The following is a 66904-nucleotide window of genomic DNA, read 5'->3' on the forward strand; positions in this document are numbered from 1 at the left end:
CTAACAGCCCCACTGAGTGCCCAGGGACAGGTGGGTCTCTGCTGTCTCAGCCCAACCTCGGGCAAGCACATAAGGTACCTGTGCAAAGGCTTTGTGCATGTGTGCGTGTGTGTGTGTGTGTGTGTGTGTGTGTGTGTGTGTTTAAACTTTATAAAAGCTCAACAAAACAAAACAGTCATGTGGAAAAGAACTCATACCTGTCTCTTTATTGCCCCAAATGATTCAACAATCAGTATAAGGAAGTGAGGTGAACTACACTATGTTGGCTTCACTTTTCTAAGTGATTTCCCTTTAAAGCCGTGGGTATAATTCTAAAGTGAATTGACTTGAAGACCCTACAATAAATCCCCAGAGTGAGAAAAGGAGCCCACTGATTCTAGCTCTCACACAAGTGGTGATACTCTAGACAGATCAGTTTATCAACATTAACTGGACTTTGTCATGGACAAGGTCAATATTAGCACTAATGACATGTTTAAAACAAAAGCTTTCACATGATACACAAGCAGCTTGAAGTCTAGCATGTAGCCACCACGTTACAGGCGCACAGTAACAAATGGGAAGCAAATCAAGTGGGCACAGTGGTGTAGACCCACAACCCTGCCATCGGGAGGCAGGGGCAGGAAGGTCAGGAGTTCAAGGCCAGCTGACTTATGTGCTGTTAGTCCTACTCCTCTCACTGATCGGATCTACATGTGAACGTCATCCACCTATAGAAGTCTGCCTCCTTAGCAGTACCTTGATCTACCCTTTCTTCTTCACCGCAAGAACACAGTACATGAAGGCCACCAGGCACGTGGAGTATCAGACAACCTCGTACAGTGCCTCTGCTCTGTCACTCATCGCCACTCATTTATCAGGTGACAGGTGACAGGCTGAATAACCCGAGTATGTCTCCATTCTCTTACTTGGAAAAACAGTCTGTGGCCTTTTTGTCACTGTACAGAAAATCGTCATGGTCTGGATCTGACCCCCACCCACCTTCCCACAAGACCACCTTACACTCCTACTGCCAACAAGTCTCCCAGTGGGTCCTGGGCCCACACTCCTCCATGCCTGGTGCTGATCCGGCTACATTGTGCTTCCTCCTTAGCCTTGATGATTCTTTGTAATCTTTTCAGTCTGAGCCTAATGTCTCCTCCATGTTGGTGCTTATAACAATGATCTCTGGTGGCCAAGGGCTCAGTTTAAATCTACACCATAAGCAGACAGTTCTCAGAGAATAGCTTCTCCTGGCTTCCCTCCAGTACAGGTGGGGATCTCCCTTGGACCTGGTGGTTTGAATATGCTTGGCCCGGGGAGTGGCACTATTAGGAGGTGTGGCCTGGCTGCAGTGGGTGTGGCCTTGTTGGAGGAAGTGTGTCACTGAGGGTGTGGGCAATGAGACCCTACTCCTAACCACGTGGGAGCCAGTCTCCTAGCAGCCTTCAGATGAAGATGTAGAACTCTCAGCTCCTCCTGCACCATGCCTGCCTGGATGCTGTCATCCTAGAGGATACTGGACTGAACCTCTGAACCTGTGAGCCCGCCCCAGTTAAATGTTGTCCTTATAAGAGTTGCTTTGGTCATGGTGTCTGTTCACAGTGGTAAAACCCTAACTAAGACACGTAGGCACCCAAAGTCCTAATGCTTGGCACTCACTACTTCTGCCTCTGGGGACTGTCCTAGGCATTTTCCATGGACCCCTACTGCAGCACCCACAGGATGCTTACGGTAGGCAGAGGTTTAGGACCAAGTCGCTCCCCCAGAATCTTTAAACTTGGGTTATTGCAGAATCAGCAATGACCCAAAACCTCACACAGAGAAAGGGCTTGGCAAATAGCCAAGGGTTATAGCATGTAACCTATAACACGCTTGCTACAGGACTCACCACCAACACTCATCGAAGCTGCACCAGGTCTGACTCCATGGTGACATTGGACTATAACTGCCAAGTCTAGACAGCTGGAGCATCACAAGACAGTCCCAGCAGGAGCTGAGGACCCTGTCGTAGCCCCATTGTTGATGAAAATGGTTTAGTTTAGATGCATAGGAAGGGAGAGAGACAGCTCTGTTGTCTCACCAATACCCTCTCTCACTTTATTAATGTGGAAATGAAGTAGCTGTGTGTTGTGATTATAAAAATTCATGAAAATATAAAAGTTATGAGACAGGAACATACGACTGTAACATTTAAAATTATTTATAAAATGAAATACTGACCCTTATGAATTTATCTCATGGAAACTTAGTTTATTTTTGAAGCATTTCTCACGAGTTAGGCCACAGAACATTTACAGTGAGTCAACTGCCGTCCAGAGAGGAAAGTCCTCTCAGGTAAGGTTTCACTGTCTAAAGGGCCAAACACTTGATTTCAGTAAGAAAAGTAACATACACAGAAGAGGTAACAATGTCCAATCATGGAGGTCAGCCACCGCCGTATCTTTTCTTGAGTTCTTCAACAGAATCCTCCTTCAATTCTGATTTTTCTAAGTGATTGAATAATACTTTTGTGACTAAAAAGGGAAAAAAAGACTGAATGTCACTCTCATTTTACAACACTGTGCAAAACAGAAATTTAAGACACTAACCTGACCAGTCAGATAAACTTTTTACCATCTTTTACCAGAAACCACATTTCTCATGAATTCTTGTTTGTGTACCTACGGATGTTTGCTTGTTTGTTGAGACAGGGCTTCTCTGTGTAGCCCTGGCTGGCCTGGAACTTGCTCTGTAGACCAGGCTGGCCTCAAACCCAGATCTGCCTGCCTGTTTCTGCCTCTGGAGTGCTGGGATTAAAGGCTGTGCCACCATGTCCAGCTGGTCTGTATATTTAAAGAGTAATCTGAGAAGTAATGCGGTCCAGACCATCTTGCTTCCAGTGTGACTTTCTCCTCATCCTCAGTGACACTCTAACATCTCAGTAACACTTGGGGATCTGTCACGGCTCTGATTGTCAACCCCGAACTGGAATGAGCCGTCGAAATCAGTGGCAATATGACAGGTCACCACAATGACCTGTGACAGGTCATCACAATGATCCGCATGCTCCCCATGTCCGCTCGGCAGACAGGAGAGACCAGCCATGCTCCTGCTCCAGGGTGATGTGAAGAACTAGCTCATGTCCTCCAAGCACACCCAGAGAGAAAGGACACTCGCCGTGCACCCAGTGCAGAAGCAGGCTTCCTGCTCCCAAGAGCTTTCATTCCTTCTAAGAAAAAGGAAGAAATATATACTCACAAAAGTGCCACAGCTATTTTTTAGAAAGAAAACCGAAGCAGGGTGAGAGACAGAGGGGCCATGGGAGGCAGGCAGGCACTCCAAGAGAGTTGTTGGCCATGAGCGGCAGCTGAAGGAGTGAAGACCCGGGAGCAGGTATTCAAGAGGGAAGAAGTAAGGGCCTCAGGGGGTGGAGTTTGCAAGATGGCTCAGCAGCCTGATGCAAGTGTGTGTGTGTGTGTGTGTGTGTGTGTGTGTGTGTGTGTGTGTGTGTGTATACTAAGCCATGTCTCCAGCTCTGACCACATTTTAATCCCTAACCCTCGATTTCTTCCTGATGTAAGGATGCTTCTCTTGCTGCTCTTTATTCTGTTTTGTTTTGTTTTTTAAGGGGCTTGCCTGTTATAGTCTAGGCTGGCCTCGAACTCAAAATGCTGCTCAGGCTCGAGGGCCAAGACCACAGTGCACGCACGTACCACCACATCCAGCTGAGAGCATCCAACAAGGGGACTGACTGAGCCTTCTGTGTCACGGCTACAACGAGGACAAGAGGAGCTCAGGGTGCCTGGTGTAGGAGCAGCTTTAGAAAGTCATACTTAAGTTTTTGCTAATTTTTTCAAGATAGGCTTTGTCTGTGTGGCCCTGGCTGTTCTGGAACTTGCTCTGTAGACCAGGCTGCTCTTGAATTCAGAGAGATCTGCCTTGGCCTCCTGAGTGCTGGGATTAAAAGCCTGTGCTACCATGCCTAGCCTGAGTTACCAAGCCCAGCTTTTGCTAATTTTTAAAAGTAAAGAAATTGGCATTTTTTTAGCCACTCATGTTGGCACATGCCTGGCATCTTAGCACTTGGCACTCAGAAGGACTCCTGTGAGTTAGTAAGTTCTAGGCCAGCTACACAGTAAGACCATGTCTCAAAAAACAAAGACAAGGCCTGGAGAGATGCTCACAGGTTAAAGTGCTTGCCGCTCTTGCAAAGGACGGACTTGGTTCCCAATGCCTAAAAGGTGGCTCACAGCACACCACGATGCACACACATATTTAAAATACTTTAAAAAACTAAAGAAATCTTGTAAAATAATAATTGGCATAGTTATAACTAAATGACTTATCTTTTACCTAAAACAGAATTAGACCTCTGGAGTGGTTTGCATGTGCTTGGCCCAGGAAGTGGTACTATCAGGAGGTGTGGCCTTGCTGGACGAAGTGTGTCACTGCGGGGTGGGCAATGAGACCCTCATCCTAACCACATGGAGCCAGTCTTCTCCTGAGTGCCTTTGGATCAAGATGTAGACCCTCAGCTCCTCCTGCACCATGCCTGCCTGGATGCTGCCATGTTCCCACCTTGATGATAATGGACTGACCCTCTGAACCTGTAAGTCAGCCCCAATTAAATGCTGTCCTTTATAAGACTTGCCTTGGTCATGGTGTCTCTTCACAGCAGTAAGACCCTAACTAAGACAACTCTGAGTAACTGCATTTTTTGCAGAGTGTGATTTTTATGCCAGACTGTAGCATAAGGAAGGGAAGATCTCAGGGCCATCATCTGCACTTCTGACCCCAGACCAAAAACCTGGGTACACTGCACTGGTAACGCTCTCAGCACTGCTGCTGCGGCCATGCAGCGCCTGCAGCTCGTGCTGACCCCTGGGAGCTCCTGTGCCCCACCCACCCCCTGTCTAACTGACTTCTGCACTTTAGAATTCTGCTAAGAGACTCAAGGACAGCCTCTCAGAGGCTCACATACATGCTGCTCTGCGGCAGGACCCTTTGCTTACTCCACAGTGGAAAAATCAAACCTTTGTGCCACTGACTACACCCCACTGCACGCGTGTGGCCTCACCTTCACCCCCAGGCCTTGGCTGCCTCCTGGGTTGGAGGATGGAGATGGTGCCTACACGTGAAACACTGCCGAGAACTACAACACATTCTAACTGCATGGACTCCAACTGCACAGACTGTTTAACTGAGTTGTACATGATTTGTGTTTGACTCTGTATCTTGTGCGTGGTAAAACAGATCAGCACAGGAGGATGAGGAGCTAGGAAAGCCTGCTCTCTCAGAACTTACGCTCTCTCTCAGTTCCTGACATAAACATCACCGCCATGTCGAACCTTCTTAGCTGAGAAAGCCTTTCTAAGACTTCAAAGATGAGAGCTGGCTTTTCCCTCCTGAAACAGTCCAAATATAAACCAAGTGATCAGGTACAGGCAGCGGCTTTCTGTAGTAACCACAAAGTCTTCATTTCCCCAAGGTAGCACTGTTATAATAGCATAAAGGGACGAGCCCAGCCCAGCCCAGTCTGCAGATGACATCACAGTGTCTTCCACAGGAGCCAGGCGCCCAATCCCGCTGCTCTCCCGCAGAGGCCGCCATACACTTCCTCTAAGAAGTCTTTCCCCGTTAGACTTCCTCCACATCAGTGTTTCTATAACAGCGAACCTTACTAGGAAGTTCACGTTGCCACGCACAAAATATTAAGATTAAAGTTGTTGGACAAAACATTACAATGTGAGAATACAACTAAAAATTCAACTTACTCAACGTAAAAGTCGTGTAAAATTTTAATGATTTGATTGAATACATCTGGATCTAGGTTTTTCTGAAACAACTTCGGATACAAAGATGGTTCAATTTTCTGGGGTAAAAGGAGAAAGTTGAATTTGACAACATTCACATTACACGTTATATAATAATTGCTCAAGTAAAAACATGACTAACTAATGAACACTAATATTTAATGAGATAGTGAGGTTTCCTTAGACACAACTCTGAAAGGAGGGAACCCATAGGGACCTAAGATAGTCATGGCTCTCCCCTGGAGCAGTCGGTGCCTACAGCTGGAGCACTTCTGGCTTATGCAAAGGATCCGGGTTCAATTCCCAGCACCCCCTTAACAGCAACCCTATGTCTCCAGCTCCAGGGGGTCCAACACATTCATGCATACACACATACGTAAACATGCAAACACTCACACATACAAACACATACAATTAAAATAACAGGTAATTATAATAGAAAATCCCACGACCAGAAGAGATGGACCCTCGTGAGGGAGCTCCCAAACTCAACTAGGAATAGAGAAAAGCAGCTTGGGGGCCACTTGACGTGACTCAGCAACAGAGGTATAGGTGATGCCACTGCACTTGAAGAGACTAAGCTGCTCTATCACTGCTCCACGCAACGACCTGGCTACAAAAGGTCACTTGCAGGAAGCAAATGCCCACGCACTGCTCGCACTGCCTGGGTCACAGACGACCCAAGGACTCCCGTTCCCTGCCCCCGGTGGAAGATTAAATATTAAAGCTAAAGCTATGGAATATGAAATTAGACTAAGTCATTTTAGGCCCTGAATTTCACACACAGCTCACTGTCCAGGACAATGCACACCCAGCAGGGAAGGCATTTTCTGACTTGTGCTACACAAAAGGGAGGCGTGGCACTGCTGAAACCACCGAGGCTGCTCTCTGACCTACGTCCGGAGCACTGTGGGGTCCCCCTCCCGCCCCCCAGCTCACCTTCACATACTGATACAGCATCTCGGGGGAACTTCTCAACTGTCTGAAATCAGACTCCAGCTGGAAGGAGTTGGCAGGAACTGGAGGCAGAACTACAGCGGCCAACTGACCCGGCGTCTGCGCTACCCTCACAGAGGTTTTCTCACTCACTGACTGACGCACGCCCTGCTTCACGTCCACCTGCGCCCTGCAGTATTTCAGAGCATTAGCCAAGCAGCAACAGAATGAGCAGCCAAAACCAAGAGCAATGGGAGCTCTAACATCAGACTTCAGCACTGTTTGCTGTCTGCATGCCAACAGTTCTAGTTCTTTCCACATGTGTGTGTGCACAGCACGCGTTTATGACAAGAATGTGTGTATGCCCTTTCAATTCTTTCAACATGTGTGTATGTATGTGTGTGCATATGTATGTGTACATGTGTGCATGTGTGTGGTATGGTGTGGTGTGTGTATGTGTGGTATGGTGTGTGTGTATATGTGTGGTGTGGTGTGTATGTGTGTGGGGGGGTATGGTGTATGTGTGTGTATGTGTGGTGTGTGTGTGTATGTGTGTATGGTGTGGTGTATGTGTGTGTATATGTATGGTATGGTGTGTGTGTGTGTGTGTGGTGTATGTATGTGTGGTATGTTGTGTGTGTGTGGTGTGTGTTTGCGTGTGGTATATGCGTGTGAGGTGTGTGTGTGTGTGTGTCTGGCTATGCACTGGCCGCAGTTGACTGCTGGGTGGTGAGCTGGCCCACTCTTTGAGAAGATCATCTCTATATAACTCAGCCTTTCAGAAATCTGAGTTATCACAGCTTCAAGATATTTCAAGAAGAAATAAATACTTCATTTTATTTGGCATTTCTGAATAATTCATACAATGCCTTAAATAAACCTCTACTATAGTCCAATGTTTAAAACACACACTTTGTGTATTTATTGAGTGGCAATAAAAGACTAACCAGAGGCCCAAACACACCCGGTAGGTCTGCACCTTCTCCACAGTCATCAGTAAGGAAGTCGTGTGGACTGTATGTTATTATTACTATTGTTGTTGTTAATAATAACTGATAATAACTCTGAGTTAGACTACAACTGGGAATGTTTCACTGAAGGCTTTCCATAGACACTCATTACACCTGCTCCACCACAGCCCTGTCCCAGCCCTGTCCCCGCATCCCTGGCTAAGGCCCCTCCTCCCTCCTTTCTTCTTTGTTCTTGGCTCTCAGTTCTAAACTATATTTAAAGAGTGTTCAACAGTCTTCAGTATTGATGGATATACTAATGGTAACACTCAAATTCTTCATTTCTTATGGTGCTTCCTTCTATCAAATATGTTTTCTCTCTCTCTCTCTCTCTCTCTCAACAGTGAAACAGATTACACTACAGTTCTAGAAAAGAAAGTGAGAAAGTCATCCTGACCAGGAACGAAAGCACTGCCCATCTCTACACCGCCTGTGAAGTCCCCTTGGTGAAGGAAGAAGGCTGTTCCTCAGGCGTAGTCTCAGTGCAGATGGGGACGGTCACCGCACCGTGCAGTTAGTGAGCTGCTCAAACATGCAGCTCAGGAGTCATACAACTGCCTGTGAAGTTGCCTCCATCACAGAGACAGGACAGGGCAGGGCAGGAACTACTCACTGTGGGGCTGACGAGTCGCCGACTGCTTCTATTTTCAACACTTTAGCTCTTGGTGTCTCCCCTGAGGACACAGAGTCGCCCTGGCTGAAATCCTTCTTGCGTCCAGTGTCCACAGCCACTGCTGCTCGGTCACTCTCGGGGACGGTGGCAGAGCTCTCTGGTGCATCGACAGACTCTATCAAATTGCCAGTTTCTTCAATAAAAACCTTCTTGAGTGCTTTCTAAAACAATTAAAATTGATTCTTTAAATGAACATATGAAAAGTTTTCCCATGGTAAGGTCACAAATGTACAGACTGCTCACGGCTGATACTCCAGCTGAAAGTAAATGCAAGTTGTCAGCCAGACAGACTTAGGAATATACCATGTCTGAGAACACAAACAAAGAAAAGCTCTCTGCCTATCCGGCACCTAAAAGTGGGAATCAAGTGCACAGTACGTTACAGGAAGGACATACAAACAGGCTGCCAGGCAGTCCACAGGCTGGGGGGAGCAAGGACAGACAGGACCCTGCTGACAGACAGACAGGCCCTCCCGACAGCAGGCGCTCTGTGGGCTGAGGGAAGCACAGCAAGGGAAGGGGGAGGGGGAGGCACTGCCCAAGTCCGACTGAAACTCAGCACACTCTCCAGGAGCACAGCAGCTGGGTAAATCCAGTCCAGACCGCAGACTTGCCAAATCACATTCATAAAGTTGGTAGGTTCTCCAGTTTAATAAATAATATTCCCTATTGTCTTAGTTAGGGTTCACTGCTGTGAACAGACACCACGGCCAAGGCAACTCTTATAAGGACAACATTTCACCGTGGTTGGCTTACAGGTTCAGAGGTTCAGTCCATTGTCATCAACATGGGAGCAGGGCAGCATCCAGGCAGGCATGGTGCAGGAGGAGCTGAGAGGTGTACATCGTCATCTGAAGGCTGCTAGTGGAAGACTGACTTCCAGGCAGCTAGGATGGGGGTCTTAAAGCCCACGCCCACAGTGACACACCTACTCCAGCAAGGCCACACCTAATAGTGCCACTCCCTGCCTGAGCACACACGAACCATCACAGTTCTTAACAGGTAAGCTCCAAACAGGCAGTCTGTCCTGCTGCTGCTATGCCATGTTCTCCACACCGGCTATGCCGTGTTCTCCACACGTGTTCTGTCAGAGCGCTGGGGGCACACACATGCATCACCGAATCCTGCTCTGTGTGGGCTCCAGGGATTGAACTCACAAGCCTGCACGGCTGCTGCTTTTGCTGCCGAGCCCTCTCCCTGGCCAACTGTCCATTTCTGTGTGTATTACTTTAATCTCTTATTATATATTTTTGGGAGGGATCATGTGGAGGTCAGAAGACAACTTACAAGTTGGTTCTCACCTCCCACTGCGTAGACCCCAGAGACTGAACTCAGGGTGTCAGCTTGGTGACAGGCACCTTTACCCAGTAGGCCATCTAACAGGCTCTACTCTAATCTTTAACTGATTTTGTTTCCATACCCCCAACACTCCCTTCTCATCCTTTACCCTTCCTTTCTGCTTTCTCATCTCCCCCATTCACTATTTAAATGCTGACACTCTTAACTTTCAAACAAAAATGCTATAAAGTACATTTCCCCCAACCAATGCCCTAGTGGCCTTCCTAACCCGACACATAATGCCACACATCTTCTCCTGCTGCCAGCAGCTGGAGAAAACTAAAATCCCAATGTCACACAGACACACGGGAGCGTGCCACTATGCCCTGTACCCAGCAGGCCCACGCCCTCTCCATAAGGAGAACGAAGATGATGAGATGCCTGAAATGCCAGAAAAATCCTTAGCTCCACCCTAAAAGGATCAAGGACCATAAAGGGAACCCAAATAAACAAGGCTGTAAGCTCAGGCACAGACCAAAGTAGATGAAGTCATCAGTCACTTAAGCAAAGATTGCCCAGGAAACTGACCAAAAAGGAACCAACGAGAAAGCAGAAATGGAAGATCAATAAAATAAAACCTGTCAGAAAGCATCACCAATGTCCAATATCAAACAGAGACTGAGGACAACGTTGAGCCGATAACAAAATGTCTAACTGACTCAAATTCCATTACGTGAGATCGATCTGCTAAACTGTGTAAGTGAAACATACGTTACTCTAGAAATAATTCTCTCTAATATTGTCAATAAATCCTATGAGGGACTTATTAAAGAACATTAAATAGGTACATCAGGAGTTTTAAGCTTTCTCATGAAAAGTTTGCTTCCAATTCTATTAACACGACAGTGACACTAAGCGGTGAGGAAGTGGAAGCGCTTTACTCACAGGTGACCCCCAATGAGGACTGTCTACAGGCTTTACCACATTGTGCCTCTGTGTGGAGTCAAGAAAGACATCATCCCAGCGTCCTTTCTCAATTAATTCCTTGAAAACAAAATTGAAAAAAAATTATCAAAATACTTGAGTTAGTTATATTAACCCAGAAATTCATGTGTCAGGTAATGCGATGGTGTTTTGTTCAAGAAAACCCTACCTTTTTAATTCTGGAAAGCTCGGTCACTGCCTGTTTATTTCCAGGTTCCAGAAGTAAAACAGTTTCGAAATCTAACGAGAATTTTAAAAAATAGCAAAATTACTTTTATGGCATTCAAAACATGACATCTTTAGTTAACAATCCCTTTATTTTGTTTACTTATTTTGGCTTTTGCAACAGGTGCTGGTGCAGCCCAGATGTCCCTGCACCAGCTGTGCAAAGACAGCGCAGACCCTAACCATCCTGTCTCTGCCGCCCAATGCTGGGGCTCAGACATCTCCTTTCTCAGTGAGCTTTACTCGGGACCCTGAGGGGAGTGGCGGTAAGGACAGGGTTTGTCAAGCTGTTCCCATGGACTTTCTCAGACCTCATGCTCCACCCTGGATTTGCAGATGACACAGAGAGACCGAAGGAGCACTGCACATAACCACACTCACACTTAATGAATGAGGGAATAACTCCCCTCAGAGAACGCCACACCCCGGAATGTTACTCAGTGTTTAAGGTGATGAAACCAGGTGTGGTCACATGCACGCACGCCTGTGGTCCTAGGACTTGGGAGGCACTGGCAGGACTCGTGTGAGCTGAAACCTAGCCTGGTCTACATAGCAAATGCTAGGCCAGCCAGGGCTAACCAGCATCCCCTGCCCCCACACTGAAGCTGGTGAAGGAAGGAATGAGCTCTCTGCAAGTTGGCCTGACTTACACGTGTGTGCCTATGACATCCATGCATGTAAATGCACATGTTCAATAAAATAAAATGTAAAAAAGAAAATTTAAAAAAACTTTAAGAAGAAGCTGTGATGACGTCTCAGCACACAGAAAGCTTGATAACATTCTAAGGTAAATGGAGCAGAGCAGCAATACCGCCATGAGCCTACCAATCGGCAGGTCTGACAGGACCAAGTTTAGCCCAATGCGGTAGCACACGCCTAAAACCCCAGCACTCGGGGGCTGAGGAGTTCACATCCCCTGGCTAACCAGTAGGACAGTAATCAGGTTAACAGAAAACAGCGGCTGCCAGGGGCTATAAGGGAGGAGGAAGAGGAACGGACAGTTAGCACCTGATACACTGTTTAGAATAAGGACAAACGGTTGCACAACACTGAAAATATACACATCAAATGGTAAAAATATCAAATTAGTGCTGTGCAATCTTACCATAACTTGATAAAACAAAAAACAATGGGCTGCCACTATGCCTGGCTGGATTAACTGCCCGATTTAAATGTAATTATCAGGAAAGGAAAAGCCTGACCTCTACTCTGTGACTACCAACACAGGAAGTTGGAAGAAAAATGGCACAGGGCCTGGGTTTAATCCCAGGACTCTGTCTTCAAGTCTCTACTGCTGTGCTAAATCCCATGACCAGATGCAGCTTAGGGAAGACGGGGCTCATTTGAGCTCACAGCCCTCAGGCCATAACCCATCACTGAGGAAATCAGGGCAGAGCCTGGAGGCAGGCAGTGGTGCAGGGGCCACAGGGTGCTGCTTAGTGGTTTGCTCCCCACAGCATTTGGCTTGCACAGAGCACCCAGGACCTCCAGGCCAGCAGGGGTGGCACTGCTCACAGTGGCCAGTTTCTCACCTAGCAATTAGCCATCAGGAAAATGTCCCACAGGCTTGCCTACAGAACAAGTGGTTAGGGGCGTTTCTCAGTTGGAGCTTCCTCCTCCAGATGACTGGCTTATGCCAATCAGATAAAACTAGCTAGAATAGGCTCTCATCTTTTTCTTCCCAGCATAGATTTCAAAGGAAACAGAGAGAGAGAGAGAGAACAGCAAGTGAAACCGAAAGAACAGGGAACAAACGCAATGAGGGAAACATGGGTAAGACCAGGTCAGTTCTCTGAAGACTGACGAAGACTGCAGCACAGGGCACAGGGCACAGGGACCTGCAGCACAGGGACCTGCAGCACAGGGCACAGGGCACAGGGCACAGGGCAGGAGGGAAAACAAACAAACGCACACATCGGGAATGAGAAAGGCCAGGCGTGTGTGCTGGAGCTGCCTTTAATCCCAGCACTCAGGAAGGCTCAAGGTCAGCCTGGTCCACACATTAAATTCCAGGGCTATATAAGAAACTCTGTTCCAAAAACCAAACCAAAACAAAAGAGTAAGAAAGGAATCAATGTAGCCCTCACGTTAACCTCGATGCCCAGCTGCTGATACCCTCTCTTCTTGACTAGTTCTTGTTTCCCCTCTTCAAACTTTCCTTCCTTTCACTTGGTGATTAACCACAGTATGTTATAAATAATCTTGCACACTATTCGAGGTTCAGTTTTCAGACTCACCTTCATCCCCAAAGTGCTTTGCAAAAATCACTGTGGAAAACTACAAAACTCTTTGCTTCTACACCTCAGGAGTCTGATAGGGTGAGCATGTCAGCTATTCTGTGGGGTCATCAGGTGAGTGTGTCAGATTTTCTAGTCTTACCTTGCTTGGCCTCATTGATCTTTCCCAAAAATGTCCTTGCAGTTCCTCTTCTGGCAAAAGCTTTTGAATATGAACCATCTAGTAAGATAGCCTGTGTGCAGTCTCTTTCAGCTTCTTCATATCTATTGAACACAATAAAATTACCAACTGGACAACATGTAGCTCATAGAAAATAGAATGAGGGCTGGAGAGATGGTCCAGTGGATAAAAGTGCTTGTTGCCAAGCCTAACAACCTGAATCCATTGCTGGGACCCACAAGGTAGAAGGAAAGAACCAAGTTGTCACAACTTGTCCTCTGTTGTTTTGTTTGAGACTACAGTCTTACTATGTGGGCCAGGCTGGCTTAGAACTTGCTACCCTCCCTCCTCTGCCCAGCAACATATGACTTCAATTAACAATTCCCAAAACTCTGTCTTTAAGGAGAAAGATCATTCCAATTTTCTCATTCCCACCAGATCTTCAGACCATCTGGAAAGGAAGGAAAGAGAACCAGACTAGGGAGTGAGGAGAGGTGGCTCACAGCCTCAGATCAGACGACCTAGGGTGACCTTAGAATGACCTTGAACTTCTGATCCTCCTGCCAAGCTTGGAACCACTACACACAACTCTGATTTCTTACTTTGCTTTGCAGCACACTGAAAATGTCCTTGTCCAAGCTCTGCGCTATGATTCTGTGCATCACTGCACCGACCTCTCGTTTTAAGATGCTTGCACAGACCCTGCACTTTTGAGGATCACGAAGCCCCACACAGAGGGGCTTTGGTCTTCTCTGTCGCCTTGTCACATAAACTGCAGACTTTTTTACTCCCATCCTTGTCTTTAATTCTGAACACCCATGTCAGGACATGAGCCTCTAACTCAGTGGCCCCTGCAACTTTAACACAGTTCCTCTTGTTGTGGTGACTTCCGAACATAAAATTATTTCACTGCTACTTCCTAAGTGTCGTTCTGTGAGTCCCCAGAGCACATACCAGAGAAATGAACACAGAGTACAAATAACATCAGTCTATCCTTTAACTTAAGCTCTGCTGACTCGACACACGTTACCAGGTTCTTATGAACACAGACAACAAAACTAACACGACGTACTCAGAGGCAGCCTCACCCCCACAAAGCATTATTCTTATATTTAGTCAAACCATTTGGGGTGTTAAAATGACTGAACTAACACAGGACTGTTTAACAGCAAGATCCAGGTTTTCTTAAGCTCTCAAAAGATGAGAAACCATTCTTGGCTAATCAATAAAAGACAATGCTTAAGCTGTGTCTATCCCTTAAATAAGGTTAAATATGCAACCAACATTTTCCTCCTTAGTCACCTTCCTGACATGAAGTCTTCTGAGGAGTGCGAAACTTGAAATAGATTGCGTCCTTAGTTTCAATAAGTGAAATTTGGCTTTCTGTCAATTATAGCGGAACCTATAACTCTGTCACCAATAAAACACACATATCATTATTCATTTTATCACGCACACCTCCGTAACACTCATTATTATGTCAGTATCATGGCAGTATTCCACCTACTGCTTGTCTACACGTGATCTTACCTCAAGAGTAAGGTAGCTCAGTAAGTAAAGGTCCTTGCCCACAAACATGATGACGTAGGTTTGACCCCCAAACCAATGTGGGAGGAAGAGAGAACCAATTTCTGCAACCTGTCCTGACTTCCACACATACCACCCACACACATAAATGTAATACAAAAAATTTAAAATAACATACAATATACTTACACTGTACAATTCTGTTAAAAATGTAAAGATAACACTCACATGATAAACACACGGTATCACATGTACACACGTACACACACACACACACACACAAACACACACACACACACACACACACACACACACACACACACACTCCTTCTCTCTGCGTTTCACTCTCATTAACTGTAATGAAATTACATTACGGTTTGCTTGGGAATAAACCCCCTGCCGGCTTGGCTCAGCACTGAGCGCTGAAGCACTTCTCTAGCACATGAGAGGTCCTGAATTCTAACCTAGCATCGCTACAAAACAGAGGAGACTAGAAGGAGGGGGAAGATCCGAACAAAGAAGACAGATGACAAAATACCAAATCAACTAAAGTTAACTTTGTTAATTAATTATTTAAAGTTGCAAGCTAAGTGAATTTCATCCTGAAAGTGAAATACAGGCAGAACTTACTTCTGAACCTTGAGGTAGGCCATGGCTCTGTTAGCGGGGAGCAGGGCATTGGTGCTGTCCGCTGCTATCCCACGGGTGTAGCATTCGATTGCTTGCTCGTACTTCCCCTCTTTGAAAAATCCATTGCCCTGTGATTTTGGAGAGAAGTGTGAATATCAAAACATGCTGAACGCTACCCCACTTCAGACCCAAGAGAAAACTCTGATATTAAGTTCTACACATTCTCACTGCTAAGGAGCGAGACAGGGACAGCCCAGTGCAGGGCATGCTCCTGAGCAATCACGAGGACCTGGATTCTGGTGACCGACCCAGGGGGGCTCACGCCTGCCTACCCAGCAGGTCTAGCCCATTAACCTCCAAGTTCAGAAGAGATCATGGCTCAGAAGCAATAACACGACACAGAGTAACAGAACAATGATCTCTGCCCTCACACAATTCTATCCAGCTTCACATACATGTACACACACACACACACACACACACACACACACACACACACACTTAGAAATACAAAGATAATATCTAGTTTATGAGACTTCTCAAATATATTAGCATGGATTTTTTTGTTTCTTTTTTTTGGAGCTGGGGACCGAACCCAGGGCCTTCCGCTTGCTAGGCAAGCGCTCTACCACTGAGCTAAATCCCCAACCCCATGGATTTTCTTAAATGACAGTATTCTCTTTTCAGCACAAAAACACTACTATTACTCTAAACTTCATCAGTAACCTACTAATTAAACAGTGAAGGCCCAAACATTACACTAAATCTTCACTTACATTAGAAACTAATCAAAAATACTTGGAGATCTTGCTGGGGTGTGGCTGGCTTAAAGACAGAGAGCTTGCTATCACATGCAAGGCCCTGGCTTTGAGTCTAGCACTCAGAAGCAAGAAGAGGGGAGAGAAGGGAGAGAAGGGGGGGAGAGGAGAGAAGAGCAGAGGAGGGGAGAGGAGGGGAGAGGAGGGAGATAAGAGGAGGGGAAAGGAGGGGAGAGGGGGGAGGGGAGAGGAGGGAGATAAGAGGAGGGGAAGAAGACAGAGTAAGGAAGAAGCAGGAAATAGAGGAGAGAGGGGGAAGCTGTACAAACAGAATTACAAATGCGATTCCCCACCCTCCCATCCCCCCACCCTGGGTGGTTTCTCATTAACTAGGCCATCTCCATCTGAGACAAGTCTCATTAACTAGAGCACCTCAAACTCACCAGGTGGCTGAAGATGGCCCTGCATTTTGGTTCTCCACCCCCTACCTCCCAAGAGCTGCAATTGCAGACGTGCACTAACTTACCCAGCTCCAAGGTCAGTTTGTGTAGAACAGTACTAGATTACACAGCCCACCACTGAATGACAAGAGTATACCTGAATCAACATGGGGTGTTTTAAATGTTGAGATTTACCTTTATTTTATGTGTACGGGTGTTTTGCTGCATGCTTGTCTACGTATCATGTGTGTGCCTGATACCCAAGGAGGCCAGAAAAAGGTGTCAGATCCCCTGGAACTGGAATTACGGATGGTTGTGAGTCATTTCATTGTGGGTACTGGGAATCGAACCCAGGTCCTGTGCTCTTAGCTGGTGTGCCATCTCCCAGCTCCAATATAAGTTAAACTATATTGAAAGAGGGCTTCTGTTTATAATCAATCAAATAAATCACAACCAATGATTTCCTAAGTACACCTTAGGAATCCTCTGTGGACCCACAGAAGTCTGTAAGTTCATTAAATTAGGGACTAGCGAGACGGCTCAGCAGTTACTAACACTTGGTGCTTTGCAGAGGCCCTGGTTTGGCTGCACGGCTCACGACCCCCTATACCTCCAGTTATAGGAGCTATAGTCCTTTCTGTCTTCTGAGGGCATCAGGCACGTATGCGGTACATATGCACACATGCAAACAAATGTGCACTTTATGAAATACAAAGTAAATGTGTATCCTTGAACTTTATTTTTTATTTTATTTATTTATTTATTTTTTTGAGACAGGGTTTCTTTGTGTAGCCCTGGCTGGCCTGGAACTCACTCTGTAGACCTGTTTCAGATCCAGTCTCAGAGATCCGACCTGCTTCTGCCTCCAGTGATAAGATTAAATGCATGTGCCGCCATGCCTGACTATAAAGTATAATTAGATCACTTCCTCCCAAAAACATTCGTTAAATCTTCTCAATTGAAAATACAGATGAACTGTAATGTGTCCTACATTAGATGTGTGATTACCTACATATAGTTTATCCCCCAAACCTAACCACTCTCACAATTACTTTACATGTGACTACTCTCATATATTAAGGCAACAGTAACTCAAACGTTGAATAAGTAGCCACCAGAGGTTTTAGTATACTTCATTTCCACTTCCTACTAAAATAATGTTTTTGAAGTTAGAGATAGAAATTTAACCAAAATACAAGAAAGCAGGAGTCAGCATCAGCTGGACAGATGCGCAGATCAGAACCCCATTGGATCAGACCCCTTCGGATCAGAACCCCTTCAGATCAGACCCCTTCAGATCAGAACCCCTTCAGATCAGACCCCTTCGGATTGGACCCCTTCGGATCGGATGGATGGATTACCAGGTCTTTCTCTGCAATGGCCTTCTGCCTGCCCCGCTGATCTTCATTTGCTTTTCTCTCTCCTTCAGCTGGTTTAATCACGGCAGCAATGTCTTTGGGATGGGAATTTTCCTTCGATGTTAAAGCCTAGGAGACACAGCACTCAGCTAAAATAAAACAAGTAATGCAAGATGCATCTACATTAGACTGGAAATGCAAACTACTTAAATACACTAAAATGTTTGCTACACTCAAATAATTGGAATACTTTGTATTCTAACTCATTCTTTCTACTTGCTAAAGTAAAAACAATGCATATGTCTATACCTAAGACAAATGTAATGCTCTCCGTTTCAGTTAAAACAAGCAGTATCCAGCAAATATAGTTGTATTTACTGAATCTACAAATATGTGCCAAATGTCTACATAGTCCAGTCACTGTCCTAGGTGGTTTTCAAACATAAAATAACGGAGATCACATCACTCAATTTCCCAGATTTACTGTTCCGTTATTACAGGACCTAAACCATCAGCGCACACTGGGAAACTGTTAGGAAGATGAGATTTTAATACAACTCGTGTGCAGTAAATGATATTGTAAATCAGAGATCCCCAATCACGGGCACTTCTTTCACGTGCCAAGATGGCAGGACATCTTCGCAAGGACATTCTTTCACAAGATGACTACAGCTACAGCGTTAAGCAAAGGCGGAGGGACAGGAGACTTCGAGGTCCCCATCAACTTGAGTCTCAGTTGATGACGACTACTGTTTTCCTTTTGACACTGCTCTCGGGCTGGCCTCAAACTCGGGCTCTGCTGCCCCCTCCCAAGTGCTGGGGTTACTGGGGTGATCTGGAAACCACTGTGTGAGCTGTTCTCCTACTGTTGGGAGATTAGTACTTTTACTAACGGCAGCTGACACAGCACAGAGTGACATAATATGTAGGCACTGATCACAGAGATAAGGAGCACAGAGTCAGGGGAGTAACCCAAAGCTGGGCTGGAGGCGTTCAGTGGTTAGAGTCACTCTGCTTACAGAAGACCCAGATTCAGTTCTCAGTACCCACATCAGTGGTCCACAACCACCTATGTGTAACTCCAGTTCCAAAGGATCTAGTGCACTTTAATGAACACACACGCACATAATAGAAAATAAAATAAATCTTAAAATTATCTCCAACTAAAAAAATATTTTTAAAAGAAGGGAAAAAATTTAAAAACAGTCCTTGGAGGAAAAACAAGCAATAGTTTTGGAAATCTCGGCCAACTTTTTTCTTAAAACCACTGTTTTATTTTTATTTTATATAGCAATAAAATTTACGTATAATAAAATGTCTTGATGGAGCTGTAAATAGAATTCAAAGAAAATAAAAATTTAAAGCACCACTTTTCCTAAGTGGGTCAGTCAGCCGATGTGCAAACACGCGTCCCATCAGGGTCAGTATCGCTGCATCCCCTCTGCCTTACCGTCCATGAGGTAAAACCATAACACTTCTGTCTAATTCCAATACCTGGGTGACTGAGGCAGGATGACTGCTTCAAGTTTGAAGCTAGCCTGGGCTATGAATGGTGAAATCCTAAAAAAGAAGTCTATTTGGAGGCAGGGAGCACAGTGGTTTAGAGCACTGGCTGTTCTTCCAGGACCCAAGTTCACTTCCCAGCACTTACACGGCAGCCCTCGATGTCTGTAGCTCTGGTCTCAGAAAATCCAATGATTTTGACTACCACAAGCACCAGGTTCACACAGGCAAAATACTCATACACTTAAAAATAAACTCTTTTGGGGGCTGGAGAGATGGCTCAGCGGTTAAGAGCACTGACTGCTCTTCCAGAGGTCCTGAGTTCAATTCCCAGCAACCACATGGTGGCTCACAACCATCTGTAATGGGATCTGATGCCTTCATCTGGTGTCTGAAGACAGCTACAGTGCACTAATATACATAAATCTTAAATAAATAAATAAATAAATAAATAAATCTCTTTTAAAAATCTAACGTGTGTACAAAATCTAAGCAACAACTTTCACCTTCGTGATATAAAAGTCAAACCTAATGTACTTAAGTGGTTATAATTTACCTGATCAATTTTCCTGAGTTCATTCGTTGCTTCGAAGTTATCTGGTTCCAGTTCTAACACTTTTTCATAGTCTAAGTGAAACAGAAGAGAGAGTGTTTTTGAAAAGGAGGACAGTTTTACAGCCTGTACAAAACCAGTCAGTAGCTACCTGTGATACCAACTATCCCACGGTAAAGTGAACTAATGTCCGCTACTGAGCTCCTAAACACTTTCGATGCTCCCAGGGCAGATAAAACCCTAACTAAGGAGGTCCTTTCACAAACCATGCTCCACCAGCTCCGGGTGGTTATGCCACCATGAAGCACAGAGCGACATCCACTCAACGTTAAGTGTTAGTCATATTTTGTAATTATTACACAAGTCTTGTTATGGGATAACAAGGCGGAATTTACTTATAAATAAACATGCTGTGCTTGTCTCCTGACTCAAACAGCCACCAAGATGACTTCACCTTTATTTGCAGCTGAGAACTGAGAGGTCAGAAGACACGAGTCACCTGCTGTGGCAATGTTCAATGAAGTAAAACTCTGAAATAAAGTCTGACCAGTGGCAAACAATACATTCTTTCCCAAAATAAGGTCTCTTTTACATTTCCAAAAAAAAAAGGGCTGGTGGGTGTAGCAGGTCCAGGTACCGACTGCCAAGCCTCACAACTTGAGTTTGATCCCTGGGCCTCTTCTACCCCGAAGAAGGAGAGAACTGACTCCCTCAAGGTGTTCACTGTCATATGCACGCTTCCACACATACCTGTATTTTTCTAAATTGTACAACAAAAAAATTAAAATTGCCCAAAACTAAAAGGAGCACTACACCGACAGAACTCTCTGTGTACTGTGAGCTAGGTCACTGAAGAGATACCTCAGGGTGGCCTGAGAAGAGCAATACCTTTTCTAGCGTCCTCTAACTTCTGCAGAGCAAATCGAGCAGCACCTCGTCTGGCATAAGCCTTGGTATAACTCCTGCTTAAGGCAATTGCCAAATTACAGTCAGACTCAGCAACAGCAAATCTGCAATTCAAAAAAATTAAAGGGGCGATTTACTTCCCAATTATACAAAATTTTCATCTTCTTTTATTTAATTAAACTTAAAAATAATCTCTTCCTTCACCCTATCCCAGTGCAGGAAACAAAATCCAGGACTTTGCATATTCACTACTGTACATGCTACTATATACTATGCTACTAATTACTATATTCACTACTGTATAGGATACTTTGCATATTCACTACTGTGTAGGATACTCTGTATATTCACTACCATAGAGGATACTCTATATATTCACTACCGTAGAGGATACTATGTATACTCACTACCGTATAGGATACTCTATGTATTCACAACTGTACAGGATACTCTGTGTATTCACAACTGTACAGGATACTATGCATATTCACTACTGTACAGGATACTATATATATATTCACTATAATATGCTACTTCTCAGCACACTCAGTCTATAGAAACAGTGATTCTTCCTTTCTTTCTTCCTTTCCTTCCTTTCTTTCTTTCTTTCTTTCTTTTTTCCTTCCTTCCTTCCTTCCTTCCTTTCTTTCTTTCTTTCTTTCTTTCTTTCTTATGAGACAGGGTCTCATTATATAACCCTAGGTGGCCTAACCTGGAATTCAACATGTAAACCAGGCTTCCTTGAATCCCCAAACTCACAGAGATCTGCCTACCTCTGCCTCCTGAGTGCTGGGATTAAAGGTGTGTGCCACCACGTCAGGCAATTTCTGTTTTGTGGGATTTCAAGAGTCTATAAGAAAAGAAGAGACAAGCTACAAAACTGTCAGAAGACAGTTGTTATAAGCAAATGTTTAGCTGCTCATGGCGCAGCACTTGGGAAGCAGATGCAGATAGATCTCTAAGTTCGAGGCCAGCCTGGTCTAAAGAGCTAGTTCTAGGAAAACCAGAACTTCACAGAGAAACTCTGTCTCAAAAAACCAAAACACATAAATAAACAAATGTCAAAGAGTTACGTTTCTAGAATAATGAACTTTTAAAAATCAATATACAGTTGATAGGAAATGGGGATTATAAAACAGCATTTTACAGGGAAAAAATTTAAAACATGACTGCATATATAAAGAGATGTCCAACTTCACTAATAGCTTAAAGAGTACATAGGCTAAGCCAGGCATGATGGTACATGAACACCTTTAATCCGGCAAGCAGGAGACAGAGGCAGGAAGATCTCTGTGAGGCCAGCCAGGTCTACACAGTTAGGAGCACAGAATAAAAACTTGTCTCAAAAAAAAAAAAAATGAAAGAAAAAGAAAGAAAAGAGAAAACTCAAAAAGCAATACCACTTCTATTTCTAAATAACTAAACCAGCAAGAATGTCTTCCTTCTCAATGTCTGTCTTTTAGAAATTCCCACACTAGGTCAGCTCACGTGCATGTAATGTCCCCATTATTAAATGTGCACGTAAGAGCTGGCAGAATGTAAAGATAAGGAAATACTGGAATATAATCAAGTTTATCATAGAAAGGTCTGCAGAGTAAATAGCAAATGCAGTTTTCTGAACAATACGAAGAAATTAACAGCTAAAAACGTAACAAATTAGTTTTCTCTTCTCTTTTTCCCTCCCTCCTTCCCTCTCTCTGGCTCTCCCTAGTGCCGGGAGTGAACACAGGCTACAAACACGCTTGCTACAAACACGCTTGCTCGTCAGTAATCCTCAGCCTTCAGCCACAACAGCTTTTTTCTCTCTGTTTAATGAATCAGGTAAAGACCATCACTTCCTGACTTTCGTGGGAGAACTCTGAGCACTAGGTCTGAGCCCCAAATGCTTACACTGAAATAAATAAACTACTCCGTAAGGAATAGCCTACAAGAATTTGCAGAGTAAATGAAGTGAGGTGTGCTTTCCATCTCCTTTGCAGTTTCCCACAGCCGTTTGAAAACTGACCTCCAGGCAGGCAGGCCGGTGCTGCCTGTGACCACAGTGGGGAGGCGGAGGCAGGTGGACCTCGGCTCTACAGAGTCCCCACAGCATGGGCTACAGAATGAGTGAAGCTTATCTCAAACGAAGCAAACAAACAAAACAAAAAGCAAAGCAAGCAGGAAGAAGCCCAAGTGCAGACGCACAGGACCACTCGCACACGCACGGCCCTCACTTTTTCAGTCTAAAGTAGGCAGATGCTCTGTTTGTTGGCAACACAGGGTTGTAGGGATCGGCATCCATGCCTTTCGTGTAGCATTCAATGGCTTCGTCATATTTCCCTTGCTTGAAGTACTTGTTGCCCTGAAAGAAAAGAGAATCAACACGGGAACAATGCAAGCGCTCTGTCAGAAGACTGAGGCGTCAGGGCGGCTTCCCCTGACAGGGTGGCACTACAGTCTAACCTGAAAGGGAAGCGGAGCCTTGAAGAGCCACTGAGCACACAGGGGTAAATGTCCAGTATTTTAGATTCTGCTCCCAGGCTGGCTCAGTTCCAGGGGACAACAGGACACCTGCTGAGTGTCCTAAAGCTCCATCAAGTCACCTGACTTCAGAGAGAGGTCACAGAGCTTTCAGGGCCGGACTGTAACCGTGCACTCTACAATGAGGAGTCAGCACCAAGAACCATGCCCTCAAGCGTCTACAGGAAGCCATGTCATCAACAAACCTTGATGTATGCCGAAAGATGCCCCAGTGATGAAACACTAAGAGAGTCAAGAGACCATAACTTAAAGAAAAAAACAATTGTCTTTTTTTGTCCACCTGTTTGGGTGGCCAAACACCCAGGAGGAAGTACAGCTAAAAAGCAATGATTGGTAATAGTAGGAGCCAACGTGATAGACTGCCATCTGGGCCCTTACAGCCGTCCCCATTAGCCCTAAGTGTGGGATGCTAACGTCAGTAGCACCCAGAGCAACACTCCAGCACTGGAGCGGTCCTCTCCATCTCTGCCTCTCAGTGCTCACTGCCTTCCCTCACATCTGGGCGTGCCCCACCGGCTCCCTTCAAGGCGCTGTCGGATGTGTCAGGGAGTGTGAGTTGAAGCCGTTCTCTAGTTTATCCCACTTCTCAGGCAGTTCTTAGGTCTGCCTGTGTTCCGTTTGATACGTAACCATCACTATGTTCCGTTTAGTCCACAGGCTCTCGGTTAAAGATGATAAAACACGGGGACCAGAAACCTGTGGCTCTCGCTGCTCTGCTGAGAGCCAGCCAGTGTGTCCTAGTCCTCTGCCACTGCCAGATGCTCCTGTCACCTTAGTGATTCACCAACATCACAGTTCTCAGGACCACGGGCCCTGCTCCTCTGAGTCCTGATCTCAGGAACAGCAACTCTCCACGTGCTTCTTTAGTTTCATACAGTTTGATGTCTCAAGTAATGACATCCCTCCTCTAGTCTGCCTTCAAATGACAACCCACCAGGCTACAAGCTCAGGTCCTCTAGGTCCCACTTAAGAAACACAAGCTACACTTCTGGTCCCTGCAGAAAGAAATCCCCATGCCCTGCTCAGCACCAGAAACCCTGAGGATTAGGGAATTAAAGTCTCACAGGGTCAAACTAAGGCAGGACAGAAAGACAGGAAATTATTGATACATGAGGATACAGAACCTTTTACCCCAGAGTCTCTGATTAAGAGATATTTTTGGGGGTTGGGGATTTAGCTCAGTGGTAGAGCGCTTGCCTAGCAAGCACAAGGCCCTGGGTTCGGTCCCCAGCTCCGAAGGAAAAAAAAAAAAAAGAGAGAGAGATTTTTGCTGGCTGAGAGGCAAAAATTCTAGGATAATTAACATTTGCTGTGAAGGTTGCTAACATAAAAATAGTATCTCCTCTGTTAAAATGGCGAAGGCCTACACTTTAAGTCTGAGTGTATATGACCTTGGATGGGGTCTGATCCCTTCCCTAGACGGGATTCAATACAGGGGCTGCCTCGTAGATTCCCTGAGCATCACTAGTAGTTAACTACTACAGTGTTACCGACCACTACTCTGCTTACAGTGGGGATGCCTACCTGCATCCCTGCGTGGTCCACTCTCTCTCCTCAACAGCACCTCATCAGGGGCCCCTCTGGAACCACCTTGCCATTCATTCAAGGTTCTTAGGAATCCTTCAAAGACACCTTTCCATACCTTCCAATGCACCGAACCCCACATCTGTTAAGCATAACCAGGTTCTGGACTGTGTCTTTCCTCCAACTATCACCCACTCATTTCGTTTCTTCCTCTGCCACATGATCCCAGGTGCTGTCCAAGCACTTGGAATCAAGTCACTAAACACCAACCGCTGAGGGTCAGCCACACTCTGTCCCCTCTGAACAGCTAACAAAGTGAGTTACAAAAAGCTTAAAGAACTGGTCCCAGATTAGAACCAGGTAGTTAATCTGGCTCTAAAGAGTAGGCTCCAGGCTGCACTGCCTCTCAGTGAGGAGACAGCCAGCCACTAACAACTTTAGTGTGAAGATCTCCAGAACAAAGCTAAGAGTTTTAAAATCCACTTGATTTGATGCACAGCCTTCCTCCCTGAAGGAACCCAAAACTAACCTAAAGTACCTTTTCTTTTAGAACAAGAGCCTTCTGGGAATCCACACGAACACCGTCTTCGTCCGACTCTGACTCCTGGGACACAGAATCGTGGGTGCTGTCTTCTTTATCAAGCTCATCAAGAATACTGTCCTGCAAGATGAGCAGAGCAGTGTCCACAATCACCCTCGATGGGGCTTGAACTATTAGGACATGGATGGAAGCCAAATCACCTGCTACAGTTAGGTGCCAGAGTCGGGTGTGCACCACCACATCCAGCTCTGACACGATACCTTAAAAAAGTATTTTAGTGGTATGTGTGAGAGAGAGGCTGAGACAGTGAGACAGAGAGAGAGGGAGAGGGTGACAGGGAAGGAGAGAGGCAGGGAGGGAAGGAGGGTGGAAGGGAGGGAGGGAGGGAGGGAGCACACATACACATGTCTGGGCACAGGCATGTGCACACATATACAGATGTCTGTGGAAGTGAGAAGGGGGAGTCAGATCCCCTGGAACTGGAATTACAGTTGTGAGCTTCCAGTAGGCGCCGGGTAGGAGCCGGGTAGGTGCAGGGTAGGTGTGGGGTAGGTGCCGGGTAGGAGCCGGGCAGGTGCCCATGCCCTCTGCATGAGCAGCCAGTGCCCTTAACGGCCAGGCCATCTCTCTAGCCCTACCCACCACTGTTTAAAAGGTTACACTGTGAGTGACATCCTCCATATCAAGCAGCCGACACTTTGGGCACTCAGCTGCATTCCACTCCGCACACAGATCGAGCCAGCTGCGTTAGCTGATGGCGTGCACCCCATGAACCCTATGGAGTAGGACAGAAGACTTTTACCTGAGTGTCCTGCTCCCTCCCACCAGGCTAGTCTGCACATGGGGAAGGGACAAGAGTGTTCAGAGGTAAGAGACTAGAGGGGGGCTCCATCTATGTGACTATGGGGACATCCTCGTCATTGCTGGATAAGGCTTTCCAGATACAGCTGGCTTGGAGAGGAATATTGTACAGCCCTGTAAGGAACTCTTCTCTAAAGGAAGCCACAACATTCCTGAATGCCCAGAGCAAACTCTGGCAGAATTGTGCCTTGGTTGTCATCTGGTCCTTGTTTTACATCTTCCACCAAAGGAAGAATTTTAACAGCACAGTAAATAAATCGTTTTAAAACACAGACAAAAGACCAGGCATGGTAGTGTATGCTTTCAAACCCAACACCCGGCAGGAAGCAGCAGGCAGACTTCTGTGAGTTACAGGCCAGCCTGGTCTAAAAGAAATGAGAGGAAAAGAAAAGAGAAGAAGAGAGAAAAAGAAAAGGGAAGCAAGAAGGTAAATAAATGTGACTGGAGAGGTGGTTCAGCCATTAAGAGTGTTTCCTGCTCCTGCAGAGGACTGACCCAGGTTTAACCCAGCACCAAAGCTCACAACTACCTGTAACTCCAGTCCCAGATCTGAGCCCTCTGCTGGCCTCCACACAAGGGTGGGTATACTTACATACAAGCACAGAGAACACTCACTCACACACTTAAAACTAAGTAAGTCTTCTTAAAACAAAACACCAAAAAGACATGTATGCTCTAAATGGGGTTGTCCCTTCTCTCCCTCAACATACACACCTCTACCACACAGCATGCACACCTCTAACCACACCACTTTAAGAAGTATGAGTCCAGAATAAGGTAGGGCGATTGGCCAGTAGGTTCCCTTCACAGGCTAATGTGCCAGTGGCTTTTTTAGGAGCTTTGGGAAAAGTTCTGAGGCAGAGGCTGTCCAATCACCGCATGTGTCTATGGGAGATAGAACTTGGGAAGTACAGAGTCTATCTCAGATCCAGGAAAGTGGAGCCTTCTACTGGCCTACTTGTGCTGGTTAGGTGGGCGATTGTTCTCGTTAACCACACAGGGTAGGACCCTCTATGTAGCACCACTCCTGGGCACGTGCTCCAGGGCTGTATAAGAAAGCAGGCTGAGCAAGCGTGCAGAAGCAAGTCAGTAGGCTGTGTTCCTCTCTGCTTCAGTTTCCTCTCCAGGGTCTGGTTGCGCTCCTGTTCTGCTTCCTCTGATGATGGAGTCTCTAACCTGTACGACATGATAAGCCTTTTCCTGCTCGAACAGCTTTTGGTGTTTATTACAGTGATGGAGAAACACGTTAGGACAGCTACTTTCAGCTGACATGGCAGTGCACACCTGTCTGTAATGCAGAGCTCCTGAGGGAGACGTAAGCTAGCTCAAAGCTAGCCTGGACTAAATAGGAACCCCTTTCCCACCATGACAAAAAGGGGGAAAGAAAACGTAGGTCCTAAGGACACTGTTGTTTTTCATGTCACCTGTGACTAGTAGCTAACTCCAAGAAATTTTTATCTAACTACTTAAAAGTTAGATAAACTAGATAAATATCTAGATATTTATGTAACTATATCTAGTTACATAACTAGATAAACTTACCACATCAAGTTTTGCCCAGGCATCATAATCGAAAGATTTTATTCTGTTTTTTGTGTTTTCTTCTTTGGTTTTTTTGGAAGAATCTTTAGTTTTACGTTTCTTCTTTTTCCTAAAATTCCCATTTCGAATAGGAGGTAAATTCTAGACAGGAGAACAGGGGTAGGGAAAGGCAAAAAAATTAAAAAAGCTTTGGCATTTTGCTCTGTTACTTCTGTATAACACAATGTTTGAAATATTTTCTTTTTTCCTTTTGGTTTTTCTGAGACAGGGTTTCTCTCTGGCTGTCCTGGAACTCACTCTGTAGACCAGGCTGGCTTCCAAACTCAGAGCCTGCCTCTGCCTCCTGAGCTGGGGTTAAAGGTGTGCACCACCACCACCTGGCACTAAATAATTTTTCAAATAAGAAATTCTTTTTTCAATTTAATTTTCAAGCGATTCATTTTATAATATTGATTATGGGGACTAGAGACACAGCTCGATGAATAAGAGCACTTGCCACGCAAGCGAAAGGTCCTGAGTTTGACTCCCCAACACCCAGGTGAAAGCCAGGCATGGCCACACACCCTGTAATCCCAGTGGGAGACAGAAACAAGCAGATCGCAGGAGCTCCCGAGCCAGTCAGCCTACAGTGTGTCAGTTCACTGAAAGACCTTGTCTCCAAACATGAGGTGCTGAGCACCAGAGGAAGACACCTCTATCGGGCACATGGCACAAGTGCACACATGCATAAGTGCACACGTGTGGGCATATACCCTCTCCACAGACCCCCCCAAAAAAGCAGTAATTAAGTCTTTAAGTTCAGTTCATTATCTGATGAACACTGCAAGTTGTTCAGTCACAAGAAAAGTATTGACTTGAGATCTGAATTTTGCTTTTAAATTTACAACTATAAATTAAAAAACTACCTGATTTTCAGTTAGTATGGTGAATGAATGAGCGGACAAGTTCAAAGGCAACCTGGCATGCCTCCAGGGGCTAAATATGACATAAAAACCTAGCCAGGTTTCAACGCCCTGGCTTAGTAAGAATAGTGCAACCTGAGTCTGACCTGCATTTTAAGGCCAATACTGCTTATAAATTATGAAATACGTGATTACATTATTTTCAGATATGATAAGCCTACATGTTTTAAGGTTATTTATTTACTTTACCATCCTTTCGGTAAATACCCACCAGACTTAGAGGATCTTACGATAGGCTAACACACAATTATTCAAAGCTTAGTGAGAAGCAAGATCTCTGAAAAATGTTTACAATTATGCAAACCACTCTAATCTCAGCATTTTTTATGTCTTTGTTAACAAGATCGTATATAGCCCAGGCTAGACTCAAACTGGTTCCTCCTTGTAGCTCTGGCTGTCCAGGAACTTGCTCTATTGACCAGGCTGGCCTCAAACTTAAGAGACCCGCCTGCTTCTGCCTCCCAAGCGCTGGGATAAAAGGCGTGAGCCATTACCACCTAACTTAAACTCTAGATCCTTCTGCCTCCACCGCCACTCATCCCCCCTCCCCCGACTACTAGGACGGCAGGCAGCTTCAGGACTTCACAACATTTTACAGGGCCATGCTTTACTTTAGAATATGTTTCTAGAGTTTAAATTTAACGATAACATGGCTCGGCAGGCCAACCTGCTTGCTGCAAAGCCTGTTGACTCAAGTTCGAGTCCTGGAGCCCACAAGAGAGAGTCAACCCCAGGGAGTCGGCCTTTGACTTGCACTCACACACTGTGGCCTGCTGGTTCGTGTGCACACACCTTGTACGTGCACACCCCAATGGCAGGCAGGTTCTGCTGCACACGAGCAGGGACCCTCCGCTTACCTCCTCGGGAACGCCACTCTGCCTTCTGAGCTCCAGATCCTTCTGCCTCATAGTCTTTTCCCAGTGCTCCAAGTCCCTCATGAAATCCTGCAGTTCCTCCGCATTGTGCTTCACCTGGAGCTGCAGTTCAACCGCCTTACTTGTCGAGGTCATCGCGCCCTGCAAACTCGGGAGCACACAAGGTTTCGAGAATCAGGGCGGCAGGTGCTTCTATTTAAGACGGGGGTGCATCCCTATAAAACCATCGCCACTTAAACGCACTGTTAAGTGGAAAAACTGCATTTAAACCTGGTGTGACAGTGCACGTCTGTAAGCCCAATAGTATCAAAAAGGTTCAAGGTCAGAGCAGGCCAATCAAGTGAGGAGTGGGGAGGAAAAGGGAGCAGAGAGAACTCCGAGGGACAAGGAGAAGTCAGAAGTAGACATGGGACAGCCCGTAACACACCAGGCCAGGGAGTATTAGCCGACATTCTAAAAGCCACGTAAAGGTATTGGCTGGTGATATAAAAATAACCTGATGACTGATTAGGTTGAGACACTGGGAAGGAGAGAAAGATCTAGAACAGTGTTCTAGATCTCTGCTTGGTAGAAATTGGTAATATGATATTAAGTCAAGAATTCCAATTCTGAGGGGCTGGAAAGGTGACTCCTGACTAAAGTGCTCCCCGCTTGAGCCTGACAATGTAAGGCTTGGTGGTACCCACACAATCCCTGGTAAACTCACAATGGTGCAAAGGGAAAACTGACTCCACAAAGTTATCCTCGGATATGTGTGACACCTGCATGCACCATCACACATCACATACACATACAGTAAAAATAAAATTTTGAAAAAAAAGTAGTGTCAGGCAGTGTCAATATTTGGTTATACGCATGCATTTCATTCATAAACAAATCTAGCATAATGCTTTGCTCCACACAAACTCGTACACACGCAAAACGAAACCCTTTAAACGCTGCACGCCTTCAAACCCAGCACTCCGGAGGGAGGCAGAGGCATGGGTTCGAAGCCAGCCTGCTCTACTACACAGCGAACCCTGTCTCTAACCAAAGAAACAAACACAAACAGACCGTGAGATGCTGTAGGGGCGACAGCTCTCCTTCCATTCACCTACCACCCCTGGGTCTTTAGGCAGCCCAAGCTGACAGGACGGGGTTCGTTCCGCAGGCAACCAGGTACTTCCAGAGCCTGGGGAAACACTTTCACGGCCCGTATCCAAGGCAAGCCTGCACACCCTGGCCTGAAGGAGGCGGCTGGTCCTCGGCCCTCTCGGGACTGTGGCTCTGGAGGTCCGGCTACCGCAGATGGCCCGAGTCCGGATGCAGAGCCAGCTCAGGCCGAACCCTGGGCGGCGCGCGGAGATCGCACTCGGGAACGGGCCCACCGCTGTTCCCGGCCCGGCCCCGCACCCCAAGCGCCCCTGCAGCTGGCAGTAACGGCAAAACCTGCTCACCCGCCACAGCCGCCACCACCCTTACCGGCTCCAGGGAGACGCACGGCGTCCTACACCACCGCCGGAGGTCTGCGCCTTCCCACAAGGCCCCGCGCTCCGCTCGAGCGTGCGCAGAAGGTTCGGCTCCCGCGCCCCGGTGCTCTGGCACAGCTTGCGGCGGTTGTAGACTGATGCTTTAACCTCTTCTAAACTACCCCTGAGGGTTCCCAAAAGTGCGCCTATCCTGACGTATTCTGACCTCCAAAGCATAAAGTCCTTGACTCCCCTCGATTGTGTCTCTGATAACTGCCCTACTTTTCACTAACGAGATGTCTGTAGCCTCTGAGGATCCTAGGAGGAAGTTACTGTAACTTCTAAGAAATGTCTACGCTGGTAACTCTGCTGTTTTCCCTCTAAGTCTTGTATGTAGCTGTTGGTCTTCCTGTGCTTTTTTTGCTACTAACCTTTTTCCTTTTCTAAGAGTATCTGTGGATCTCAGGTTTGTTTCGGTCTTTAGATAGACCCTGGCTTATCTAAAAGAAAGACTTTGAAACTTGTAACACTTGCTTCTACTTCCTTTCCGAGTGAACTTTTCCTGCTGTAACAACTTTATTGTACAATGCAACAAGTATAATTTTTAAAGTGCACGAACCAATCTTTTCAAATTGAATGGAAAACATATCGTCTCAAAGTAAGATGAGTTATTAATTCACAAGTTTGACAACTTTCGAATCACACGAGACAGGAGTGCATGCGCGTGTCCCACACATGCTGATCTATGAATCTTAACCTAGAGGTTTGAGATAATTAATCTGCGATCCAACTTCAGCATCAGTCGTTTTCAAAGCTCGGGGTACAGCTGTGCAGTTCAAGCTGAGAACCCCTAATCTACCTTCCAGTCGATGAAAAGCCGCTCTGGGGTCTTTCCTTACAAGGTCATCAGGATCTCACTGAGTGACAGGCTGTCTTTTTAAGTTCATTTAAAAGTAAAGATCAGAAGCTGGAGAGAAGTCTCTATGGTTAAGAATACTGTTTCCCCTTGCAAAAAAAACTTGGGTCCCCAGCGCCCACATGGCAACCCACAACTCAGTAACTGCAATTCCGGAGGATCTGATGCCCTCTCCTGGCCTCTGTTAGCACCAGGCATGCGTGAGGTGTGCATACATACATGCAAGCAAGCACTTATACATAAAAACAAGTATTTATTAAAATAAAGAGCATTAAATATTTTCTGATTGTATTGTGTTGTAGATAAACCAGCTTGTAGCAAAGTGTAACCAAGGCTGGTGTTAGATTCATAATTCTCCTGCCTCTGCCTCAGTAGCAAATCCTTCCATGTGTAAACCACTACACACAGCAGGAGCCATTACAGAGAAAACTAGGTTTAAAAACTTGTTTTAATGTGGCTTGACGATAGGGTACACCTTTAATCTTAGCACTGAGGAAGCAGAAGCAGGTAGATCGCTGTAAGTTCAGGGTCTACATACCAAGTTCCTTGTCAACCAGAGTCATGTGATGATACCCAGTCTAAAATAAATAAAAATCGGGCTGGAGAGATGGCTCACCAGGTAAGAGCACTGCTCTTCCAAAGAACCTGGATTTGATTCCCAGAGGTGGATCATAGCTGAGTGTAACTCTGGTTCCCAGAGGACTGACATCCTGGGGCACCAGGCACACCTGTGGAGCACAGACTACGTGAAGGCAAAACACTCGTACACATAAGATAAAGTTTAAAATATGTTTTATTTAAAAAAATAAATAAAAATTTAAAAGAGTCTTGGTGTGTCTAAATTAAGTAATATTCTATTTAAAATAGATATTGACATTCACAGGAAAGCAACTACATTTGCTGTCTTACTTTTGGGCAGGGTTGATTGGGAAGGTATACACAGGGGCCTAACCAGCTGCTCTATTAAAACCCCAGAGTACCCTTGGGTGGTGAATCCTTCCCCTTCCCCAATGTGTGTACTGAATACAATCAAAGGGAGAAACATTGTAACTAGACGATCTCTGCTCTGTCATTGCTTCCCAACTTTGAGATACTATTCTTCCCACTTGTGACAGTCGCGCCCCAGCCCCACTCTCCCATCCCCCACCCCCGTGAGCTCAGACAAGACCATCTTCTCTTTAGACGGTACACCTCTCCCCTTCTATTTGAATAGGCTCCTGTAAAACAGACAATCATCTCTCCACCCCCATAAATAAACTGTAGTCAGCTCGACTGAATTTATCGTTAATCTCTTTATGTGATGTACATGTTGAAATTATAATGGTCAGTGGAAATAAATATAAATGTTTATTTTTTAAACAAATTTTTAAAGATCTATTTGTTGTATTTATTATATAAGTACACTGAGGTTCTCTTCAGACACACCAGAAGAGGGCATCAGATCTCATTACAGATGGTTGTGAGCCACTATGTGGTGGCTGGGATTTGAACTCAGGACCTCTAGAAGAGCAGTCAGTGCTCTTAACCGCTAAGCCACCTCTCCAGCATCGTATTTACTTATCACTGTGAAAGTGAAATGCTGCAGTGACTACTGTGAATGCTGTTGATTTCATGTCTGGACTTGTGAGTTCTTTCAAACAGTTAAATGTGGAAGGATTCGGACAAGTCTTTTGAGTCTTAAGAAAGGATGTATTAATTAACTTCTTTGTTTACTGGTTGGGTTTGGTGTTTTTTGTCTTTTGGATTTTGTTGTTCCTCAGAAAGACTCTTACTGTGTACCCCAGGCTTGCTTATCTTAACCCAGGCTTGCTCGTCTTAAACTTGTAATTTTCCTGCCTCAGTGATGCACACACACGGCATTCACTCACACAAACTCAGTCCTGCAGAGAACTAGGGTTAGAGAGATCATCCTCCATGACCAGCTCCTAAGTGCCCTTACAAAGACAACGTGTGAGTCTTGGAACTCTGCACCCTTTGGCTGTATGTGAAAGAAAGCCTGAAATCAAAATAATTTAAACGTGACAAGAGATGTTTCTCTTTAAAAAAAAGAAAAAGAAAAAGACTTATTTTTCAGAGTGTCCGTGTGAGTGCTTGCATGTACAAATGTCTACCATATGAGGATCTGGTGTCTGTGGAGACCAGAAGAGGGTATCTGATTGGAACTGGAGTTTCAAGCGGTTGTGAGTTCCCTGGTGTGGGTGCTGGGAACTGAACTCATGTCCTCTGCAAGAGTATCAAAAGTTCTTAACTGCTGAACCAGCTCTCTAGCCCTACTATTTCTCTCTTACATAAGACCAGATATAAACAATCCAGGACTGGTATGATAGCCAGTATCAGATATAGGGTCCTACTAACTCCTCTCTCTCTCTCTCTCTCTCTCTCTCTCTCTCTCTCTCTCTCTCTCTCTCTCTCTGTGTGTGTGTGTCTATCTCTCTGTTTCTGTCTCTATCTCTCTGTTTCTGTTTCTGTGTGTCTATTTGTCTGTCTGTCTCTGTCTCTGTCTCTCTCTCTGTCTCTCTCTGTCTCTTTCTCTCTGTGTCTCTCTTTCTCTCTCTCTCTCTCTCTCTCTCTCTCTCTCTCTCTCTCTCTCTCTCATAGTTTTTACTCACAGTACAACCTCAAGCTCCAGCAATCTTGTTTAGTATCCAACCAGCACGGAGGGACAAAAACCTGAACAGTACAACCCTCTGCTTGTTAAGGCTTCTTCCCTAGGGGATGGAGAGGTAGGTTGACAGTTAAGAGTGCTTGCTGCTCTTTGAGAGAACCAGAGCTCTGTTCCCAGCACCCACAGCCGAGCTAAGGAACTCACAACCACCTGTAATTGCAACTCACTTGCACCCAAGTGGCCTTCACTCCCACAGATACAAACACATACACATAAGTAAAAATAAGACCCATCTGTTTTTAAAATCCCTTCCCAGTGAGACATTGTATATAAAAGGCTATTTAGCATGGCCTAAGACAGGCTAAGGTCGCTACAAAGGTTACTTCACCCCCGACTCCTGCAAAGCTTAGGTCTAGACACCTGGGATACTGTGTCTCTGTCTCCCAGTTATGAGGGACCAGCAGGCAGAGGTTAAAGTTAATCCGGCAAAGGTAAAACGCTTCTCCTAGAGCAAAGTAAAATCTGCTTAAGTCAGACGAGTAGGAATACCGCCATAGGCTGGAGAGATGGCTCAGCAGTTAGGAGGACTTGCCGCTTTTGCAGATGACCCACATGGGGGTGGGATCCACAACCACCTCTTGTTCCAAGGGATCAAACACCCTCCTCTGACCTCCACAGGCACCGAACAGGCATATACACAGAAAAACAAATTTACATGTAAAATAAACTTTTCAAAAGTGTGATATCAGACACCTTTAATCCCAGCACTGGGAAAACAAAGGCAAGCAGATATCTGTGAGTTCGAAGCCAGCCTGGTCTACATAGTCAGTTCCAGGATAGCCAGGGTTACAATGTGGTTTTACATTGCTAATTTCAGACTGGTAATCAGTAGCTTCCTTGTGTTCCTGTTAAAGGCACTGATCCAGATAAGAAATCTGTCCATGTGGTCAGACCCTGGTTAGACACGTGGCAATCTAACGTCAGTATCTATACCATGACTATCAAATCCTCCTAACCTTTCTCTTGCGCACTGGACCAGAGATATTCTTAGGGAGGGCAGGACAAGGTCCTGCTTCATCAATCAAGTGCTGTGCCTCACAGGAGTTAGTCCTGACTGACATCTTCCTCAAACTGTGGCCTACACAATCTAATCAGTCTCCCCAGCATCCTGTCTTCCTTCCACTTGGTCAGCCCCTGCAGCCACAGAAGCCGTTTCTGAGTGTCCTTCTGCTCCTCACGTGTATGTGGTCAAGGGACTGGTTGCTGGGGTTAAAGCCACTAGTCTCCATCCCTCCCTCACAAGCTGTGTGGGATGCTCTTTACTCTTGTGACAGGTGTACCTGGAAGAATTCATTCTTCCCCCCCAGGATAGAGACCTGCTGAGCCTCAAGCACGTCATCCAGATAGCACACTCATGAGCTAGGCTGCAAAACACCCCAGTGCTGTTCTGGGGAGAGCCGGGAGACTGACGGTCAAGGTCAACTTATACAAGGATGAAACACATTTCAGGTTTTCTCCAGTGGCTTTAATCGGAAACTTGACGCCTCTGAGCTGTGGTACAAGCCTGGCTCTATGGGGCCACATCTGACTGCTGAACATCAGGGGGGAATAAATATGTCATTCCGGGTTGAAATAGAAACCCCAGGGTCCCTCTTCTTCCAGCCCAGAATGTTTCAAATTGTGGCAGCTGGATAAACATTAGTATAATTGTCAATGACACCAAGTTACAGATTCTTTTCTCCCTTTGATGTTCACCCATCCTCCGTCCTATGAGGGGAATTCTTTTGAAACGAAACAAAACACTGTGGGATCAAACACATGTCTGTAACTTCACCGAACATCTGCAAGCGGGGGAAACTTCTAGAAGCAGCTGCTAAGTTGGCCACACAGACATTTAGGATTGAGAAAACCACCTGCCCTAGCCCACTTAACCACCCAACCCATGACTCTGCAGTGCTGAGTGATTCTCTAAGATTCACCCGCTTCTTTTGGACCCAACACAGGCTGAGTCACAGCTGCAGAGAGTGTGCACTGAAGGCCATTTTGTAACCCTGAATTTCTACTACCTGTTCTCCCTACGAACAACCAAAGATGATTCACAGTCATAATACCATCAGCCTCACTCCCTCCCCAAGCCCCAAGGAGGAAGAGGGGAAGACCCCTCCCCTTCATATTAGAGGGAAGTGTGAGGCCCAGGACTTTGCTCATGGCCCCACGACATGTTAAAGAGCTCTCGAAGGCTGCTCCTTTCTCTAGGCAGAGAGAGCTCTATTTCCTAGTTCATGTTGCCAAAACACAGGCTGGTACCCTGCATTTTTCTAATCATATCTTTTTTTTCCTCTCCCAAGTGGGCATTTCTAGATTTGAGATTCCTTTTATAAAACTGGGCTCTGGGATTCCTCCGAGGCTCCTCCCTCCCCTCCCCAGTAAAGAGCAAAGAGCACCCAGATCCTGCTTGGCCCTCTACTCTCATTCCCCAGCTGGCTGCTAGCTCTATTGGGTAGAAGACACCACATAGGCTGTGGCAATGTACTTCTTGCCATTCCCGTAGGTGGTCTTGTCCCAGGTGTAGGTCTGGATAGCCAAAGGATAGCCCCCCAGGCTCAAATGGCACCTGTAGGGAAAGATCATGAATTAGCGGAGCCCACGACTTTGCCTACCTCTGTTCCAGACAGGAAAGGTCACCCCAGCAGAAGGGCCCCAACCTCCCAGACAGAGTGACCTGCACTCAAAAGTCCCTACTCCAACTCCCTGTGTTCAGCAAGCTTTCCAAACCCAGAACTCGGTGTCCCTATGCCCATGGGACAATGTTCTCATCCCTCCCAGAACAATACTCTGAACGCCTCCAGCTGAATGCTTCAGAAACCAGGTGTTTGCTTTCTGCTTCGAAAGTAAAAGGACCAGAGCAAGGTACTGTGGCACAAGTCCATAAACCCAGCACTCAAGAGGCTGTGAGGCAAGAGAATCTGTCACCCCAGGTACACTGTGAGACAAAGCCCTCCCCCCAAAAAAATAAAAACAAAAAGTATTAGGACCCAAACGAGTTCTCAAGTGACAGAGACCAGTTATCATCAACTGTTCTCTTTGGGACTTTCTCTGGTTCTCCCAAACGGCCTCGTGTGCCAAACAGTGAGGCTCAGGGATGCAGGACAATTGCGCTGCTGGCTTCTCCACTTGAGAAGGACATGGTTCCACTGTTCCACCAAGACTGGCAGCCACCAAGTTAATCTAACCACTTCACCATTGAAGGGAAGACAGTGGTTTCTCCAACTGCCCGGCCACTGACCAGAAGACTCAAATTCTCCTGACGCTATCCTGGATGGCAACAGTCGAAGACGCCCCCACTGTCATAGTCCCTTGGTCACCCAATGCTCACTTTTTGCCTGGCCTGGTGATGAAGCACAGAGAGTAAAGGGCAAATTCGAACTCAGGGCTGCTGCCAATGAAGACTGAGCCCACTTCCTTGTAGTAGCCATCCCAGTTGAACTGCATGGCCAGGACATCCGGGTAGGAATCCCACTGCAGAGGAGAGCACAGCAAAGGTTATGTGACAGAACCAACAGTCAGCTAGTATGTATGGGGGGGTCCATGAGGAGCCTTCTGGAGACACTGGCTTCTTTAAAAAAGAGACAGAAGGGACAGTCTACTGTGCAGACAGAGTATCTGGGTCCCACTCAGACCCACTATCTGAAGCTACCAGTAGCCAGGTCACTCGCTGTAACTTCCACAGGTTCAAGCCATAGTACAGGGACACAGCTGTTCCCTACAGCCCTCCACATGTGGGAGGCCAGTTCATTGCCCCTAGATGGTGTTCTGGTGTGGGACGGCCAAAGTTTCCAATGAAACGTGCAGGTTAGCTCAGTTAGCTAGGCTGAACTCTCCAGCCACCCTTCAAGGCTGTTCAGACCGGGGATAGACGCATGCCTTCCTCCTCTAAGCCTTGGCCCTTGACTTTGACCTTCCCCTGGGAGGTAGTGCCCTCTGTCTCCTGCTCCCCCCTCCCCCCCCCGCCTGCAGGTTTGGAGGCTTCCTGTTGGGACTTGGGGTAGAAATTGCTCTCTAACAGAGGAGGGCGAGACATCTATATTCCCTGTTGGGTGGTTGTGAGGGCCAGAGAGAGAAGCAAGTCTGACTGTTTGGAAGGTAGAGGAGGAGCGGGAAGTCTGGGCACCAGCCAGGCTCCTGCAGCCCAGGCACTCACAGGCCCGTCGTAGTTGTGACTGTAATAGTCAAGCAAACCCTCCTTCTCTTGCAGGTAGAAGCGGATCCAGTTATGGAAGCCAGTGACCTTGCCCTTCTTCACCTCGCCTGTAATGAAGAGTCCAAGGTGGTTGGTCTCCCTTTCCATCCCCTCTCCCACACTCCCATTCTACCACTCCAGGCCGAACCTGTCTCCAAGGTCCAGGTCCCAGCTTCTAGACCATTCAGCTGCTTACTTAGCCCCTTGCCTGACCTCCTCATATGTTTGTCAATCTCTTCTTTGGCTCAAGACCTCAGGAGACTCCTTCCTCCTTGACCACCCACTGCCCTGGCATACTCCTCTGACTGTTTCCCAAGGATCGAGCCAGGCTCTGTGGGAACTTAAGGTATGAAGGGACACAATTGCCTCTGTAGAAGTCCCCATCCAAGCGATGGAACAGAGAACTGCTCAGAAGCAGATAAGTCAGTAAACACTTGCTCGTCCTAGACAGAACCCTGGGAACCCAAGGACTGAAACTCTCTCTCCCTCCTAGCTATTCTAAAGCATGATTTCTCAGATGCCTTCAGAGTTGGCCTGGGAGCCCCTCCCTGGTAGGCAGCTTGGTGGCCCATTAACCGATGCTCAGGGTTGTCCAGACCCTAAGCAGAACCTCTCTCCGTCATCTCTGTCCCTCCCATTCAGCTGAGCCAAGGACAGTGAGCCTACCAGAGAAGACATGTTCAAAGCCACTCGAATCCCCTTCTTCATTGCCTCTTGAGTAGAGCCCAAACCACATGTTCTTCAAATCTTCCACGAACTCCTGTTGGGAGCTGTAACGGTCTGTGGAAAGAAAAACAAAGAACTATTCGGGGAGGAAGTGGGTCAGATCCTGGGAAGCAAGGAAGGGTACCTATTCCAACATACCAAACATGCACACACGCACACGCACGCACGCACACACACACACGCACGCACACACGCAGACAGGGTCTCTTTCTACACCTTGCTTTCCATGGGAAAACATGACTGATAAATAATAACTAACATCTCAGATTAGTAGGACGTCTACACCATACAAACTAGAGCAGGAGATAGGAGTCAGACCTGTGTTCTAAGGTTTGGGTCTTTGTAGTTTTAGATGGGGTCTCATTAGCTGTTCCAGAGTCCGACACGTAAAACACACCAGCCTCGAACTCACAGAGCTCTGCCTATCTCTACCTCCCAAGGCAAAGGAGTCAAGGCTGGGGCCAGGAAGGGGGGCTGTCAGTGACCAAGATACCTGGAGAATAAGGACTTTTCTACCCAGAGATCTGAAGAGACATTTCCAGGAAACAGTGAGCAGAAAGGGAGAAAGTCAAGTCGGAGAAGGATGCAACACCCAGATCCTTCAAGCCATAGCAGTAAAGCCAGATCTTCTCCAGAGATAACACCCTAGTTAACATGCCAACAGTGCAGCTCTACGGAGCACTAGCCGCGTTCACACTAGCCCTGTTCACACTAGCCGCATTCACACTAGCCGTGTTCACACTAGCTGTGTTCACACCAGCTGCAGTCATTCACACTAGTGCTCCAAGAGAATCTGTAGCAACACTGAATCTTCCCATAACTAATGATACTCGTCAGCCTGAACTTGGAGATGCAGAAACTGAGGTAGTTACAGAACCCACACAGGAGGACACACACACTTCTTGCCACTGCACTTGACTCCACACAGTATGGCTCCAGGGATGGCTCTCTTACACCCTGTCAGGTTCTTTGTGGTAGACAGTGGCCAGGTTGGTTTTTTTGGTCAACTCGACACAAGCTAGAGTCGTCTGAGAAGCGAGAACCTCGACCTAGGAAATACCTATCAGATTGGCATGTAGGCAGGCCTGCCGGCATTTTCTTAATTGATGATTGACATGGAAGGGCTCGGCCCACTGTGGACAGTGCTAGCCCTGGGCAGGTGGGTCTGGCGTATATAAAAAAGCATGCGGAGCAAGCCAGGAAACAGTGGTCCTTCATGGTTTTCGTTTTGTTTTGTTTTTAAGCAAAATCCTCTCTCCAGGTTCCTGCCTTGACTTTGCTCAGTGATGGGCTGGAAGCATAGGATGAAATAAACCCTTCTCTTCCCAAGTTGTTCTGGCTATGGTGTTTATCACAGCAACAGAAACCTAACTAAGCCAGTGGACATGACATGAATGGACAAGACAGTGGACAGGAAGGGTTTTTTTTTCCAGGGTGAATGCAATTGTGTGACATGTGCTGCATTTAAAGGGCCACTCTGGCTGTGTATGTAAAGCGGTTAATATGTTCCTATAGGTAAAAGCAGAGAGACCAGTTCAGAAGCTAATGCTTTCTCCATAAGTTGGTGGTAGCTTTAGCTGGTGGCAGCAGAGAGAAGGGGTAAGAAGAAGCAAGCAGGTCTGGAATGTGTTTTGGAAGTGGGAGCAATGAAGATTACTGATGGGGAAGTGGGGGTGGAGAGCAGTGGGGTAAAGAGAAAAGTCAAACGTATCTACTGTGCTGGGGCAACAAGCTCAGGGGCAAACTGATTGCCTAGCATGTGCAAGCTAATTAGGAATAATCTCCAGCCACACATGTGCACACACACACACACACACACACATACATACACAGAGGCATACACACACATAGACATACACACACACATACATACATACATACACACATACCTACACATACAAACATACACACATACATATACACAGAGACATACACATATATACACATTCACATACATACATATACACATATACATACTCACATACATATACACATAGACATGCATACCCATACACACACTCACAGACATACACATACATATACACATATACATACATAGACATACACACACTTATAGACACACACATTCATAGATACACATACATATACACACATATACACATAGACATACATACACACATGCATACACACACAGACATGCACACACATAGATATATACATAGATATACACACATATACATACACACATACATACACATATACATACATACATACACATCCATGCATATATATACACAGACATACACATATATATGCACATATTCACATATATACACAAAATGTACACACACACACACACACACACACACACACATCCTAACTTCTAGGTTTTGGGCATGAGAGCTGATGGACTGTGGTGATGTTTACGAGAGGAGCTGCCCAAGGGAGGAGCAGGTCCGGGGAAGAGGTGGGAACAGTGAGTTCTCTCCACGCTGTGTTATGTAAATAACAGCCTAATGGAGTTGTGGAGAGGGCCACAGGGCCCCAAGGGGAAGAAGGTCAGAGCTCAAGTTTTAAATCAGGGACTTCCAGAATTGTGTGGAGGATCCAAAACAGATACCAGGAATATTCTCTCCTTTCAAGGACTTAGAACGCTGAGGGAAAACAAGCTGAGTAGACATGATAACAGACCGGCTCCACATACCAAATAGCTACCCTTATTAGTACTTGCTGGCCTTCCACTCTGGTCCTCTGCAAGCGTCAGTCCCCAAAGACCTTGTGTCACAGATGAGACAGGGAGAGGTGACACCCAAACTGCACAGGTCTGCCAGGGGCTGCTAAAACCACATCCCTGCCACCACATAATTTATACTGAAGAGCAGTTTGGTTCACTCCCATTCTGGAGTCTAGGAAACCAAATATCAAGTGCTGATATCTGTGGAGGGCCAGGCAAAGCAGGCATACTAAGGAGAGGCGGAGTTTGTAATAAATGATAATCTGTGAATCCGATATTGAGTCGGCTGCCAAAGTTCTCACCTCTAGATACCATTAACACACTAGAGATTATGAGGTTGGTTTGTTTGCTTGGTGGGGGTCTAAGACAGGTTTCTCTGTGGAGCCCTGGCTGTCCTGGAACTCACACAGTACACCAGGCTGGCCCAGAACTCACAGTGGCCCTCCTGCCTCTGCCTCCCGAGTGCTGGAATTAAAGGCGTGCACCACCACCACCACCACCACCACACCACCACCACCACCACCACCACCACCACCACCACCACCACCACCACCACCACCACCACCACCACCACCTGGCTGAGATTATGCTTCTAATATGTGAAATTTGGGAGGCTCCTTTAAACTATAACACCAGAATCGCACTGGTGGTAACAGAACCAAGAGTCTGTCTGTCCTGAGTTAGTTTCAGCCATAATTTAATCTCTCAAACTCTGAAGAGATGCTGGCTTGAGCCATCAGAGCCTTTGTAAACATAGCAGGACAGTGGGAACCAGGGTGAGGGAGAGGGGACGAGAGCTAGGAAGCGTGATCTAGGGATTGGAAGACGGCTTGCACTGGCTTAGCTCTCCCAGCCTGGCTAGACTTCCGGTTCTCTTACTAAATAACGCGGGCTTAGCCCAGCGGTTCTCAACCCGACCTCTTTGGCAAACCATCATCTTCTCCCTTCCCCAAAATGTTTACATTATGATTCATAACAGTAGAAAATTACTGTTATGAAGTAGCAACGAAAATAATTTTATGGTTGGGGGTCAGCACAACACAAGGAACTGTATTTTGGGGTAGCACCGTAAACACCAGCATGCCGGTCTCTCATGTATTTACCAAGAGCAGACACCAGGGGGCAGCCCAGGATTGAGTGCATCTTAGAGAACCCTCTAACAACAGTTGGTAACTATTGTAGTCTCAGGTTGCAGACAGGTTTGCCCGACAGGTTTGCAAGTCCCCAGGGGCCAGCAGCGGAGACCCAGACTGATCCTGCTTGCCAGAGTTCAGGAAAGGAATCTGGAGCACACTAACAAACAGAACCCAGAGCCAAGAAGTTCCAAAGCCAAAACCATTTTTGGTCTGATTTGCATGAATCTGCATCGGAGGTGGTCCAGCCAGACCACTTCCTAAGAGAAAGGCTCTCTGAGCCTTGGCTGGTTCCCTGTTGCTGCTGTTGCTGTCCAGAAGGAGGCAGCGGGAACCCAAAATCAAGGCTTCTAACGAGACTCTGGGATCTGTGATGTGACTGAAAAGTGCCCGAGTGGAAGTAGAGATGGGGATGGGGCACCTTCAGTCCCTTCAGAAGGTAGAGAACTCACAAGATTACTGACATCCAGTCAAAAGATGGGACGATATAAGCAGGCCAGGAGGTCATTCTGCTCCTGCCAGGGCCCTGACCTCGGTGGCTTTCCTTCTAGCCTTGTCTGTGGCCCCTTCCGGATGTCACTATCCTCCATGCAGTACCTCCTACCCTATTGCTTCGCTCTCACACCCTGTCCCACCACACCCCACTCCTGCCGAGACCTCAGCAGAGGAGAGGTCAGCAGAAGAGGAGGTCCACTCACTTTGGTGACGGAGAAAGCTGTAAAGCTCTTTCATGACAGCTGTCTTCATGACCTCCCTGAGGAAAACAACCTGCTCTTCTAGCTGTTGGGCACTGAAGTGCTCCCCGTGGCCTGTGGCCCGCTGGTAATTGTTGAGTAGGTTGATAAAGGCCGCATAGGTAGGCTTGGAGAAGAGCTTCTCGTTGACATACTTGAAGAGCCTGGGCAGGTGAATAGCGCCATTAAGAGACCTGAATACGCCCTTGAAACTCTCCCCCAAATCTTCCAGACAGGGGGGACACAGAAATGGCTTTAGGAGCTGGGGGCAGCCGGAGGTGCTTTGAGGGGTGGGTGCTGTGTATTTTGGTTTAGTTCGGTTTTGAATGAGGGTTTCTCTGTGTAGCCCTGGTTGTCCTGGAATTTGCTCCGTAGACCAGGCTGGCCTGGAACTCATCACTTGCCTCGGTTTCCCAAGTGCTGGGATTAAAGGAGTGCAGTGCCAGCGCCTGCCTGAGTTACTTTTGATGGCCGACTCTGAGGTCTGTTTTCTCCCATCTTACCACAGAAACCTGGCTACACACCCCCAAAGCTCAGGTGACTTCTCTGTTTCTAGACACTAGTTATCCGTGTGTCAGAGGGACGTCTTCTCCCTCCGAGTTTGCCTGACTTGAGGAGCAAAGATCTGCGGCATCAAGGGAAGTGAGGGCAGGGGAGAAACGGGATGAGGGGTTGGAAGGAGTGAGGGGCACTCACGGCTCTGGGCATCGATCCACTTGGTTTCCTGTCTCTGCCGGGGAGATCTGGTTTTGACTATTGAGGACAATGTCTTCCTTCTGGGCTTTATTGATGTCTACCCTGTAGATGGTCTCGGAGATACTCTTAAGCTCCTCCTTGGTGATGGCATCGCTGCTGTGGGAGAAACCCTCTGAGGGGAATGGGGAGATGGCATGAGAGGTAGAGGGAGGCAGAACATCAACTGTCTGAAGATCAACAGTGCCCCCCTCTTGCCTCCTTCTGGAAGCTTGCTCTAGTGACGGGGAACACTGCCCAGTACTCTGGCAGTTAGAGGGCAGGGCAGTACAAGATTCCTAAGAACAGCACATGCCACGGCCACGGTGGGCACAGAACGTCCATATCGCCCTTCTGCACCCAGGTTCCCACACCGAGGCAGCCATCAGAACCTCCTGGAGGACTTATCAGAATGGCCAGCCCAGTCCAGAGGTCCCAAGCAGCAGGTCTGGGCCACAGACCTTAGGAGAATCCCTTCCTAAGGGTTCTCAGACGAGCAGACTGACCATGGTCACCACACAGGTTGCCAAAATCCTCACAGCAGTTCCCAAACTCTAGGCAGCGGTCATTGCAGTGGCAAGGGTGGTGTTTGTCGTAGGTTTCCCGGCAGCGGCCCTGGCAGGAGCTTGGTGAGGAGTACAGGTCTAAGAGGACAGAGGGGGGGGGGGGCTGTGTCCCTGGCAACCTGTAGAGGGCATCTAGGAGCCTAAAGACCAGCCCTTCTACCAACACCCCTAGCTATGCTTCTGGCTAAAGGTCCTCCTGGAAAAAACCACCACCACCACCACCAAACAAGCTTGACTTCTTGCACACTCTGCCGTCAGGAAATCCTTCGCTTTCTGATGCTGGACTCTACTCTGGCCTGTTGTTTTTATAATCTTCCCGCTCTAAAAATAAAATCTCTCTCATTTCCCTCCCCAGGCCTTGGATGTTTTCCTGGCCACCCCTCCCCTTGGCTGCTTGGATCCCACCAGTGTCTCCCCTGGACAGATCCAGACTCATTCTTCAGGCTTAGACCTGGGTCCTTGCCCCTGGTGTGGCACCCTTTCCCCTTGTCACCCCCTCTCCCGCCCCCCTGCCCCCTCACCTCCCACCACCACCCCACCCCACCACCACCCCGTCTCCATCCGGGCTTTAGGCTTACAGCTGGCTGGGATCTCATCCTCCGGATCCAGGAGTGCCTTTGGCTCTGGGGGGCCTTTTTCATCTATGGCAGGGAAATAAAGTCACCAACCATGCTGTTTCCCTCCAGCTTTCTCCCCGGTTCTGGGCTTCCCACCCTCTAGGCAAGCTTGTGTGTTGAAAGGTTATCTGGACACCCTACCCCACCCCCACCCTGACACTGAAGGCTGAGGACTAAAGATGGAAGGGCTTTTCAAGGTCAGATTAGAAACTCAGAATAAAAAATAAAAAAATAATAATTTCCCCAGGTGACAAACTCCCCACCATTCTGGCATTTGGTACCCACTTCGCTCAAAAGATATAAAAAGAAAAGTATGTAAGAAAAAAAGAAGAGACAGGGGAGCCCCTTCTGGACTGAAAACCAATTTGAGTTGCCCCATATGACTAGAGCAGTTCAGCATTCTCCAAATGACGAGACTCTCAGTTGAGAACATCCTGTTTCTATTAAGAGGGTGAGTGGGGACCCACCTCTCCCTGGGGGGCTGGGCAGGTGCTAAGTATTGTTGAAGCGCTGTTAAAATCTGTTCAAAATCACTGCTAATAGTAGGGATACGTTCTTCTAGTTCTTACTGTACGCACTCCTTATGACATTGTTTGCCCGTAAATCAGCGTGGGATGGGGCAGTTTGACTCCCTAACTGGAAGCTACTGGACTTTCTGGCTGCCTTAGATGCCTCGGGTTAAAGGACTGTTCTCCAAACAGCTAGCTGTACCAGCCGTGTGCCAGCTTCAGTGCACGGAGGAAAACTACCAGATAATGTCCTCTGCTTACTCCGGGCCCTGACGCCACAGTCCCATGGCACAACCATTTCAAACAGCTTGCACCATGCCGTGCAATCCACAAGCTTCTGAGGACTGACTGTATAACTGTTTACACCCAAAGCCTACCAGAGGTAGAGCACTTCCCGTGCTGGCCTGACCCGGCTTAACTGTGGGTCACACACAGCCACACATAGGGTCACATAACTGGATACGGAGTCATGAAGAACTTGCCATCAGTAAAATGTTTCTGGACAGGCAATGGTGGGAAAAAATTAAACCCCAAATAAAACATGAATCTGAGGTGTTACTGACAGGATTCAATCACGTGTCACGTGACCTCGCTGCATGTTTGGTTCTAAACGTACAGCATGCACTGTTGTATGCGTCACAGCACGCAAGCCCAACGAGTCTGTTCTAGTTCAGGATCATAGTGCATCGTAAATGACACGGTCCCTTTTGCTTTCCTGGTCACCCCTCCCCTCTCTGTGACTGCTTGGATTAGACCAGTGTCTCCCCTGGACAGATCCAGACTCATTCTTCTGGCTTAGGCCTGGGTCTGCAATATGTTTCGTGAGACAGGCCCTCAGGTAGACCAGGCTGACTTTAAACTATGTAGCTAAAGATAGCTTTGAACCCCTAGGCCTACTGCTTCCATTTTCCGAATGCTAGGGGTTACAGGCGTGTACCACCATACTTGGCTACTGCAGTAAAGTTTGATATGTATACCTGTTTTATATAGCTATGTGCCCAGAGTCACGTAAAAGTCTCTCAGGCAGAAACAGTTTAAGAGGCTTGGTCTGACGGAGGAGGAATGACTGCAACCATCTCCAGGGTAAGCGCCAAGCTTTACCTGCATGCCGTGACTGGTGCCAACACCCCTTCTCCTCCGACTACAACATCAGGCTTCATGAGCTGGGCAGGGGACACCCAGCTATGCTACCCATCCGGTGCTGACATGAAACCCAGCAAAATGCCTCTCATGAGCATTCTCTCCACCCCCCACCCCGAGAGTGGGCTGACCTGAACCCAAATTAAAAGGCAGCAACTGGGCCAGAAGGATTAAAGGCAGCCGTCATGGTAGCAAGAGGACAGAGGTCAGGCAGTCTGGAGAGGGGAAGGGGATGTGTGCAGAAGGGAACCATGGGAAATGTGTGCTTCTTTTAAGGCAGGCATTAGCTCCTGGAAGAAAGTAAGGTCAAGGCCCATTGTGGATTACAAGACATGTGGCCACTCCATTCATTGGACCATTAACACGTGATTACTGCCCCCATTTAGCCAAAGAGCCACACGTTGGGTAAGTGAACTTTTCTTACTGGTTAGGCCCGTCGCGTGCTCAGAATTTCCAGTCTCAATAAAAAAATGACCTCAGTTCCAATCTAGTTCTCGCCCTAAGTTTCATCAAAGGTCACCAGTAAGGCAACAGGGTGGTAAGCTTGACCCTTGGAACCCCTCTGTGGTGGTTTGGATATGCTTGGCCCAAGGAGCGGGACTATTAGGAGGTGTGGCCTTGCTGGAGTAGGTGTGGGCTTGTTGGAGGAAGTGTGTCATTGTGGAGGTGAGGAATGAGACCCTCCTCCTAACCATATGGGAGCCAGATTTGCTATCCCGGCTCTCCTAGTTAAGTTCTGTCACACTCAAGGGATTCCTTCCACCATTGCAAGTGGTGGTCAAACGAAAGGAGAGACAGGAGTTGCTTCTTCAGGGATAGACTCCTTGATAGAGGCCAGAGCAAACTGCAGTGCCAGCTTCAGTTAACAGCCATTCAGGAGCTATGGGATCCTGGGGTTCCAGGCCCCCATGAAAGCTGTAACATTACAGAGCCCCTAGACCCACACAAGAGCTGTAACACTCCTAGAATAAAAGTAGCAGAGGCCTGCCCAAGAGCTGAGTCCTAGAAAGTGTCTCCTGCTGTCCCTTCCATCTGCTGCCTCACTCCCTGCTGTCACATACTGAGGCACGCAGAAGCTGCCAAGAACAGTTCCTTGCATACCCATGATTTCTACCCAGGTAGAAGAAAAGGAGCCCAGCCAGCCGATGGGCAACACTCCCCTAACTGCCCGCCAGACTCAGGAGAAAGTTCTCAGGCCTTAAGGGACACGAGATGCCATCTTCCTGTTCCTGGCTTCACGTGACTGAACAGCATCTTCGTCTCGCTGCCCATTCCCTTACCAGAAAGGCTGAGCGACTGAAGCCTTGGCTCCGGTAGAGGGGGCGGATCGCGTAAGAATGGAGAAGAGGAAAGACTATTTCCAAGGGTCTGAACTCCCCTCTCATCACATGGCGGAGCACAGCTGGCCAGACCCACCAAGAAAGGGCAGCATTCTGGGAACTCCTAGTCTGTTGGTGAGATTTCTCACTAACACCACACCACCACCGCCAGGACCACAAGTCAGCTTATTTAGTCAGATGAGGCTCAACCCACTGCTTAGTGAGTGCCAGGCTGTGTAGTGAGTGTTGGAAATCTACAAGCATCTAAGCTACATTCTGTGCTGAATAGGCTTTTGTGAGCTGAGCTAGACTTTCAACCAGCACAAGATACTTTCTATGGAAAAAAAAAGAAAGAAAGAAAAAAGCTCAGAGCTGCAAATCAGAAACTGGGGACTGAAATGGCCCTCAGGTTGGCTTTGCCTCTTTCTTAAAAAGCTAGGGTAAACAGCCCTTCCCCCACCTACTGAGTGATTATTAGCCCAGTGAGCCAGAGCCCAGGCACCACGGAAAAAGCTGGGCTCTGACTCTGCCTGATCGTTAGGACCTCTGCTAGTAGATATATAGGTGCGTTTTGTGTAAACCGAAGAGTGTTTCACGTGAGTGGAAGCAAAATTGGGAACCCATGGCTGGGTCAATGGAAGACACCTTTGAGCAAATTTAAAAAAGGCATTCCGTCAGGCAGTGACCTTGAGACCTAGCACTCGGGGGATAGAAGCAAACCAAGTATGAGGCCAGCCTGTTCTACAGAGTGAGTTCTAAGACAGACAGATACACAGAGAACCCTTGGGGCTGGGAGTAAGGGGGGGCAGGGCATCCCTTCTTAGCAAACATGGGTCTCCTCCAGAGCTCACATCCTGTGAGAAGGATGCAAGCCGCATCTTCCTCTAGCTTGCCAGCTCAGCCAGGTCAGGTGACCTCGTACAACCTGTATAACCACACAGGCCAATCACCCATGACTGTGCTTTCCTAACTAGAGTCCTGTGTGCACGGTTTGACAACAAACCCAGAAGAACTTCATGTTACAACAGCAGATGATCCTTCTACCCGGAGGGAGTCTGCAACCCCGGAAGCATCCAAACAAGGAGTCTATTCCAATGATTTTTTTTCAAGGTCTGGAGAGATGGCTTAACAGTTAAGAGCAGTTGCATTCAACAAAGGAATGGATTTAAAAAATGTGGTACATCTACACAATGGAGTACTACTCAGCTATCAACAACAATGGCTTCATGAAATTCATAGGCAAATGGAATGAACTAGAAAATATCATCCTGAGTGAGGTTACCCAATCACAGGAAAACACACTTGGTATGCACTCATTGATAAGTGGATATTAGCCAAAAAGCTCAAATTACCCAAGATGCAATCTACAGACCACAGGAAGCTCAAGAAGAAGGATGACCCAAATGCAGATGCTCCCACTCCTTCTTAAAAGGGGGAAAAATATCCATAGGAGGGGATATGGAAGCAAAGTTTAGAGCAGTGTCTCAAGGAATGGCCATTCAGAGCCTGACACACATGTGGCCCATATATATACAGCCACCAAAACTAGATAAGATTGATGAAGTTAAAAAGTGCATGCTGAAAGGGATTGGATATAGATCTCTCCTGAGAGACACATCCAGAGCATGTCCAATACAGAGGTCAATGCTAGCAGCAAACCACTGAACTGAGGAATTAGAGGAAGAATTGAAAGAGTTGAAGGAGCTTGCAACCCCATAAAAACAACAACGCCAACTAACCAGAGCTTCCAGGGACTAAACCACTACCGAAAGACATGGACTGACCCAGGGCTCCAGCTGCATATGTAGCAGAGAATAGCCTTGTTGGGGCACCAGGGGAAGGGGAAGCCCTTGGTCCTGCCAGGGTTGGACCCCCAGTGAAGGGGAATATGGGGGAGGGCAATAAGGGGGATGTATAGGGGCAATACCCGTATGGGGGAGGGGGTGGGGAGGGAATGGGGGCTTATGGACAGAAAACCGGGAAGTCCCTTTGAAATGTAAGTAAAGAAATACGTAATAAAAAATTAAAAAAAAAAGAGCAGTTGCATATCCGGAGGAAGTTAGATGCTAGCACACATGTCAGGTAGCTTCCAACTGCCTGTAACTCCAGTTCCAGAGAGCCATCACCTTGTGGCCTTCTTAGCTACACCTACACACACTCACACTCACACTCACACTCACACACTCACACTCACACACTCACACACTCACACACACTCACATTCACACTCACACATTCAAACTCACACTCACACACACATTCACACACTCGCACACTCACATACTCACGCTCTCACACACTCACACTCACACACTCACACTCACACTCACACACTCACACTTACTCACACTCACACATTCACACTCACACTCACACACTCACACTTACTCACACTCACACATTCACACTCACACTCACACATTCACACTCACACTCTCACACTCACTCACACGCACACACTCACACTCGCACTTACACACTCACATGCTCACACACTCACACTCACACTCACACACTCACACTCACACTCACACTCACACTCTCACACACTCACACTCTCACACTCTCACACACTCACACACTCACACTCACACACTCACACTCACACTCACACACTCACACTCACACACTCACACTTACTCACACATTCACACTCACACTTACACACTCACACTCACACTTACTCACACACTCACACTCACACACTCACAGAAATGAAAAGTATTTAAAAAATGACTTGTCAACCAGTACTCACTCACTGGGCCTGGGTGTTAAGAGCCTGTAATCCTAGCATCTTGGCAGGCTGCAGCAGGAAGGTCACAATTCAAGGCCAGCCTGTGCTACATAATGAGTTCAAGGCTGACCTTGGAAACTTACTCATATCCTGTCTCAAAATAAAAAGTAGAAAATGAGCTGAGAGTACAGTTCAGTAGATGAGTACCTATCTCATAGATCTATCTCAGACGAGTACCTATCTCATAGATCTGAGACACACACACACCCCCGCCCCCCGTGGTTCAATCTCCAGTACAGAGGAGGGGGAAGTACATTCGAGTTTGTGCTGATAGAGAAATAAATGGCTCTTTAGGGAAGGGCATGCCTTGCTTTTGTTTGTTTGTTGTTATTGTTGTTGTTGTTATTTTGAGACAGATTCTCACTATGTAGCCCCTGGCTGCCCTGGATCTGACTGTGTCTACCATGTTGGCTTCCAACTCATGGAGATCCACCTGCCTCTGCCTCCCAGAGCGCAGGGATTTTAAGTGGTGTGCTATTACACCCAGCATTGGAAAGGAAGTTTAAAGCTGTTCAGTGGGTTCTCTGGAGAAGCGACGGTCTATGATATGATGTCACAGAGGCCATGCCATTTTCCCCAGTTCACAAAGATCGTGAGTGTTGACTTCCACTTATGTGTGTGCTTTCCACACACTTACCTGTGTGACCAATAGTGAACAATCTCATATCTACCAAATCGTCATTTTGTTCTCTGATTGGGGAGGGGGGTAGAACTTAAGCTTTCAAGAGATTGTTAATCCTGACGGTTCCCACAGATTGTCCAAGTCATAGCATCTGCCCTACTTTACGTTAGGAAACTCCTAGAAAGCCTGAGATGAGCGGTCACCAAATCCCTGACCCGTGTAATCTTGTAATCTCTGCTCTCCGTGCTCTCCTCCTGTGTCCTGAAACCCTCTCCTCGGTTCCCAGCCTTGCTCTGGACTTACAAACACCAGTCCAGACATGCACACAGTCTGGCCTGCTTTGTCTCTGACCATTCATCCCACAGATGTCTCACCAGTGCACAGATGTTCATAGTCGTCACAGCAGTCATCATGCTGGGAGCACCGGCGATCACACTGGCAGACAGCATCCCGGTTAAATCTCTCATTACAGCGAGATGCGCACGACTCCAGGTTTCCTATGACAGTCAAGACCACCAGTTCAGCGCTTCAGGAATCCGATGTTTTCCCTAAATTGCCCCTTCAGGATTGCTCACGGACAGATAGAGGAGGTCATTGCTGCCTGCAGGACAAGTATGCTTACAACCTGTCAACTCAGCATAGGCCTTCCCCACTCTTGGCCGGCCCCACATGTTCTCAGGCTCAGAGCACCAAGCCAAGGCTCTGACTCAGGTGCCTGTTGACGGACTCATGACAGAAACTAGCAAAGAGGCAGTGTGTGAGCGGTAAGAGGATCCACAGCCGGGACCTGACCAGAGTCTACGGCCACTTCCCAGACACAGCGGATGTAGCCAGGGCCTCCAGATTGCCAAAAGAAACCTTCATTTGGGGGTGAAAACTTCTCAGATTTTCAACTCCCACCAGGCTGAAGAGAAAGTCATCGGCCTGGACAAGGTCCTTTGGCCTGACCTGTAGATGAAGGAGTGCCACTACTGCTGTCTCTGAGCCTCCTGCCACTCCCCTAGGCCACCCTTCAGGCCATCCCTCCCCACTCTCTGGTCCTCTGGTCTTCTCCCCCCTCCCCCTTTTCACCCTTCCTTCCACTCTACTCCCCTGTCCCATCTCTGCTCTTTCCAGCCTCTGGAATGCATTCTGTGCTTGGGTGGGGAATGAGGCCGATGTGGGTGAGAACTGGGCTTTGGGACAGGATTCTGTTATGCAACCTCGGACCACATCCCTTGCTCCAGACAAACCGCTTACAGAGGCAAGCTTTTGGTCACAAGAGGCTCATGTCCAGAACTTTTGTTTTGTTTTCTCTGTTTTGTTTTTTTTTTTGTTTTGTTTTCTCTGTTTTGTTTTGATTTTCTTTTTTTTTTTTTTTTTTTTTTCCGGAGCTGGGGACCGAACCCAGGGCCTTGCGCTTCCTAGGTAAGCGCTCTACCACTGAGCTAAATCCCCAGCCCCTTGTTTTGATTTTCAAGACAGGGTTTCTCTGCATAGCCCAGGCTGTCCTGGAACTCGCTCCATAGACCAGGCTGGCCTTGAACTCAGCTATCCACTTGCCTCTGCTACACACACACACACACACACACACACACACACCTGCCCCCAGCACTAGGATTAAAGGTGTGCACCACTACACCTGGCAACGACCAGAACTTTTTCAAAGAACAATACAAGCTCTACCACCGTAAAAGAGAAATCATCCCCCACTATGCCCACTACTACAGCAAATGGGGGGCAGGAGGTAGAGGAGGGGTCTCTCCACTCTTAGGGTGTTTTTGTGGTGGCTCCTGGGGTCTCCGAGTCAAGAACACTGGGCTTAGGGATTAGGCTGAGGACCATGCAGAATGACAGGATCAGAGTCAGAAGCCAGGGGCATGTTTATAATGCCAGGGCTTGTGAGAGAGAAGCAGGAGGATCAAGTGTTCAAGGCCAGCCTTGGTAATTAACACAAGGTCAAAGTCAGCCTGGGTGGCATCAGATTCTGTCTCAGAAGAAAAAGAAAGAAAAAGGAAGGAAGGAAGGAAGGAAGGAAGGAAGGAAGGAAGGAGGGAGAAGGGGAGGGGAGAGGAGAAGAGAGGAGAGGAGAGGAGAAGAGAGGAGAGGAGAGGAGAGGAGAGGAGAGGAGAGGAGAGGAGAGGAGAGGAGAGGAGAGGAGAGGAGAGGAGAGGAGAGGAGAGGAGAGGAGAGGAGAACCACCATGAACGCCTGGATTGGGCCAATCAGGAAATACAAACCCAACTTAGACTAGTGCTGGAGTTGCCCTTGAACTTAGAGTCACAGCAAGAAGGAGCTTGCACTAAACTGATTGATAAAGTATCACTTTTGTATTGATATTTGGGCAAGCACTAGACTAAGATGACATTTCCCGCTGAGCATGTACCCAGACCAGGAAGGGAGAAAGAATAGGTTTTGCCTTGGGTGAGACTCGGGTGAGTTGGAATCACAGCACGCCTGAGGAGGGGTGCACAGCGGGGCGAGGCTGGACTCTGGGTTGGAATCCTGGTTATCATGCCTTCCGGCTGTGTGACCCTGAGCCGGATTTAACTTTCTGTGTCTCTGTTTTTATTAATCTGTAAAAATGGGGGAAAAAATCAGATTCTATCTCGTAGACTATGTTCAAGAATTTAGAGTTAGCATTGGCAAGGCGCTCTCTGTGGTGTGTGACACAGGACAGAACCGTTTCGGTATTTGTTATGTAAATAAACAGCAGCAACATTCCACATCCATATCGGAGGTGGCAGATGTCCAGACTGGCTGTGGCAATCGGCAATCGGCCCTGGTCAGGGAACCTGCACACAAACTACTTCCCCTGACTCCCTCCCCCGGTTCAGCTGGGCCATGCTATGAGCTGGTTGTTAGCACGTGTGCAATGGGATGTTTTAGCAGCTGACATCATCGTCATTATGGGTCTATTCTTCACATCTGAGAGAGGTGTCAGGTCCAGGTTAAACCAGGTCCTGAGGCCATTGCATATTGAGCGCAGGGCCTCCAACACACCCAAGAAGACAGGGCACTGATCCAGAGGATTGTCCCTAAAGGAGGCCAAGCCCAAGGCCACTTTTGCATCCAAGCACACAGGGAACCCTTCATGAATCTTAAGTCATCCTGCTTGGCACCTAAATGCCAAGGTCTTAAGAAAAAAGCGCTCGGTGCAGGAAGGCTGGGTCAGCTGCTTGCCCTACCATCCTGGCAGAACACCCAGAGTCCCGAGGAAGAGAATGCAAGCGAGTGAGGGCCCTGCTCTTAGTGGGCCACCGAGGCAGAGTCCCAGGATGGAATTCACCGAGTGCGTTTTAGGGCTGGCAGGAGTTGAGGACAACTGAATGGCTGGCTGCAGAGTCCAGGAGAGCTCTCCCAGTGGCCCATGCTGTGTGGGTTTGTCATCTCTGCCTCCTCAGAGCTTTGTCCCCAGTGAGAGCCCGATGCCAGCCGGTCTCACATTCCTCTGTGAATTTGTTTTGCTTCGAGGTAACCCTGTGTCATGGGGGTGGCAGTGTGTGCTGCACTGGGGACATTAGATGACTCCTCCTTGTGACTCCGGTTCCTACCCAGTGCCTCCCTTTGTCACGAAGCCTCACTCACCGAGCTAGGGCTGACATCACTATTCCAGCAGCCTGTGTCCCTCACCCCTCTGCCTCATCTCTACCTCTCCTAGGCCGTCCTTCATTTTGTCTGTCCTCCCAGCCCCGGGTCCTCCTTCCACTCCCCATTCAGAACCCCGATTCCCTCCCCTGTGAGGAGCTACAGTTCTCTGCATCATCTCTGGCCATAGCACGCCGCCCCCTTCACACCCTTTCCCCACTGGCCGTCAATAAAGGTGGGCACCAAGCCTGTATAGACAGAAGATCCCTGTACGCCAGCCCTCAGGCCCTTCGACAACCGAGGCGTCCCCACATGTTCGTCTCTCAGGGAAACACAGATGTTATTACCATGGAAACCCAGTGAACCAAAAACCTTCACCTCCAAGACCAGCTTCCTACCTCTGCTCGCTTGAACCAGCCAAGGCCTTGGAAGGGACCTGTTTTCCAGACCGTGGCCGGTGCCTGGTCGTGACCCCCGGTGTGGATGGATGCTCACTCCTGCCTGCTGGTGTCTCCCCATCCGCTCTGCCTTCACTTCCCATCCATTAACAACAGAGGCTTAACTACCACTTTCAGCCCTAGTAGCCCAGGGCTGCCTGCACCTCTGAAACCACTACGGCCATTCCCTCAGGGACCTCCTCCGAGGACCAGAGGTCTCCTGTGCAGTATTATCCCAAGCCCCCACCATCCTCCGACACGCTCTTCCTTATCCCCACGGTGGGCAGACCTGAGGTAAGGAAGGTCCCAGGCCTTCCCTTCCCCCTTCCTCCTCTTCCATTCCGTCTCTAGGGCCCAGGCAGAGAGCTGAGTCCTCAAAGAGGGCATGTAGTGTTGAGAGCCGTGGGAATGGCTTTTCTCCTCCACGCCTTTCCTATTTAGGAATCCCACTGGGGTTTCTCGGTGCATCCCCTGATGGGGAAGAGAGCAAAAGTCAGCTCCTCCTAGAAGTATTTATGCTACAACCCCGACATGTACCAGCGGGCTGAGCCCTCGACTGGTCCTCCTGCTTTATCAGATCCTTTCAACAGTCCAAGGCAGGAACACCCTGGAAGTCTGGAACTGCAGGAACTCTGACTCCTCAGAGGAGGGTTCTGCCCACACCCCTCAGCTCAGCCCCCTCCCTTGGCTCTCCTCCCTGCCACCCACTCATTAACACTGCAGTGGCAGCAGCTTTTTGCTCAGTTACTGAACAGGAAAGTGTCCCTTTCCTTTTCTAGTTCCCACCTCCTTCCAGCACTACCTGCTAAGGCAAGGCACATCCCTCCTCTACCATTCAGCCCCCTTAACTTGGGGCGAACCCCCGTCACTCTAACTGTTGTTCGTCTCAAATAGGACAGGGCTCGCCTCTGAGTCAAGGGCTTTGGCTTCCTCATGAGCCCACCCATCCCCTAACATCCACCTATCACCAGGCAGCTGAGGAGGGAGTGACCAAGGCAACCAGGTAACCCCAACTCAGCAACCTCCTCCCTTTTTAAACCATGTAGTGGCCCCAAGAGATCAAAAGCTCGGCCAAGTATGGAGTCTGGTTTTTTTTAGTGGTGTTGGAGTTGATCCTCCAAGACTTCAGCCCTGCCATCCCTCTACATCACTAGCCAAATTCAGAGGCTGATCCCGTGACCTCGAGCAAGGACAGGTCAAAATGGTGCACAGGGTTAGGACGGCAATTATCGTCTGTTAGCTCCAACTCTCCACTCTTTAGGCAACCCAGCCTACTCCCATGCCCACTCCCAGAGAACGACTTACCAGCCCAGGTTAGGCCACAGAGCATAGCCACTATTAAAGGGACACAGGCTTTCATGATGGCAGCGGCAGCAGAACGGCCGTTGGGCTTGCCACTACCGTCAGAGTGAACGTTGCAGTGCCTAGATGAGCCGATTTCCCCCAGGCAGATCCTTTTAAAGACACCAGGACCTGTGGATCTGGTGTGGCTAGATCCTTCCAGGAAGGAAAAGGGGAGGGATGGATGGCAGGTGGATAGGAGGTGGAGCCCCACAGCTGTTTGAAGCCAGAGAGAAGGTGACTAAGCAGGCAGGTGATGCCAGATGTTTAAAACAGGTACTGTAGCTAGAAAATAGGCCACACTAGCAGACGAAGCAAGTCGGACCTAGTTAGGCAGGTTCTTTATTCAAGTTAGAGACACCGATGTGTTCATCTCTGGGTGATCTACTCTAAACACCCACCTACCTACCTCCAGTCACAGACCAGGCCTGCTGGAGACTGTAATTCTAGATTCACATTCGAACTGCTGTGGTCATAAAGCTGCTGCATTTCTCGCTCAGTGTAGAAATCCCTTCCGTGATCCCAAGTGCCTGTGGGACTTTCCCTCGAACGCCATCATTCCTGAGGAGGCTGGGGTACATCCTCTCTGGTCTGCTTGTCTCCCCTCAAAGATCTCACTCCCAACCCCTAGGACTTTACACCTATGATGTATTGGTATAGAGAGAAATAGAAAGGAATCTGGGGGGAAAAGACATCAGGACACTAAGCAGATATTCATCAGCTCCCTCGTGCAGAGATGGCTTGTGGAGGAACTTGGATTCTCTTCTGGCTAATTTTTTCAGCAACTCAACACAAGCTAGGGTCATCTGGGAAGAAGGAATCTTATCTAGGAAAATGCCCCCATCGGCAAATCTGTGAGGCACTTCTGTGGTGGATGATTGATGTGGGAGGTCCAGCCCACTGTGGGCGGTGCCACCCTTGCATGTGGTCCTGCTTTGTATAAGAAAGCAGGTTGAGCAAGCCAGGGTGAGCAAGGCAGTAAGCAGCATCCCTCCGTGGTCTCTGCATCAGCTCCTGCCTTTAGGTTCCTACCCTAGGTTCCTCCCCTCAGTGATGAACCTTGACCTGAGGATTGTAAGACTAATTAAACGTTTTCCTCCTCAAGTTGTTTTGGGTTGTTTTACCACAGCAATAGAAACCTTAAGAGGGATGTTCACATAATTGTGTACAAGCACCCAGAAAAGGTGGAACGCACCCCAACAGGTTTCTCTAACTGCTGGCCATCTAGGAACCCCACTGCTCCTCATCCTCGCTTCTCCTGCAGTTAGATGCTCACATAGGCTTCTATCTTGACAAGTTTTTCCAGGGAGCCATCATTGGAAACTCCAGAAGACTAGGACAGCGTAGGAAAGGATCCAGGAAGGGGCACGGTGGAGGGTGAGGGGTAAGAATGCTAAGGGGAAGAGGCCAAGGCTGCTAGGGCTGGGGTCAAGCAGCCATCAGAGGTGTGCTGAGTGGGTATCCTGTCTGGTGATAGCTATCAAGCCACCATTTTACACTAAGGCCTTAACAATTCTCTCTGTGAGTTATCTATTCTATTGATCTAGTTGCCTACCTATAACCTACATATATATATATATATAATCTCTGTCTCTCTCTGCCTCTCTCTGTCTCTCTCTCTGTCTCTGACTCTGTTTCTGTCTCTCTGTCTCTGTCTCTGTCTCTGCCTTTCTCTGTCTCTCTGTCTCTGACTCTGTTTCTCTGTCTCTCTGTCTCTGCCTGTCTTTGTCTCTCCTCTGTCTCTCTGTCTCTCTGTGTATTTGTGGGCCTATGTTTTCATGTATGAGTGCAGGCACATGCATGCGACAGTACACGTGTGGAGGTCAGAGGACAACCTCGGGCGTTGGTTCTTGTTTAAGACAAGATCTCTATAGACTCTGATTGTGTTTGCCAGGCTCACTGGCCTGTGAGTTTCCAGGCATTTTCCTGTCCGCACCACCTCCCATATTCCCTAAGGAGTTCTGGGATCCGCAAATTCAGGCACTACTGTGTCTGGCCTGTATATTTATTTCGGGATCATAATTCAGGTCCTTGTGTTTTCACAGCAAGCTGGCTCCCCAATTGCTGGGCTCTGGTCTTCCTGAAACTATTGCCCCTTCCACTGGTTAAAAAGTACACATGAGGGGCTGGAGAGATGGCTCAGCGGTTAAGAGCATTGACTGCTCTTCCAGAGGTCCTGAGTTCACATGGTGGCTCACAACCATCTGTAATGGGATCTGACTCTCTCGTCTGGTGTCTGAAGAGAGTGATGGTGTAGTCACATACATAAAATAAATAAACCTTTAAAAAAAAAAGTACACATGAACCCACAATAGTCCTCTGCTCACTGGGCTCACTGGGAGCCGGAACCTTGCAGGATCAGAGAGTGCCCCGCCACCCCCAGACCAGCCTGTTCTACCGTGCTGGTCCTGTGAAACTAAGACCAAATAATGCCAACACAGCAGAGTCTGGAAGAACTTCCAACTGTCCCAGCTCTGGGAGGTCTGGATTACATTTCAAGGGTAGGAGGGCAGATTGAGCTTCCAGAGGGACCCCAGTACACAAGGATGCTGGCTCTCCAGGCTGTGGCCTAGCCCTAGGAAGAAGGCCTAGCACAACCATCCTCATCTGCTCTCACTAAGGCTTGCAGCTGGCCACATGTGGGTTCCTTTCTTACAGCAGTTTGAACGTTAACACAGCACAGTGGGCTTCCCTTGCTTTTCCCTTTGAAGTTTGCAGGCAGCCGGACTTTCAGTATCACAATTAGTTACTGCCTGGGCCACTCTCAGAGTCCCCGGCTGTGTATGTGGTTCAGGCAGCCACACTCACAGTGACCTCTGAGTAGAACACCCTCCTGCTCACGTCTGTCTGTCTATCACTCATCCTCCAGCCTCCAACAACCCTCCTGAGGTAGACTCTACTGCGAATATCCCAACACCTCAGTCACCAGGTCAGGTACCAGTTAACCCCTGCACTGCCACTTAACCTTGTACCCATCCGGACATTTCTGTGGCTCATCTCTGAAATTCCTTCAGACGGGGGTCCCAAGTCCCCTCAGCTGCTTGGTACAGCCATCCCAAGATGTCCTGAGATCAATTCCCAGCAACCATCTCACAACCATCACAAACCATCAAAACCACAGTGGCTCACAACCACCTGTAATGGGATCCGATGCAGCCTTCTGGTGTGTCTGAAGACAGTGACAGTGTACTCATATACATAAAATAAATAATTCTTTTGTTAAAAAGCTCCCAATGGGAAGCTGCTGGGGCACTATCTGCAGAAGGGACTAAGGGAGGATCCCCAAAGTTATTCTCCCTGGGAGGAGGGGCTGTGACACAGGCAAGCCTGGACCCTCCACCTTATCTAGAGCTCAGATGCCTACTTCCTACAAACACTTCCTTATGACGCCATATGCCACTGGGTTGGAACAATGGAAGTCCACATCATCTCGGACTTCTAGCTTCCAACCTCTTTCCAAGCCAGATGTCATATGCTTAAAATCCCAACTCTCTGGAGGTTGAGGCAAGAAGATATAAGTATCAAGATAAATATTTGTGAAACACTTCATAGTGAAACCTGGTCTCAAAACAACAACAAAAAGTAACCTTCTTTCCTTTATAAATGTAACCAGTGTCTGGTGCTTTACTACAGCAATGTCAAACTAACCCACCCCTGGTATAATTAGTTTTGGTGCTACAAATTCAAGGGGCAGTCAGCACGGTGGGGTGAGGGCAGAGATAGACAGAACCCAGGATTCTAGCATCTTCTGAATTGGTCACATAGTTTCCTGCTATTTTTGTGGATCCTAGAGTAATGACATGCATACTTGAAACACTTGCGGAATGGCAGGCAACCTTGCCAATGTTTGTTTTATACACCTCAACAGTGCTGATGAAGTAAAATTACTGTCACAGGTCCCCCACCCACTTTGGAAAGAGTCTAGGCTCAGCACGCACACAAAGACGGGGATGGGACTGGCAGACAGAGATAAGGAGCCTCAAGGAGACAGCACGGCTGTGAGCAAAGGTGAGGCAAAGAGAGGGAGACCAGCCCTAGGCAGGGCAGGAGCCAGGTGCTGGCAGGAGGCACCTTACCAGCTTCCTGCCCTGGGTGTGTTGGCACAGTCCAACTGTTCTAGCTTCGTAAGGACAGTGACGAGACACAGGACTGCCGGGAGCACTTCCCGTTCTACGTACGCAAGCCTACTCTGTCAAAATTACCTTGATTTTTATGCTAGGGAGTCAGGTTATGAAGAGTTTCTCCCTTTCTCAAACATTCCTTCATTTACCCATGGACCTGCAGATTGGTAAGAATGGAATGTCCTGTGCCACCACACATGGTGGCACAGCAGATACAAGGTGAGTTAGCCAGAATCCGAGAGGTGGCACACATGAGTGGAAGGCCACTATGAATCCAACTGGTTTTGTTTGTTTGTTTGTTTGTTTTTTTTCGGAGCTGAGGACCAAGGGCCTTGTGCTACCACTGAGCTAAATCCCCAGCCCCATGAATCCAACTGTTATGTATAGCTAATGTACACTAAGGAAAATTTTAAAAAAAGAAAGCGTGCTCACTGCCCTTGCAAAGACTCAGCTCCTGGCACATAGCGGCAATTCACAACTGCTCACTCCAATTCCAGGGCATCGGATGCTCTCTTCTGACCTCCATGAGCTCCTCTGCACACAGGAACTCACACAAGTGTGCATACATACAAATGGTAAGCACACTGATGCACAAGTGAATCAGTCTTTAAAGGCAAGGTTGAAGTGATCCTTAGCTACATATCAAGTTCAAGGCCAGCCTAGAATATATGAGACCTACTCTCAAGGGGGAAGAGGCCCAAATTAAATAGAATAAGTGTGTGTGTGTGTGTGTGTGTGTGTGTGTGTGTGTGTGTGAGAGAGAGAGAGAGAGAGAGAGAGAGAGAGAGAGAGAGAGAGAGATTGAGATTGATTTAAAATAGACATGTCTTAAAATAAATAGTCTCGTCTTAAAAATAAATGTAAATTTAAATGTAAAATTTTGGTTTTGGTCCAAAGGTCCTCCAATGAGTCACACTGCCTAACTCACCGGCTAGAGCCTGACTCCTGAGGTGCAGCCTGCAGCCTTTGCTTGCTCCCCGGGAGGCCAATGTTCCTCACACTGCTGTGGCACACCATCGGCTGCGGTCACCCACGTGCAGCTGCTTGGTGTGAAGACCAGAGAAAAGAGGCACTCAGGGAGCCTTCCCACCCAGGGGCTCTCCTTGCTGGATACCGGACGGGCACATTTCAGGACTTCCGGGCAGAACTGAGTGAGACCTGGCTCTGCTTTGCCCTCTGATGCCCAATTCTGGGATTCCCCAGAGCTGCCGAAACGCTCTGTCTCCCCAGTCAACACCCTTGGCCTTGCCTCAAGCACCCTTCTACAACTATTGCCTAGGGCCAATTGTTTGTCCCCTTTAAGTGAACACTAGAAATGTCCATTCGAGTGTTACTAGGTCATAAGGCTTTCTCTTGAAAACCCAGTCACCCACCATGCACCCATAAGGGCAGACATTACCTAAGGAGTAACGAAGGTTTCAAGCTCTTTCAAAACTTACCTTGCAGGGGACAATGACACTTTATCAACTGTGTCACTTTTAAGTTAGCAGATCAGATGTAAGAGCTCTGGCCTCTTAGAGTAAGGTACAGGACCCCACGTGGGGATAAAAACTCCCGCCAGTTTCGCTTGCGTGCATCAGGGACCGTGCTCCCTTTTGTACAAGTATACTGTCTTCTGCTTTGCTGGAGTGTTAATTGTGTGGTCACTGCCCTGAGCACATTTCTAGCATCCAATCTGAGAGCCACACTGGCCAGTCCCCATCTGCACAGCCACCAGAATCCACAGCTCCCAGCACATGGAGCCCAAGCTTTCTTCCTCCTTCCAAAGGTGGGGTGTGGGGTCCAAAGTGCCTCCCCGTGTTCCATCTACCCCTCTACCCTATTGATGTTCTGGGATGTTCCCCTCTGGCCTGGGAGAGAAAATGCTCTGAGTAGCTAAGTCAGTGTGGCTTCCCAGCATAGCCCAGTTCATTCCCAGTACAAGGGACACGGCTACCTGCCTGGGCTGTAAGCCCTTCGTCCTGAGGTGCTCAGCTAGGCTACGGAAGGACTACAACTTGAAGATCTAAAAGAGAAATCCCCCTAATATAACAGGGGATATGTAGACAGGCCCAGGTGAACAGGGCCGTGGCTCTAGCAGACATCTAAGACCAATTTTTGTATCTATGGACATGGGGAAAAGATGAATTATGAACAGCAACATCAGAGCTGGCTCCAGCCGGCCACTGGCAACCACACCCGTCTGAAACTCAGGCAGTTTTACCGGAACTGCCCTCAACGAGAGGCGATATCCCACAAGCTGATGCCGGAAGGGCCCTTTGGCCCTGCTTTTCAATGTGAGAGCAGCTCTGGACCTCAGGTCTTCTGGCGAGAGGGGAGACCTGGCCACGAGAGGTTTTTCCTACTCTCTAAACGTGACTCTCAGACCTTCCTCTCCGGGTGGGCTTGTGTGGATCGACCCAGGAAGGTCAGGGCAGCTCATTTACAGAACCCTCCCTTCACGTCTGGAAATCAGATGCTAGGAGTGGAGACAGGGAGAAAGGGCTCCACGCCTGGGCTATTGCTACAGGAGGAGAAAATGGCATTCAGTGAGGTGGCACCGGGCATGCCAGGGACATGGCTGATACTTAACGCAGTTACTTCACCCGGCCACCCTGTCATTAAGCCGTTAGGTGACCTTAGGCAAATCTCTCTGTAGCTCAGTTCCTTTGACTGTGAAACAAGGTAAAAATAGCATGAGCTGCTATTCTGTCATCAGATAAAAATAAGGCTGTAGATGTGAAAGTCTGGTGAAGAGAGGACACAGGCACCGTTCAGGCCTCAGACTATTGTTATCCTGACAAAGCCCATGAACAGCAGCCACATCGGAATGTCTAGTTCTTGTCACCTGGGAAGCAGAATGGTCTCTGTTTCAGGGTTGTCGGGGATGGAGAGGTAAGAAGCCTGTGAAAGCAGCCAGTTCCCTCCCAGCTGGACTCTGAGCTGGGACACTTTGGTGCTGATCCTCCTATGATGGGCAATATGGCTTGGAGGACAGGGGAGGACTGGGTCCAACCTATCTACTCCATCACCAGGCAGTGTGCGCTGCTAGAGAGGCAAACCTCCCCTAGTGAAGTCCTATGGCTGTAACCCTTACAGGGACCATAAGGGAAAGGAGAGGGTCACAGACATGTGCGATGAAACTTCCTTCCTTTCTGTTTTTCTTCACTAGACACATGCACGTACACACAGATATACACAGGCACAAGCACACTGATACACATACACATATACAGAAACATACACAGACACACAAAGAGATACACACAGATGCACATACACACCTATACACACAAACACACAGAGATACAAAGCCACACACACAGATACACATACACATACAGACACATACATGGAGACATACATAGACATGCACAGAGACACACACATACACAAAGACATACACACACAGACACATACATGGAGACATACACAGACACACACACACAAAGACATACACACATATACACAGAAATACAAACATACAAACGCACACGTACGCACGCACACGTACGCACACACATATACACATGCACATGCTTGCACACGCACACCCACACCTCTGTTCTGCCTCTTTAGGTGACACGTCTTTTACAGGCTAGCTCTCAGGCCTCCTCCCATGCGCAGACCTGTGATCTTCCCCTCCACCACCACCCACACATACACACCCTGAGCTTCTAGGGAGCGGGAGCAGGCTCCCCACCTTCTCCTGCATACCAGGGGACTGCTGCTCTGAGGACTCTGAACTCTTTCTTAGCCTCCAGTCTCCCAAGTCTGTGCTCCCTGCCTGTCCAGAGAATTGTTCTTCTGTCTTTCCCAACAGGCTTAAAGAGGTCCAGCCTAGGGTAGAGTGGCTCGGAAGCTGTAGTTTGTCAACGCTGGAGACCACAAGGAGCCTTCTGGTCAGAAGGTAGGCGTGTCCAGCAAGAAGGACAAAATCTGTCTCATCACTGGGCTGGTGTCGCCCTGGAGTCGGGGCGGACAGCAAAGAGCTGAGAGTGACTGACACACTGCCAATGGCTTAGAGGACAGGAGCGCTTCAGGGACTCCTGACTCACTGATGCATGGGCCTTGGATTCACGATTGCTCAGCTCTGGTCTCTCCCATCAGATCCTCCCTCCCTGCCCACAGGCACGGGAACTGGTTTGGTCAACCCTGGCAGTTATTCCATCCTGAGAGCTGTGTCAGACTCTACTCCAGGAGATGCAGATTGTCCTCCAGGCCACAGACACAGGACTGTGACAGTCAGGGGGAGGCAAGACCTGTTATCTTGTTTGTCGTTAACAGCCAGGTATCATACCCATCTCACAGATGGACAAATGAAGACAAAGAAAGAACATCAGTATACTCCGGCTCATTAGACTCAAGGTGTAACATCCTTGCGCTGTCTTCTTGCCAATAGCTTGGATCTCTCCTGGGAGCAGCCGACGGGACCTCAGAGTGAAGTGTCTGGCAGTGTGGCGGCCAGGGGGAGGTGGGGTATGTCAAGTCTGAACCTGACTCCTGCACCTGCAGGATAAGCACAGAGCTGCCCAGCTGCCTCTTGCCCCGCTGCTGTGAGCACACCTCCTGCAGTCCTGCGAGCCCCGGAGTTTATTCAGGGTCGTCCTGAAGGCTGGAAGGTTTTAATCAGATGTGTCTAGCTACCAACAAGAAGAGCACAGTGGGTAACAGTCCTCCGTGGAGGTTCTAGACCCTGAATCTGGGTCCAGGCAGGTACTGCAGAGGCTGAGAAAAGAGGGCCTTAACCTCCACTGTCCCTGTGTGGGGTGGGGTGGGACAAGACACTCATCGCCAAGGCAAATCATTCCTATTTCCTGGAAACCAGTTAGGCCTCCCTGTCTTCTGCCTGTGTCTCTCCCCTTAACCCCTTGGGGCCCCCTACT

At 47.8% G+C, this 66904-nt stretch overlaps 2 protein-coding genes across 27 annotated transcripts; both read right to left on the bottom strand.

Annotated features, from left to right (window-relative positions):
• Positions 1-2210: 2210 nt before the first annotated feature.
• On the bottom strand, positions 2211-31296 carry Rpap3 (RNA polymerase II associated protein 3). Of its 26 annotated transcripts, none has more exons than XM_087556745.1 (18): positions 31239-31296; positions 29760-29918; positions 27941-28081; positions 25535-25657; positions 23166-23293; positions 21726-21802; positions 20935-21056; positions 20050-20120; positions 17994-18119; positions 15435-15562; positions 13260-13381; positions 10825-10895; positions 10617-10715; positions 8334-8554; positions 6714-6900; positions 5736-5833; positions 5266-5366; positions 2212-2495 (listed from the first exon to the last, which is right to left on the bottom strand). In XM_087556745.1, exons 10-18 carry the CDS (start codon positions 15455-15457, stop codon positions 2407-2409), a joined length of 1011 nt encoding a protein of 336 aa, XP_087412871.1. In that variant the 5' UTR covers positions 15458-15562; positions 17994-18119; positions 20050-20120; positions 20935-21056; positions 21726-21802; positions 23166-23293; positions 25535-25657; positions 27941-28081; positions 29760-29918; positions 31239-31296; the 3' UTR covers positions 2212-2406.
• Positions 31297-36249: 4953 nt separating this feature from the next.
• Positions 36250-57967, bottom strand: Endou (endonuclease, poly(U)-specific). The gene is given in 10 exon segments (NM_001191069.2): positions 36250-37360; positions 38123-38265; positions 38948-39054; positions 39653-39766; positions 44239-44438; positions 44971-45142; positions 45513-45650; positions 46151-46213; positions 52948-53070; positions 57883-57967. Coding segments are annotated over 10 exon segments (1236 nt in total). The 5' UTR covers positions 57938-57967; the 3' UTR covers positions 36250-37239.
• Between the last annotated feature and the right edge of the window lie 8937 nt (positions 57968-66904).

Source organism: Rattus norvegicus, chromosome 7 (assembly GCF_021556685.1).
Source record: "Rattus norvegicus strain SHRSP/BbbUtx chromosome 7, alternate assembly SHRSP_T2T, whole genome shotgun sequence".
In the NCBI taxonomy this organism is placed as follows: Eukaryota; Metazoa; Chordata; class Mammalia; order Rodentia; family Muridae; genus Rattus; species Rattus norvegicus.

Coding starts and splice junctions, on each gene's coding strand:
- Rpap3 (XM_087556726.1), bottom strand. CDS start 30,866: ATGGAAGGAGAGCTGTCGCCCCTACAGCATCTCACG. Junction 5,834..6,713: donor TGCTGTATCAGTATGTGAAG/GTGAGCTGGGGG, acceptor CTTTTACCCCAG/AAAATTGAACCATCTTTGTA. Junction 5,367..5,735: donor TTACACGACTTTTACGTTGA/GTAAGTTGAATT, acceptor GGACTGTTTCAG/GAGGGAAAAGCCAGCTCTCA.